The sequence below is a fragment of the Acartia tonsa genome, chromosome 9 (assembly GCF_053477335.1).
Source record: "Acartia tonsa isolate MP-2025a chromosome 9, ASM5347733v1, whole genome shotgun sequence".
NCBI lineage: Eukaryota > Metazoa > Arthropoda > Copepoda > Calanoida > Acartiidae > Acartia > Acartia tonsa.
The window spans coordinates 11,941,636-12,013,724 of NC_137268.1; the positions used below are offsets into that span (position 1 = coordinate 11,941,636).

At 29.9% G+C, this 72,089-nt stretch overlaps 2 protein-coding genes across 5 annotated transcripts; both read right to left on the reverse strand.

Moving 5' to 3' along the window:
• Positions 1-6,562: 6,562 nt before the first annotated feature.
• Positions 6,563-59,883, reverse strand: LOC145328225 (cytohesin-1-like). 4 transcript variants are annotated; one of them, XM_080171830.1, is made up of 13 exons: positions 59,577-59,828; positions 34,614-35,347; positions 19,603-19,886; positions 18,211-18,264; positions 17,334-17,512; positions 16,550-16,691; positions 14,290-14,435; positions 13,917-14,037; positions 11,891-11,975; positions 11,203-11,369; positions 10,999-11,098; positions 8,821-9,080; positions 6,563-7,477 (listed from the first exon to the last, which is right to left on the reverse strand). In XM_080171830.1, the coding sequence occupies exons 2-13, from the start codon at positions 34,671-34,673 to the stop codon at positions 7,240-7,242; spliced, it is 1,836 nt and encodes a 611-aa protein (XP_080027956.1). In that variant the 5' UTR covers positions 34,674-35,347; positions 59,577-59,828; the 3' UTR covers positions 6,563-7,239. The 4 variants fall into 4 exon arrangements, with proteins under 4 accessions (XP_080027956.1, XP_080027957.1, XP_080027958.1 ...); XM_080171831.1 differs by having other exon boundaries at positions 14,290-14,431; positions 16,546-16,691; XM_080171832.1 differs by lacking the exon at positions 18,211-18,264 and having other exon boundaries at positions 59,577-59,883.
• Positions 59,884-63,378: 3,495 nt separating this feature from the next.
• LOC145328578 (phosphatidylethanolamine-binding protein homolog F40A3.3-like) lies at positions 63,379-71,422 on the reverse strand. The gene is made up of 6 exons (XM_080172320.1): positions 71,358-71,422; positions 70,962-71,057; positions 70,244-70,344; positions 69,795-69,924; positions 68,418-68,526; positions 63,379-63,457 (listed from the first exon to the last, which is right to left on the reverse strand). Exons 1-6 carry the CDS (start codon positions 71,371-71,373, stop codon positions 63,379-63,381), a joined length of 531 nt encoding a protein of 176 aa, XP_080028446.1. The 5' UTR covers positions 71,374-71,422.
• Between the last annotated feature and the right edge of the window lie 667 nt (positions 71,423-72,089).

The window sequence follows — 72,089 nt, forward strand, 5'->3', positions numbered from 1 at the left end:
CAGATCATTTGATCGTACAACTTTAGATTGTCATAATTTTTCATAGTAATTAGTAAGGGTCAGAGCATTTTTTATAATCTTATCATTGATATCACGCCCCTGCTATAACATTATGTATGTCGTAGTTCTATGAACCCATTACCCATTGCATGGACACCTTTATTTTAAGTGGTGGGAAAGTTTTAATCATCTAATTTATTTATCAGTGCGAAAATACCCACACAGTTAAAAAGGGTTTCTTAGTTCCAACTAAATATATTATTACACTGTAATAATGTAATCACAAAAAGCTTATATTGAACTGTTATTTATGTTATTTTATATTTATAGATACCACATTTATTCCGCCGTGCAATATATTTATACGAAGCCGCCAAAAACCATATTTGATATAGCCAAAATTCACATGAATGTTTGTTTAAAAATGTACTTCTCTTGATTTCCTAGGTCTTTATGTCTGTGCTTTTCCATGTTGTTTCGTGTTATGCGTGAGCAGGTTTAAAGCTATTTTCAAGAACTAATAAAAATTAGGCTGTTTAATAATTTATACCTCATTATAAAACAACCCGATTCCCCATTTTTCCTCGTTTCAACCATTTTAGTTTTGACCACCCCTTGTTTAAATAAAAGGGAGTAATCCCCCCACCCCCTCCCCAAATTACAATGTCTATTATTCTTTCATGCACACTTTATTGCCTAAAATTTTGGGGAAAGGGACTGCTGCTCAGCGATTTAAATCGACTTAAGCAATGTTTGGTTAATATGAAACTGTATACTGTACATGGTAAGATTTTACTTAAAAAGAAACTGATAATAGATATATTAGACTGCTTTTTGTTGGATTTTTTTGTTATTAATTTTCTATTCATTGGAATGTGGAAGGGGGCCGTCAACCCCTTCTTAAAATTAAAGTTGGGAATGCCTCCCTTCCCCCTCAATGATTACACCTTTTTGGCGAAAATCAGTGCACGCCATTACACTGTCCCCAAAGTTTAAAAAAAATGTTTTCTTATTCGTTTGCTTAACAACTTTAGGGACTTTTATTGAATTTTGATGGGTTGATTCATTAAGTTCAATTTTCAAACGTTTCAGCCACTAATTGTAATCTACAGAAGGGATAATTTGTGTATCATCATTTTGAATGTACTTAAATTTTTCGGTCATTTTCTCATCCCTTATCTCCTGGTGAAGGAGTTTTGTGTGGGTTTAACGAGGTAGGGTTTAAAAGAAATGTAACATAATTATTACATATTCATTATTCCTTATTTACTTGAATTCAATAATTTTAGATATTTAGTTGTGTTTTTGATTTTCAGTATTTTAAAAAATCCCTTCAAGTATTAATTAACAAGGATGACAACATCCATAAAAGCGAAGCACTGAAACGGTAGGACAAACGGACATTAATACTTGTATAGTGTCAGAACTGAATAATAATAATATAAATGTATAGGAGTCAAAGCAAAATTGTAAGGAAATTTGTTGAAAAACTGCTTGATTCAGGATAATGTTTATGGACATACTTACATTTTTAGGACTTGATTATAGAGTTGCTTCGCTTATTACATTATACTTTGTTGTCCCAGGAATCAATATACCAAAAATCAGATCAATCGGATGATTAGATCACATAAAAATTTGTTGTTAAAAAAGTAAAAAATCAACATGTTTAAAATGGATACGGACATTTTGGTGATGATTATAGAGTTGCTACGCTTTCTAAATCGTACCTAACTATTAAAGGAATCACCATACAAAATTTGAAATCGATAGGACAATTCTAACATGCCTAAATTAACGAAAAGAGCTATTCGTTACGGACGGACGTACGGACGGACAGACGGACCGACCCTAATTATAGAAAAGCTTCGCTTTTAAAAATACATAGGGTAAGTTACATGTCTGTAAATGATCGTTGACAAACTAATAAATGTAATAAGTATAGATGTATAACCCAAAAATCTTTGTACCTGGCCCCTTTCTTGGAGACATTTTTCGTCTGCTAGCAAACTGCTCTTTTTTAGCGACTAGGCTGTGTTAACACTTACGACGTTATTGGCTGATATTCAAAGAAGCAAAAGAAAGTCGGCACAGGGTCCACAGGGTGGGGACATATAGTTATTTAACCCCTTCTCCATCTATTGTTTTACTCTAATGACAAACTCCAACTTTTTACTCAAATATATTCTCCACATGGGAATGAAGGGAGGGAGGGGGCACAGTGGGATTTTTGGTCATTTTTTAAATTTTCTCAATTTTGAGTTAAATGTTCCAGGGGCTAGTATTACCATTCAAAAGTTGCCATGCAACAGATTTTTTTATATACTACAAAATTAGGCAAAATACAGCCGTTTTGCTGAACGTGGTCAAAGGAATATTTTTAAAAAGTGAATTTTTTCATTAAAATCATCATACATTGCTTTTCCTACTTTTTCCTAGAGTAAATTGGTGTAAAAATCCGATTAAATGATATGTAACAATATTTCATTGATATATACAGATGTTTCTACTTTAAAATGCAAAGAAAAATAAGAAAAGTTGTCATAAATCTGTAATTTAAAATCCAAGAACACCTAATATTGCATCTTAAAATAACATGTATTTTTTACGTTTAAAGGTTTTTCTCACTTGGGGCTACGAGTTGCCAAAAGTTATTTAGGCCCTGATTAAATTCAAGTATTCATAATTCAAGATTAGTTCATAACTCTTGGCAACTCGTAGCCCCAAATGAGAAATCCAGCTTAGAAAATAGATACTGTGAAGTTGTATTAATATATATTAAATACCATTATGAAGTCAAACTACTAAAAATTGATATCCTATTATATAAAGTAATAAGCTTTTTTTTTGTCTGTTGAGAAGGATCTCACTAACCACCCAAACGATAGGGTTCTCCTTTACAATGTATCATCTTATAGGTCCCGGGATGGTTTTAGGCTATTTTATGTTTATGTAATATATGGTTCAAGCTATTCTTCTTCCCTTACACATAACTTCGAATATATAGCCCCTAGATGCTAGGGTCACAGAAGCTAGTAATTTAATAACACACATATTTAATCTTTAAAGGTTACCTTTCCGTTTTTAATAGTGAAGCTATTCTGTAAATGATACGTCCGTCTGTCGGTACATCTGTCCGTTAGAAACATTATTAGGGAAAACGTGAATTTCTCGGCTGCTATTTAAAAGACTTTATTACCATACTAAGAAGCATCCAGATTATAATTTACTAAGTCCTTCAGTCTATCGGTAATGGTCTGACAACCAGTTGATTTATATTTGAACAAGGATGACAAAATTCATAAAAGCAAAGCTCTGAAAAGGGGTGACAGACAAACAGCGTGAATATGTAAAATATATATAAATAAGTCTTGTCAAAATTTTGCCTAAATTTGTTGCAAAAGTTCTAAAATATAAAATACTGTTTAAGGGTAAACGGACATTGTTAGGAATTGATTATAGAGATGCTTCGCTTATAATATTGTACTTATAATATAAGTTAAAAATCAACATAAACGTATTGACATTCTGGTAATGATTATAGGGTTGATACGCTTTCCAAATCGTACAGAACTAATGCAGGAATCAATAGAACAATTCTAACATGCCTAAGTTAACGAAAAAGCTAACGTTACTTCAATCAATTGTTTGAATTTTACTAAATAGATTTTTTTGTAGAAAGTACCTACTGAAATTTTTTTTTAAATCATATTATATAAAAGTAGTAAGGATTTTTTGTCTGAAGCTTAATTTCTCAATATCTACTGTACCGATAGGGTTCTTTTTGGGTATGCTTCAAATAAGGTCAATGGATGGTTTTAGTTTCTTTGATTTACAGATTTAAGTTTTAGGCTATTTTTATAGCCCCTCTTTACTATTACAAGTACAGAGACCCTACTATACTGAGCCCCTAGATGCTTGGGACACAGATGTTAAAAAGAAATGGTAATATCCAAAAGTAAATGAAAAAAAAAACATGAAACAAAACTTTAAACTGAGATAAACTTCAAACAAAACAATACAATTTTTGATTGTTTAAAATCAGTCAACAAAGAAGGAAGTTATATTGCTTTTTAGTAATCTATTATATAAAATACACATTAAAAACCTTTCAATAAGTGTTAATTAGGTCTTAAGTCTTAAGTCAGTGCATAAAAATCATTTTTGTTTCACAACATTTTTTATCGGAAATTTTGAATTTTTTACGGTATGAGTAGAGTAGTTCTAGGGACATTTTTCTTATCTAAAATCACAATACTATGTATGTAATATGTTATATTACATAAGCAATAACCTGTAGGTGAAAGGTTTTAACTTTATTTTTAGATAAAATAAGCTTTTGTTGGCATTTTTGACTGGTAAAGTTAAAAAATCCCCAAAAAAGCCAAAAAACCCACTGTGGGGGGGGGGGGGGGCAATATCCCAATTAAATTCAAAAATAGGAGGGCCAACCTTAATTACAGGCTTACATTCACCTGATAAAACCCTATGCACGCCTCTACAATTCTACTATTGCACAACAGACAGAACAACACATAGACCCACAAGTAAGACTTGTAGAGTATCTTTTCTGTTTCTTAAAAACAATGGATATAGTTTATACGTGGATATTATGATAAGGGAAAAGTTGTCAATTTAGGTTGCAACCATGGAAGTATTTTATTGGTCAGTTCGTTCAACCATTAGGAGGGCAGGGGTATCGTTATTTTAGCACACTGCGAGTTTCACTTTATAAGAGACATCAAAATCTGGTGTATCGTCAAAGTAATAAAAAATCCATTTTAAAAACACAACAGCTATAACCTTTGGGTATTAATCAATTTCATGAATCAGCTATTTCCTCCCAGAGACAAATGATTACCACGAATAAAGGGATAGGAATAGATATTTTTTGCGTCGTATTGTAGAAAGCTTTCCGCAGATATTAAAATGAAAAACTATATGATTAAAACCAGTTTTATGATTTTTATTTTAATTTTTGTGGAAAATTGTCTATAATGCGATGCGATAAATTACTATTATTGAATTTTGTTTGCCTGGTTCCAAACTATTAGTATCTAAACTTTTCAACCAATAATTGTCATCTACAGAGAAACATCATTTTCTCTTTCAACATTGCATTGGAAACTTACATAAAATTATGGTCTATTGTATCATTCCTGAAGAGCCCAGATTATCTTATAACCTTCCCTATATCCCTAAATATTTACAAATCTACTAACGTTTAAAATGAATGAGACTACCAATTATAATTCAATTTGTATGAATCTGGTAGAAAAATATTTGACCTATTAGCTACATAAAACTTTAAAATCCAAGCTTTCAGTCATAGTGTGGTTTTCAACTCGCAAAATATTATGCAGAGTAGCTTAAGTTCGTTCAACCAAAGTTACATCAAATTTACAACGATACCATGTTAACCCTTACAGATCGGGGGGGGGGGGGGGCTCAAAGAGCCCCCCCCCCTCTAGTTTTTTCAATCTCATTTTTTTTTGTAGGTAAGATGGAGAGCTGTAACTTCATGACTTTTTGAGTTTAGTAATTATACGCCGGCAAGAGTTGATTTTATTTGGATATCTGCTCTGTGTCGGTCGTGGTGTCCGGTCAAAGTCGGTTGGGTAGCAAAAAAAATTAGAAAAAATTCTAAATAAATCTTAATTTCTACATTATAACTTTTGTGTATAAGGTAGAAACCTAAAATTTTTTTGGTGAATACTTAGATATCAATGACCATCTGAGAAAAGTGGTGTTATGACCGTTTGACCGCTCCCTGACCGACTTTATGACCGATTTTTGTCCGGCTTTTACTACAGACATATATCATGAATATCGTGGCTTCTATTACAGCTAGAGACCTATAATTTTTTTTGGTAAATCCTTAAGCAATAATAAACAGATAAAAATATTAATTTGCGCCGCCAACCGCCGTTTTACCGCCGTAACCGCCGAAAATGGCGGTTTCCGTTATTTGCCGTTTTTCGGCGATGATCAGAAAAAGTAATTTTTTTGTTATGAAAAATAAAAGTTCGTCCTAAAATTTGGTCATCCTAGCTGCAAAATTGGCCGCTCTACAGCTGTTTTAAAATTTAGCGGCTGGCCGCTAAAAAGCGGCTAAGGAGCGGTCTGACTGCTATGACTAGAAAAAGTAATTTTCTCTTTGAGCCCCCCCACCCCCCCCCCCGATCTATTAAGGTGGGAATTGGGGCCCGATCTGTAAGGGTTAAATACAAAAGTTGGTTTGGTTGAAATTTAAAATTATGAGCAAAACGAGAGGGAACATTTGACTGTAAATTACACTGGTAACCTAAGACTTAGGAACACGATATCTTATTTTTGGCTTAAAAGCTTTTACTATATTTAAATTATGGTTTGTTGTAATCTCAGTTTCAGCAATAATTTAAGCTAACAATAATCTTAATGTTCAGAAGGGCTAATTTGGTTTATAATCATTGTAGTTATTCCTCATTAAAATAATGCAGAGTATTTATCCAGTAACAATATTCTAATAATGACATTTTATCTTCTTACCTATAACCGAGAAAATACAAATCAAACAAACTGATAAAATCAACAAAATCTTTTTTTGACACATTTATTTCTTTTTTCTAATGATAAGAATTTAAAAACTCTACTTAACAAAATATCAACATCCAAATAAGAATAATAATCAAAAATATAAACTAATAATAATTCAGTTTAAAATATACTTTGGTTAATGATAGACAGATAGTTGAAGGAATAAATAATAAGGTGCATAATTCTTAAATAATCAAATAAAAATCACTAATAATGCTGAAAGAATAATGAAGAAAATAAAAAAATAATTAAAAAATAAAAGTTTTATATAACAAATTTCTTTTTTTTTGTATTCTAATTTAAAAATGTCATTCTAGTAATATTTTCAAAGAAATACAAAAATATTTGATGTAAATGTATACAATTTTAAGCAATGCTTTTTATTATACGTAATAAAAAAAAGTAAGTTTACTATATTTTAATTTATAACATAAATCACATGAAAATTTCACTAGCCATTTTAATTTAATGTTATCTAGTTTTTTTTTAAATATTGTTTTCTTTTCAGCTAAAATGTTATTGTCTTTTTTTCAATTTATGAATTTTAGCTGATTAAGAAATGTAATTTTAAAGCTCATTTCACAGATACTAGAATCAGAACTCACAAATAAATAACTTTTTTTTCTCTTTTCATCTCTAAAAAATATTTTTTTATTTATCAGACTAATTTTCACTTTCAAGAGCGTCTCTAGATTTGTCTAAAATTGAGGCATCTTGTTGGGATGACTTTGAGGGCGTGGCAGCAGGGCCGTGGTGGCGGTGCGTGCTTGAATGACCGCCGCTGCGCCGCCGAATGTTCGCCTTCTTCTCGGCGATAATCTTGTGGAATGGGTTATCACGGATTGAGTCTTGGATGGCTTCGATCCACTCGTCGCGGTCCTCTTGACTGTTTGCGGACATTCTGAAAAAATAGGACTTATTAAAAACACATTAAAAATCCTCCAAATTTCAATAAACATATCAGAGAGAGAAAGGACAAGGGTTTATAGATCTTATCCCTTTAAACCCTGATATGAATAGATGCCTAGATAAAATCTAGGTATTCTAATATTCAGGGATATAAAATATCAAAATCAATTCAATTATCATTTTATTCAAAGAAATATTTCAGTTTAATATTTGCTTAAAATCTGTACTTAATCCTATTTCTTTTTTACTAATAATTTTTAGTTTACATTGATCTGTGTCCATTAAGATGTGTGGAAATGACGAGTTTTGTCCTCTAAAATTTACAAATATACACAAACACACAGATTTATACTTCTTCTTTCATCTTTACCACACATTTACAGATTTCAGGGACCCTAAGGGATAAGACAATCGACAACATCAATTATGATTAACAATATTACCCTTTCAAAAAAATTTTAATTATTGGTTGAAAAGTTAGAACACCAAGAGTTTGGAACAAACCATTGAAAACTTAAAAATTAAAGCACCCAAAGATATGAGGCAACCAATAAGATATGGTTTTAAACATTGGGTACCAGTGTAATTTACATCCTAAAGTCCCCTCCTCCTTCCTGACAGATTTTAAATTCTTATAGGATACAGTTATATAAGGAAGAAAAAAGGAAATAAAAGAAAAGGAGAGAGAAAATCAAAACTTTAAATGGGCTAAAAATGAAAGAAAACATTATCTGTCTTTGACAAGGAGAAAAATTGAAAAAGAGAAAAGAGTGAGAAAAATAAATAGAAACTATTTCTGTTTCAATTAGGCCCAGATATATATCTTACACACACAGAAACACACAAACTTGTACACCGACCCACACATACACACACACACACACTCACTCACACATACACACACACTTACTCACACACACAATATTGCCCAACTCTTTCCTTTTAAAAATCTGCACGTGAATCAGATGCACACATTGCTAAAAAGTCACAGTTGAAAAGAATCTGCCTAATTGTGGAATTTTAAAATATTTGGAAAATTAGGAAGCAATTTATTACATTTGGAATCTTATCAAACTTAGAAATGGAGTGGGCATTAGCTGTTTATTACACTATTCCCCAAAGTTTTATAATAACGTTTTCTTTAGCGAATTTTGATTGTTTGATTCATTAAGTTGAGTGTCCAAAAGTCTTAACCACTAATTGTAAACTACAAAAGGGGTAATTTTTTTTATCATTATTGAGAATTTACATAAATTTATCAGCCATTGTTTTATCCCTTTAGATCTTTGATAAAACTGGAACTTAAGGAAAAGATAAAAGGTCTAAAGACAATACCTGTAATATTTATGATTTCCTTGGACCACAGTGCCAGAACTATCCGTCTTACATCCCTTGATGATATCATTTGTCTCAGAGTAGATCTCAAAGGCCCACTCAGTCTTGCTGTCCTTGCTCCCGTCCTCCACCGCCCTCACTCTGACGTTCTCCAGCGGGATGATGCCCTTGGGAACGTTCTCGGCGGTGTGCTGGAAGTAATACAGGCACCGGTCGTTTAGGACAAACCAGCGGCGCTTCCAGGTTTTCCAACTTCCACCCTGCAAAAAATATCATTGTTACTTTTGCGCATTTTCAACTTTCTTAAATATATTTTCTTTTTTCAATGGGCAGAAGATGTACCAAATAAATCTCTTAAAGGGTTGGATTTAGCATACAATGGTCCTACAACATTTTTGTAGGTAAATCCTATTTGTAAAGGAGCATTGTATTTTTAATGAAGATGGCAGTTAATTCTTCTTTTTTCAGTGTTCATACAATCATTCCGCACACTGACAGGTATTATCAATGAATATTTTTTTCAATATAAAAATTTAAGCAATCTAAGCTTATTTTTCTTATTGATAAAATTTTTCTGGTATATTTCATTAAAGTTTTCACTGTTTTGAAAAAAGTTGTTAATTTCTTATCTTGGGGGTAAAGAGTGAAAATTTCGAATTGTATACACCAATTAGACATACTGCCATCATACACCCTTTTAAACTTTCAGGGGTGCATACACCCCCCCCCCCCCCAAGGAATTTTTTTTTATGGTTAGGTATTAAATAATCTATTCTATTTTTTTTTTGTAAAATATCATTAACGACCAAACTAACTTTTTAATGCATAACTCTTAACTTTCATCTACTACAAACTTTTTGGCAGCTCTCTCTCTCTCTCTCAATAAAACTACCTTTCACTCCCCCACCCTCAAAAACCACCACCAGTTGAAAAGATCAGTAATGAACCAATAATAGGGGTGTTGTAAAAATACCAACAAACATTTTTCTGACCAGTTTTGTTTACAAAAAACACCCTTTTTTCTTTTCCCTTACAAGTTTCTGCATTTGCATTTAATTCCAATAAAAATACAATGAAGTTAATTTACAACTTCTGTTAACAAAATAAAGAAAGTCTGTTTTGTTAATTTTAAGCTTACAAATGGCTGCTTAATTTAATCTTTTTTTTTCTTTTTACAGTTAACAACTGTTATCTTAGACCATTTAATCTGTTAAATCAATGGTTGTATAGAAAAAGAATACCTAAAATGACTTGTGGGCTAATATATATGTTATATATAATATATCAAATACTAAGAAGTCATAATCTTTATTATAATGAAAAGAAATTGTTTGAAAGTATTCAATCAAAAAGAATAAAATGGGGGAGAAACAGCAAGGAAGGTGGACTTGAAAAACAGCAAAAAAAGGAAATTAATTGAGTTAGGTACTCTAATAAAAATCTTCCAAACGTAAAAAAGATTTTTATTAGGTATTTAGCGGATTTTCTGTATATTTGATAAAGATATTAATAATTTTAGCTATTTTATCATATAATTCTGTTTGAATGAATTTTAACTTTATCAATTTGATGATCAATCAATCTTGTGTAAACCTTTTGTTAAGAATTTAACCGAAAAAACGCAAAAACCCCACCCCCACCCAACCCCCATCCTTTTTTGCGGGCATTTAATCACATTTAATTATATATTTATTATCATAAAAAAGGAAAATATTATGGAGGAGGAAGAATGGTTTGTATAATACAATAGTTGGAAGATTAAGATAATGGATGGGTGGAAAAAGTGATAAAATGGATCAAATGCAGTTTTTTTTCGGCCAATCAATCAAACTTTAAGCTTTGACACAGTTTTATCTTACCCCCGGGGACAAAAAAATTGGAAGTTGATAGGCTTTATGTTTTTACAATGATATAAACAAAAATAAAATGAAACAGTATAATTTCATTTATTTCATATATTATTGTTAAAGATTAACCTCATTTTATAAACTAATCATGATGTCATATAAACAATGATGATCTATTAAAATAGTCTGCTGTATTTACAGCACATTTTGATTAAACTTAGTTTCACATGAAGATTAGTGTCTTCATCAGTTCACAATTGGATAATTCTTATAGATTTTTCCGAAAGTTCCAAAGAGTTTTTAAAAAAAAAATCATGAAAAGAGTGCATACCTGTTTCAAAAGCCATCCTTCCCGTTCAGGTGAAAAGAATGTGTACATAAGATCGTCATAAGTCTCATCAGGAATTTTGAAGGGCTCCTCTTTGATATTTCTAAAATATAAAATGATATTATTGACCTAAAATCATTCAAAAGAACACTTTTTAACAATTAGCAAAGTATTTTTTTTGTTTGATAGATGCCTAAGGATCAATACCTGAAAATGGCCTCTTGCATATCAACAGGGAGATCCTTGCCAGTGTCGATACCCTTGTTCTGCTTGATGAACTGCTCAACAGTGATCTTCATCTTGGCGTTGGGGTTGTGCAAGGCGGTGTTCAACATGATGATGGAGAAAGACAAGATAAAACAGGTATCAGGTTCCTAAAAATTCAATTTTGATTAAACTTTTTAGATGTAATTTAAAATTCACAAAATGTTTAAGTCTAAAATCTTACATAAGATGAATTAAATTAAAATCTGACATGTTACATTTAAGAATTTTTATTTTCAATTTATTTGATATTAACTCAAGCCATAAATTACACCCACTATGAGATGAAAAACGAATTAGAGTCTAGCTTTTGATGTATTTAGAAAATTATGTAAACATATTTAAATAAATGAGTCACATTAATTTTAGAATTATTTAGAACTTGTTCATTTTATTTTCAAATTCGCAGAATGATGATAAAACAAATTGTTTGTTCTAGATAAGAAAGAAATTCTTCATTCATTTTTGTAAAATATTTGTGAAATAAAATGTCTCAGAAGTATTTACACCAACTATGACTAAATGTCAATAATGTCTACTGTAGAAATGTCTATTCAATTATCTATCTATCTTTCTTGCTATCCAACTATCTATCTATCTATCTATCTTGCTATCCAACTATCTATTTTACCTGGAAAATATAAGGGTTTTGTCTGCAATAATGTTGAGCAAAGGCATCCATAACCCTGTCAATTTGCATGGCTTCTCCAGGTAATCTAAAATAAGAAAAGTATATAAACACGATGTCTCAAGTTAACAGGGAAGTATAAAAAAGATGTATTTAGCTTAACATATGTCATGATAAAAGCATACTTCATCAAAAATTCAATTAACATTTTTGCAAAAAAAAGGCCGCCTTTTTAATATCAACCTACCCACCAATTTTAAAGTACATTTTAATTCCTTAGATAAATAATTTTATAACGAACATTTAAAACAATGAACAGTTTTTTTTCAATCTGCAAAAAAAAAACTAATTAATGGGAGGAAATAGTCTTAACACGCGTATAATTTTCCTATCAAAATATTGTGAAAAATTATTTAATATCAATAGAGAAAATATATAATAGTATAAGGGCACAAGATACTAATGAATAAAACTATAAAAAGACGGGTAAAAAATTACATGGTACATTTTAAAGTTATTCAAAATAAATTGCAATGTAACAACCTATCATCTTTTAGATTAATTTTTCAAAAAAGGGCGCAATTTATATATTAAGACCCTTTTATTTTCATCCTCATTACCCCCCCCCCCCCCCATACCTCAAAAATAACTAATTCTAATGTCATAAAGAATTAAGATTGAACCGGCCGCTCAAAAATGTGCCTAAATTAAAATCTTTTATCAGTAAAATCAATCTAAATAACTCAGCTACTTTTGTTTCTGCCATTCCATAGTTCCCCCAAAAAATACAATTTTTAAAAGGTAGCAAAATTTTTTTTTCATTGTAGTATGAAAGTTTTAGAAAAAACAAAAAGACAAAGCTTAATCTATTTTAAAAAAAGTGGCAACTTGAAAAATGCGGATTATTTAAATAAAAATGCGGCAACCCTGTTTAATAAACTGCATACCATACCTAACCCCACCACATTAAAAAGAATATCTATCTAAAATTAAAACGATTTTATCAGCCAAATTCTTAATTAGTAAAACTAAAAAAAGATTTTTTTGAAATAATGATCTTTTTATTCGAATTATGTTATATAGGGTTGTGACAAAAAAAAATCATTATTGGATTGATGACGACTTTTTGGGTATAGTCCCTTTCGGTATTTTCAGAGTACCTAGCCTAATTTAAAAAAAACCTATTAAAAACCATTTTAAAAATACGACGAATCGCCCCTTAAGAGGCGTTGCCACGAAAGGGACTATTACCGATTTTTTTTGAGTCAAAGTAGTAGGTATTTTTAAAAAGAAAAATTTTCGCTACAACCCAAACTTTAAATGTAGGACTAGACAACTGTAAGCTGCCCCTAGGCTGCTACCGGTTAAAAATCCAAATTTCGCGGACTTTTATCCATCCCCTAGACTACCAAAAAAGGTTGAAAAGACAAAAAAAGATTTGTTTTATGTGTCTAAAAGGTGCTGTGTTAAATCTAAAAGTACATATTTAAATACAAATATATTTTTGGCGCGAAAGCTAAAAAAATTTCTGATTTTTAGTAAACTTAAATTTTGATAATATTAAAAATACAAGGCAAACAAAATTGACTTAATCTTTGTAAAGTTTCTTATCTAAACTTTTTGCAAAAACTTCATGACATAAAGTAAGATAATTTACGAGTAAATGTTGCTTATAAATAATGCATTTTGTCGCAAATTCTTAAGTAAAATTATTCAAATTTAGAGTTTTAACGTTTGAATATACCCTTGTGCAAAAGCCTATTTATCCATCTTGGCTATTTACATTTACAACCTTTTAAATTGGACCATTTTCAACCTGTTTTTAAACAAGAAAAACAACAGATTGTGCAAAAATTTATTGCAGAAAATTTTGCAAATAGACAGAAGCTTGAAATTTCTTTTCAACAACCTTTAACGTGTCGGTTATTGAAGTCTTAATTATGGCTGTATTTTTACAAGGATGATAACGTAAAAACTATATATCTTGAAAAGTAAAATCAAAGCATGTTTATCTGTCTGTTGGTTATACCTGAAGCTCCAGAGGAATTGGCGTAGCGCCTGGACCAGAAGTAGTTGACTAAACTCGTGGCATTCAACAAAATGTTGCAGCACCGAGCGGTTAAATTCTTTATGGCATCCAAGATATTTTCCTAAAACACAAAATTGGTTAAAACCTGAAAAAATTAAACTGTTATATACCAAAGTACATATTAGATATCCGTAAAAGACATCTTATTAATGATGATACCAAAATATTAGCATATTTATTTCATTAATCCCTAATGGTAATTTTTCATTGATTCTTTTTTTTGAATAAAAAGGACTGTTAGTTGATTCTTTTAATTAAGCACAGATTCTTTATAACTAATGTTTGTCTGTCTATCGCATATTATTACACTTACCAATTTGTTTCTTGGATAACCGTTCTTGTCTGAATAAAAATTTTGCTACACTTTCAGCGTCTGACTTAATGAACTGGAACTCTTGAAGGTATTTGAGGCCTCTGTCAGGATCCAGGTTAAACTGTTTCACTCCGTTCCACAGCTTCCTGTAAAATTAAACATAAAATTTAACATTTCCTTTAACAATTCAAGAAAAAATAACAAAAAATCTTCCAACAACTGAATTTTATCAATATTTATTGTAGAAGCAATAGGTACCATTTTAATATAAAGATTATTTAAGTTTCTTTTTCTTACTAATTGAAAAAGCTCTTTAAAATCTATTTGTTTGCTTTTTCTTTTGTACAAAGATAATCTACTAATCTATTCATGTATTTATCTATCTATTAATCAACTATCTTATGTTTTCAAGTAGAAATAAAAACTGAACAAAATACAAACAAGGTTTAAACTTAATTTATGCCATTGTCTACTCAAAACATTTCCCCATGGCTTCCATAGGTGTGGGAATTTTGTAGCAATTCAGATTTTAGCGACTTTAAAAATCTCATCTTAATTAATGATAACTGAAAAAAACACTCAGTTTTCTTCTAAAAATAAAAAGACAATGTAATTAAAATATTGTTTTGCTTTTTAAATTTTGCTACTACCAACCCAAACCTATCTACTTTAAATTTTACAATATATTTAAAAGCAAATACTATTATTTCCAGTAATGAGAAATCATTTGTAACATACAAAATCAGGGAAAATTTTGTTGCCGAATTTTTCTGAGAAAAAAATTCCCTAGAACCATAGAATCAATACATTGGAATATTTTTTTATAGCTTTTATAAAAAAATACCTAATATTTTACTAAAGCTGAAAATTTATAAGCATTTATAGAAATTTAAAGATATGATTACTCTGAAAATCTATTTTCCATTATCCTTTAGGTTTAGGGGGGGGGGGGCGCATCTATGTATTAAAAGGTAAATTCAATTTACAACAAAAAGGGGGGATGGGTCAATTCAGAATTTGGACAAGAGGAGGGGGGAGGGGGCGGACAAATGTCCGTTAATTAGGGCAACAAATCATCAATTGAGCTGGAGTGGGACATTGTGTAAACAGAAAATTTACTGTGTAGTACTTGAAACTTTTCAAACTTTTATTGAAAGAATATTTTTGGGGACGAGGGTGGGTGGGTGGCTTTAAAAGGCCTCCAACCATTGAAATATATTTTCCCCAGTAACAGAGATATGGCACATTAGGAAAAACTTTTCAGTCTCCAATTTTTCTTAGGAAACATCATAGATCTAATGCTTTATTAAGGACAATAATATGAATTTTTGTCTCATTACTTTTTACTTGCGGAAAACTTGGAGGCAACAGTTTTTCTATGGATGCCATATCTCTCCCTAATTTTCTGCTAATGAACGTAAAATAAAATAATGAAGTAATCTTCAATTTATCTTAAGCTAACTTGGCAAGTAAAAATAAACAATGATAAAAAGTTGGGGGGGGGGGGGGGGGCCAGATAATAGAGAGGGAGGGAAAGAACATTTTTCTCCTGTTTTTAAATCAATCTTCACTGTCACAGCCTTTTGTTAGCGAGCAAAGTTGTCGATACTTTTGTCCTTACACTTTTTCACAGTGGGTCAGATTTGTTTTACAAATTTAAAGAACAAAATATAAAAAAATGACCCATCTCATTATTGTATTGAGGTGTTTATAAGGTTGTTAAGCCAACGAATAAGAAAATATTATCATAAGACTTTGGGAACTAGAGTTATAAACAGCCCAATGTCCCCTCCCTCCCTGATAAAAATGCACAAATGATGCTAGTCAACCAAAAACATATATTTTGACCATTTTTGACCGCTAGTGTGCGGGCACATTCATTCACAATTTGTACAATAATTGTATACATGTTAGAAATACAAATAAAGAAATACACAATTAGGCTCCCTACTACTGCCTAATAATATAAGCCTCTGCTAATTAGCTTTAAATCCCCAAAACAGCCAGGGAAAGACGGAAAAAAGATGGAAAAGGAGGGAGAGAAATAATAAGAAAATATACAAATGAGAATAATAAGTAAATTCATTGTTAAGATAGGCACATACACAATTATATATCTTACATACCTTAGTAATTGCTTTATATTCAGGCATCTATTATTTACTTTATTACTGTCTTCAGGCCATTTAAATGTATTTGCTTTAAAGTTTATCTAAAACGGTACCCATTGCTTCTTAAAATTATGGTTTAAAATACTTGCCTTTCCCTTAAGCTCTTCTTGTGTTTGCTGGCCAGTCTCCGCGAGTCGATGGTGTAGTAGAGCGCGGGGTTGGCGGGCACATGGTTCTCCCCGCCGTTCCCGCCGTCCACCGCCAAATTGGACAAATCCAGCGTAGACATATCTGAGGCAGACGTGTTAGCGTTAGTTTCAGAATTATTAAGGCGGATAACGGCGTGGTACTTGCGCATCCTGTCGCGTGTTATATTCTGCACCTTGGGCGTGTTGGCCGCAGAATTTCCGCCAATCACCGCCGATCTATTGACTGGTGACGACGGAGATAATGCGGAACGCGGCGACGAGCGCAGAATATTCACTGCGCCAACGTTACGGCGGTAACAGCTGCTCGCGGCGGCAGTTACCGGGGTACTGCGCAACGGCGACACAATTCTACTCACACTATTATTACAACTAGAACTGCTATTAGAAAGACTGCTTCTAAAATTTTCTCTTGACTGGCGCTGCTGGCGCCTGCGGGCGGTCGAAATAAACGCCGCTTGCCGCCTGACCTCCGCCGTGGACGAAATAGACGTTGACAGCCTATCTACCGGAGGCGAAAGTTCGCCCGAGTACGGGGACGTATATGAAAACGAGTTGGCAAACACCGCCGCCTGTGGGGGCGAGGTTATGCAAACATCCGGCGTGGTTGCACCCGCCACCGTGACGTCATTCATGTATCCAATATGGCGACCAATTTGCAGTTTCCCGCGCTTTTGTTGTGACGTCACAACGACATCAGGCGTGTGTACAACAGTGGTGGTACTACCTGGATAACAGCTGATGTCAGTATGATGTGTGTCCTCTAGGTCTAAACAGTCGGTGGACCGTGAGCCACCCAGCACTGTGCACGCCAGGCCGGAGGGAGGCATTAGTAGGGTGCGGCTCCCTTGCTCGGGCGTTCCAGTGCTGAGGCTTGGGTTGACCCCACGGACATCCCAATCCGACCTAAACAAGAAATGATTGTTAGTTGCACAGCTAGGAAGGTTATATCCTTGTTAGTGCTAACAGAATAAGTAACACTTATTATTAGAACATAAATGATATTTCAGTTAGGCAAGGCCCTGCAGGGTTAATAATTTGATTAAGAAACTACTTTTTCTGTTAGCATTAAGGATAAATACTAGATAATAATAAAATAAACATAAATGTTAGTTCTATTTTTGTGTAAATAAAAATCTATAAAAAAGCAAATAAAATAAATGTCATTATGTGCAAAAATAAATCTGTATTATCATTGCTATAAATAGAAAAAATATTGTACGCAGTTAAATATCAGATTTTATAAGAAATTGCATAATATTGAAAACCTATCAATACATTTTTATTTCTAGGACATGCAAGAATTTAATATTTTACATATTGAATATCTAATATTTCATATAGGTAATGTCTATTTTTAACTTTTTAACATCCAATATCATGCATATCATCTGAAAAATAGATTTCTGAAACTTTATATCAAGAAATCTTTTGTACATTTCTTGTAAAAAATAAAAAAACATCTTTAGTATGACGCAAATCATACACCTTCACCAATCTTGCATTTTAAGTGGCAAAACGGTAGATTATTTGATTTTTTAAAGTGAGTTTTTTTGATATAAAAAATTACCAAATAGTCAACCTTTTTGCCACGTATACTCTACCTGATAACAGTTCTATACTTATTGCGAATTAATTCGCAAACTTCCAGAATTTCGCTGCATGCAAAAAGTTTAAATTAACGTCCTTGGTATTTATATGTCAGATGTGTCGATTGAAATGACCCAAATTTTCTATAATCTACCAAGAAAAAAATGTACAAAATCCTAATTTAAGTTTATTCAGTTTAAAATTGCATAAAAAATCTTACTGCAAGCGAAAAAAAGTTTGCAATTTAAAAAGTTTAAATCCCCATAGGGCAGAAATAGGATGTCATCAAAAGTTTTCTCTTGTAAAGGAATACTTTTATTTTTGCAATGTTAGCAAAACTGTTGGTATTGGGACAATTTTGTTTGTTTATTTTTCAATAATTTCTATTAACATTTTGAAAGATTTTTTCAACACATTAGCATCATTTTTTGGGCATTTTTGACCTAATTTTGACCATTTAAAAACGATAATGATATTTTTGTTTATAATAAATATTTATATTTATAAAGAAAATATATTAAAATTGCTTAGCTTTTGTATAATCAAGAAAATTAATATTTGTCAACAAAAATAAATTTTGAGCCTTAATGATTTAAGAAAATAACATTTTAAGCATTATAAACAAAAATATAAACAAAAATATAAATAAAAAATAAACAAAATTTTCTTTTTTGCTTATTTTTCAACTACAGGACGCTTTGGGGCAAGCATAGTATAAGGGTCCTTCAATCAATAGAAAAATTTTGGGGGAGAAAAAAATCTTTTATATTTCCCCTTCTTTCATCGATGCCAAGAGTAAACGAGAGGGGAATGTGTCCTCTGGGGGATGGGGTAAACATAAGTTTGAGGGGGAAAAGTATCCTTTTTGGAAAAATGAAACATTTTCAGAGCCATTTCAACCGTGTTTTTCTTTATTTTTGACTGAATTACAAACCATTGATAATTTTTATCTGGTTGTAAATTTTCAACTCTGGCCCTCCCCAAACCTCTTTCCCTCATTTTTCTATAACTTTTACACAGTTCAACTTATACATGGACAATACTTAAAAACAAGAATGACAACATCCATACAGATGCGACACTTTCTCTATCTGAAATAAAATGATTAACATTGTCTTTTTTCTCAACAAACTCAAACCTAAAAAGTCACAAAACTAATATTTTTATTAATAATAATATTTGATTTTCATCTTCATATAGTCCTTTAATTTAGATAAAAATCGTGAATTCATATTATCAATAAAAAAAACTAAAGCTACATAGAAAAGAAATGGCTAGAAGAAAAGAGCTAAGATTTTTTTTATATTTTCATTCTAATTTTCTCAAATAACAGAATTACAAAATACATTTTTTGTGCTTTTAAAGTTTGGGTGCAGCTACATAGAATAATCAAAATTAGAACTTACTTATTTAGCCTAGGGCGAGAACCAGAGAAAGAATCGTTAATGCCGCCGTCAGAGATCGGCGTGGACGCCACCGTTGTTGAGGAAAAGGCGGCGAAAGAACGCTTTTTGGTCGGCGTCTTTCTTGACGCCCGTCTTGATAGCGTATTAAACCAGGATGTGCTTTTTGTGAGGCGGGTTGTGACGGCGGTTGAGGCGTTGGTTGTGGATTCTATTCCGCCGCTGGCAGGTCGGCGTAACGGTGAGTCTTTGGAGAGATAGGCGGCGGGACTAGATTCGTTCTGATTCTGAAAATAAAATTCAATTATAAATTAATCTAATCGTGTATAATGGACGTTTAGCTGTATGTCCAACAAAAAAAGATTGAAGCGGAAGTTTCAATCTATCCCCCCCCCCCATCCCAACCCCTATTTAAACCTATGTCCGGTGGGGGAGTACGTCTTACATAGAAATTGGAATTAAAAAGGCAATTTTTTGCTCGTTTGTAAGATGAAACCGAAAGAAGGAAAATCATTTCCCCTTACTTCCCCCTTTTTAAGCACTTTTTTTGCTTTTTTGGTGATGTATTACTAATAGTATTTTTAGTCTTTAAATCATTAAGAAACGCGTGCGGAAAAGATATTTTTTTTAGGGCAAAAAGATATTAGAAAATGTTCTTATTGTTAAGACACAAAAGATTCAATTTTAACATCAATAAAAATTCATTTAAGGAGTTTTAAAAGTACACGGATGGTTGATTGTTTTAAAAGTGCCTTTAGCACATTAGCATGTTGCCTTTTTATGATACAAAATTAGTTTTTTATCCTCTTTTTTTAAGCCTATAACAAATGATGTAGGGTTAAATTTAAAAACTTTTGTTTTCAAGTAAAAAAATCCGTCTAAAAAGAATATACAAATTTTCGGCGGTTTTATTTTGTTGACATTTTTATGTGAATAGTTTGAATAACAAAGACTGAAGGAAAAAAAACTATATATATCGCCTGATCTAATCTATATTCTTTTTCATCAGTCTTGGCATAGTAAGCAATTTTCAACTTTTATGTCAAGAATTTGTTAGACATGGTTCTTTTTTTCCACATAAAGTTATAAAGTTAGGTCAAATTAATTAAGACAAAAAAAAATAGTCGGCTTTCTTTAAAGGAAATTTTTCATGTTTAAAAGTATAATGTACGCTTTTGTAACTTGTAAAATGACGTAGTGTCTGGGGAAAAAAACTATTTTACACTAAATAGATCCATAAATATTTATATTTTTATTAAGTTCGATGTCCTGATAAATTATGCGTAGATATATACATTTATTTTAATTCAAAAAGTATTAAATATCTCATGCCCTAATCAACATTACATGAAAACAAAACCCCGAGCAAAATTTTATGCAAATTTAATTTGTTTTTGCTGCAAAATTAAATTAGTTGGCCATTCAACACAACTTGTAATATTAAAATATATTAGATAACATTAAAAAAAAACTGTTGAATTTTAATTTAAAATTATTACGTTTAAATGAGCTGCTTAAAAATAACATTCGACTTTAATATCATAGCTACTAAAGTATGGATTATCAAAAGTATATAAAATTGTTGTAAAATATAAGTAAAACCAATGATAAAATATAAAGTTTCCATTTAATATACTTCTAATCGGGCTGTAAAAACCAACTTTTAGTCCAATAAAAGTAATAATACATTTTTAATACCAACTTTTTTTCCTCGTTACAAAAAAGGCTTAAGTACAATTTTTGTACTAAATGTATATTTTTATTATATTTCTAGTAGATCATTAATGTATTTTTGATCCATATAAAGCTATACTGAATAAGGCGTGCTTAGGCTTTTATGGATGGTTTCGCTGATTTTATATAATATACTAAATCATACCAAATTGACATTTTAAAGACCCTGGAATGACTAAGTAAAAAACTTGGGGAGGGGGGGGGGGTGTCATAAAGGTAAAGGCATATAAAAGGCTAGTTTATCAATTTCTATATGGCATTTGGAAAAAAAATGAAAGCAATATTTTATCAAATATTTTTCAGTAAATAATAAAAATTGTAAATTAAATGTCTTTGATTTTTCATTTCCGGAAAAATTACATTTAATTTTTTTTTTCGCAAACCGCAAAATTTGCTGTCAAGCCTTTCTAAAAAATTGGCATGGAAAGTGGAGAGGGGGGAATTCTCACAATGACTGTCGTAGAATCACAAATTACAGTTTTACATTTTTTAATAGAAAATCATTGTGATTTTATAAAAGTGAATTTCAATACGGGTAAGTGTTAGAAAATCAAAATTTAATTGTATCAAAAAAAATCGGTTAATAAATTCCCACCGCAAAATGACAATTTTACTAAGTTTTATCAAAAATTGATTTTTATTGAATATTTTAAACTTAATCTGATTACTAAAATGGATTTGTTATAATCTTATTTTTCACAATCACAAAACCTTTAGAATTCTTTTAAAGTAGTAAGTACAATTAAATAACCGATAACAATATAAATAATTACCCCACTAATAAATTATTCCTTATCATTATTTGTTATCAAAAATTTTAAGTCAAAACATATTCAAAGTAGGGCGAGGGGGGCATGTGCGTTTTTATATTTAAATCAGTTTTATCTGTATAATTATACTTTTGTTGTATATGAAATACATAAAAATTAGTATATCAATATAATAACAGCTCCTTATCTTTAAGTAAACAGAACAATTACAGAGCTAGCTTATTTGGATGTTTCTATAAAAATGAAAATTTTTAGCCAAGAAATATCAATAGATCTGCATATAGGCGTTTAAAATATCTGTTTTTGGCCCTTTAAAACAATGATTGTTTTCAAGATTTCAAGCACACAAAATTATCTAAATTATATAAGTAATTTAAGCATTTAAAACCAATATTATGTTAGGTTGAAATGTAATAGCACCCAAAGTTTTAAAAAGCAGGTGACAATTGTAGTTTTAAAGTAAAATTATTATTGTTATTATCCGGTGTTGATGATAACTTAATATTGATCACTTAATTTGGGACCATTTAAGAGATAAATAACAATTACACAATACAAATATCACTTGTTGAGCAGATACAACTTTGATTTGCAGATTTTTATTAAAAGTGTTTAGCGGATTTCTTAACCAACAAATTAATAGTACAATATTATAGATGCTTAAGATGGATAAACTTATTTCAAAAACATATGATGAAGTTCCTGAAAAAACATACCTAATTAAACTAGGAATCATCATGATCAATTAAGTTATATAAATCTTTAATACCTATGTATTCAGTTTGGAAATCAAAATAACTAAAAATCAACAGGTTTAAAAGGGTCCTTCAGACTGAAAAAGATTATAGAGTTGCTAAGCTTCAATAATTGTTCCTTATTATTACAGGAATCCTAATACAAAGTTTTAGATAGGTAATTCTAAAGTACATAATTTAATGATCAGATCTATATATTATGAAAATACGGACACAATATAAGTGTATTATATCTTGGTATTAATAATTTAAAGGATTTTAATTTTATTTGAGTTCTTATCACTTAGTAATTATATTTCACTTCCAATTTTCTATAAAAAATAATAAACTTACATTTTCAATTTTTTCACAAATAAAACTGCATTTATTAGAGTGTCACTGTATTGTTTATCAATTAATCACTTTGTTTTCATTAAAATAAGATAAATAATTACATAAAGAAGGTAGCTGGATGTTAATTTTTGTTTATTTATAAATTTCACTGTAAATTTTTATTTCTTATTAACTGCTAAATAATTTTGGGGAAAGCATAGATAGATAATTGATACGCCACATGTGACGATATTCTATAAACTAAACCTAAAGTTCTAAACTAAGGGGTTTCTAATTGGGGGAGGGGGGGGGGATTGCGGCGCGGGTTGGGCACAGATGTTAAAATAAAAATTTAGGGAGCTTTAAAATGGGGAAACATATTGGATTTAAGGCAATAGGGCTGTTTAAAGGGGAGGGTTGAATAGTATCGTATCTATATAAAAATGGGGTATTTTATATAGTCTATTCTACCCCTCGGCAATTCTATAACATCCCCCCGCCCTTTTTAAAATTACCTATTTCCCCCTCCCTCCCATATTTATTCCCCCCTTATAAATGCATCTTTCTCTATCTCTCTCTCTCTCTCTTTCTTTTTTTTTCATTTCTCTATGCATGGGTATATATTTTTATGTTCATAGCCTTAATGTAATACCTATTTTATTTTTATAGCCGCTTCAAGATAAAATGCAATTTCAATATACATTATTGGAACGATATGTGGTATTTTATCTAACTTCTTAAAATGTTCAACATTGCATTTAGAAAGATATTTGAAGCAATTCTAAAAATTAAAATCTGGAGAATTGAATAAAAAGGGATCTTAACACAAAATCTAGCAAATAAGTATATATAAATAACCTATTATTGAAAAGAGGACTATACAACAAAAGTGTAATTTTATTAGGGCCCCGTTATTCTTTACTTTTCGTCACCAGGTACGGGTGGGGGGATAGATTAGGTTAGGGTCCATAAACTTATATATACAATATTTCTTCGTGGGGGCATTTTTATAGCGAAGCTTATGTACATCTAGGACTTGTACGTCAGTCTAATATCTGATTGAGATCGTAACAACTCTATAAAGTCTACCGAAATCCATTTATATCTCTGTTAACATTTGCTTATATGTAATGAGCTTCGCTTGAATGAATGTTGTCATCCTTGGTTATATTTATTTTTTACAGTTTTATGGCAATTTTTTTTATTTTATTATATCATAAATAATAAATTTTAGCTTGATAATTAAAATAGTATTATTAACTTTCTTCAAAAAGCAAAGGAAATGTGAATAAAATGTACAAAATATGTTGGCTAGCAACAAGATATATATTGAAGGAGGTCCCTAGCTGAGCAATTTCTCACCTTATCTCTAATGATAATATCTGAACAATCAAAGTCAACCTCCATGTCCATGGCATTAAAGCCCAACAGGGCGACAGACAAAAGGTCATCATGTTGACTTTTATCAAGGCTGTTGTCGACAAAAAGGCTTCTTCTTAAACGCGTCTTGACCAACGGGGTACTGCATATTATTGTCATTTCAAATCACTTTTTTTAAAATTTAACCTAACAATCTAATGTTGCCAAGTTGAAATCAAAAGAATAACTAAAAAACAAATAAAAATTTCAGCAAGAAATCATCTTATAATCCTATATATCACATATGCATAACTAATGCTAAAAAGGTGAAAAACAAATGTTTATTTAATCAACAAAAAAGCAGATGATAATTAAAATAAAAAACTCTTGTAAATTTTAAAATATTTTAATCCTTCTCATTCAATTTATACGTGATCTTCAGATGTTTAGATCCCAAGAGTCGATTTCATGGTTATTTAAAACTCATGAGAATTTTTGATTTATAATCAATTTTATCTTAAAGACCGCCAAGGGTTTTAGATTATTAACACCTTTTGTAAAGATAATTAAATACCTAGTGTATAAAATAATTATTCTTCACAAAATAATAATTTCAAGAGTTTTTAAAGGTAATTTTTCAAGATTCTAAACATATAATAAAAAATTTTATTAAGAAAATAAGAATAAATTGTAAAAGTGTATATTAACCCCTTAATTGGGCACATATATATGATACCCTACTTTATCAATATTAAGAAAAACCACGCCCCTCTTTAAACTTTTCTTGATTGGGTTAATTTTAAAAACAGCAAATAAGTCATTTTAGCAAAAAAAACTTTTTCATTAACAAATTTAAACTTCGTGGATTTAAAAATACATTATAATAATAAGTATTAAATTTATATAATACGTTTTTTTATAAGATAGATTTAGAAATATTTGATGCTGTTATGAAATGTAACCTTTTGATTTTACCATGTGCAATGCGAGTTAAGAAAGAAAGGGAAGGTGAGATTCTGAGTGAGAGAGAGAGAGGTAAATCAAAGATCCCGACATATAAAGGATTACGTCCGTTTTCTGACTTCATTTTGACCTTGGTTAAAACTTTAATGATAACACCTTTTTTTCTTCAATGTAACCTCCTCTTTCCCACGAATTAAAAAAGGTCATTTGATACCTACTTTTAATTGGGGTAGCACTGTGTATTTTCTGCTTCAAAATGCACATGTTTGCAAAAAAACAAACAAACAATTAAAAATCATAATTAAATGCCACCAAAAAAAGGACAATAAAAGCCTAAATAATTAGAATTAAATGTGCTCAAGTGGTGTAAAAGATGTACATTTGTCATGGTAGTTCTACTTTTTAAATTCAACCCTTCATCAAATAATATGCTGGTGTTCAAACGTTGCAAACCTATAATACATTAGCAAATTAACCATTGCAAAAAAAATATAAAAAGTTAACAAACAACAAAACTTTTATATCATACCTAATATTTTTGATTTTGATATTATAAAACTTTTTTTCTAATTTTTCATAATTGCAATTTGGAAGAACACTGAATCCTTTATCAAAAACACAACCATCCCTTTGCCCTTTCCCTTTTTCAAACCCCTCCTCTTACATTCACCAAATATAATAGAAGACAAAAGAACTATTTAAATTCTAACACTAGCATTTTTATAATCCCCAAAACATGGTGTGTCCCCAGCCTTCTCCTCCTTCCCTTGGTTGTAAATTGTTACCCCTTGTAATGTAAAGGAAGGTATTGTCCTTTACCAGTGTAAACCATTTAAAAAGACATACAAATACACAACGCAAGAGCTTATGGGGCTATTAGGAAAATTATAAAATTCGCTCCAAAAATGAATCCATATCGAAAAAATGATAATTTTCATTGCACATTATAGATCACATATTGCTTTCTCAATTTTCAATGATAACTTTGTACAGTATGAACTTCTTATAGGCCCCCCCCCCCCCAACACTCAACTAGAAAGGGATGTTAAGAGGAAGTCAAGATACAGATCAGATGAAAAGTTCATAAATTAAAATCAAGATTCTATAATATCTTTCTTAAAGTAATTAAAACTTTTTTTTTTAAATTAACAATTTGCATATTTTTACTAGCACTATGAGACAGTAGCTTAAATTGAGTAGTTGCGCCTGTTGCATTAAAATAGAAATATTTAGGACAGCTTAATTTAAACATTAAAAGATCCTATACATTTTTTCTTAAATTAAAAGAAAACAGTTTTTTGGGGCTTGAAAAGAAACCAAGTTTTGATTAAACATTGCTTCCTATCTGCAATAAATAACCGTTCAGCCCAATTTCCTATTTTCTAATTTTCACAAAAAAATGTATTTTCTATAACCAACCAATCCTAACCCCCCCACACCCCCCCCCCCCCCATAACCTATTTCCAAAATTCCAATCACGAGTTTCTGTTGTATGTGATTCAATTAAAAAGTCTAAAGATCCCCAATTCACTAAATGACAATTAAAACACAAAAATCGTACCAAGAAAAAAAAACAATGTTTAATCAAAATAAGACAAAGGCTATGTTTATGCCAAATTTCATCCAAAATTCTGAAGCAAAAAAAATCCTCTAAAAGCAAAAACATGTTATGGTCGACACACATCTTGGAAACAAAAAGTTGTCAATTTAATGAATAGTGTCTCTGTGTGTGTGTGTGTGTGGTGCCACATTCACTAGATTGATTACATTCACTCGAGGGTAAACAACTAAAAAAATGGCCCCGTTTTGCTTGTTTTTGTTGCTCTTTTAATATTACTAAAACTTTTTTTTGCAAATTAGCAAAAAATATAGAAACACAAAATTGAAGGTATTTTTTAAAAAAAATTAATTTTGTTTAAATCAGTGTTTTCCTAACTACGTAATTATATGTTTTTTTGCAATAAAAAATATTTACCAAAATGTGAAAACATTTTGATTTGAAAAAGCAACAAAAGCCAAAGTCAGGCACCAATAAACGTCAAAGCCAGGCAGCAAGTTTGATTAATATGTTACAATCAATGGTGCTACATATATCATGATGTATTACCCTTAATTTCATCAAATAATTTTTTTGATTGGGTAATCAAATAAAAAAGGGAAATTTCAAAGAAATTGTAAGATTTTTTGAAATTTCTAACGTTTCAACTTTGTTTGTTACAATAAAAATAACAAGGATGGCAACATCCATAGTAGAAATTTAGTTGAGGTACTAAAAGTTCATAAATAAACTAACTGACCTTTCAAGCAAAGAATTATAGAAGAAAATATAAAATATAGAATTATAATTTAGGTTAGGTTGACAATAGACAATGTTTAGAATCATCAAAAATATTTTTATATTTCTAATTATCAAAATGTTATACAATTAAGAAGAAGTTTTCATAACAAATTAAATTTTTCAACAAAACCGGGAATGCCTTGTCTTTGATAACTCTAAATTGAACTGGAATGCGACATTCTATACTTTTCTTGTGCTACTTTACTTTGAGGTAAAGATGGGGTGTTGCATGGTGCTTCAAAATAACAATTTTTTACATATATTTTTTTCATTTATAATTAAGAAAACTGTAGCACCAATAAAAAAAGACTAAATATCTACCAAGTTATAAAAAAAAGCTAAGAAAGTGCATAATAACAGACTATCAACTTATTTTTTTGTTAATTTGTAGCCCCAACCACCAAAGGCATCTAACTAAGATAGTTAGGAGACAAAATATATGGTCCGTTAAACATATTTCTGGACGTCAACTTGGGTTCATAGTCCAAGAATTTGGAATGATTACAATAGAAAATCCCATTCTAAGGGGCTTATTTGAAGTGTAATTTCTTTGAGAGTAAAAATCTAGGAACAGCAAAGAGACATAAGGCTGCAGGGGCTAGTTAGCACCCTATAACTTATTTTATTCAAGTAGTTAAGGGTGTTCAAAAAATAATATCACAATAAGATTGAATCTCTGAAAATGCAAAAAGTTATTAAGGTAAGAATGTTTTATTTTTCCAACAACTTTTCCTCTAGTCAAAAATCATAGTAGATGAATTGCTATTAAGCAGGGTTGTTTAATAAAAAAAAAATAAAAAAATATTGAAATTGAATTTCTACTTCCTGAAAAATCTAAAATTTTCTCCCCAAAAAATATTTTTCGTGGCAAGTTAAAATGTCTAATTTAAATGGGCTATGTCTTGATATATTTGTATAGGGGTGGGGTGGGTGAGTTAATAATGACTTGGGGTTGCCTTAATTTGGTATCTATTTCATCATTTTAACTAGCCCATGTCAAGAATTTCCCTAAGAACCCTAGCAGAACAAGGCTGAAGACATCCAATCCAAAAGCTTTATTAATAAGTTCAATCGTTTGTAAAACTTTTTAAAACTAAATAGAAGAATTTATAGAATTAATCTTCATTTAAATCCTACTCCCAATAATTACAAAGTATTATTCTAGAATTTAATTACATGCTGTGAAAATTAGGCTAAGATTACACATTCAACAAATCTTAAATCTAACCAGTATCCATCTACATTTTCAGTTTTTTCCAGACAAAAGTCATAAAAAATTAAATTTTTAGAGTAGCTGCGCTTGTAACATAAGAGAAAGTCCCTAGAAACAATATGAAAATATGAATAATATCTTCTCATTTCCACACAATCCACAAAAATTATAAATTTCTCCAAAGATTCTTCAGATAAGATTTTTGGGAATGCGAAGTTATTTTAAAAATCCGCCAAAAATGTAAAAGAGCAATAAAAATCTATGAAAATAAAAAAAAAACTAATCCGCGAATTAATAAAAAAACATGTTAATTTTAAAATTTTTTAGAAATTAACTAGATTAAAAAAATGGTAAGGATCTAAATTTGCAGGTTCGAACGAATACCGAAGGTCTCTAACTGTCAAATTGTAATGTATGATAAATATTAAGTTATAAATCCACTATGCATATTTTCTTATAAGACTGTTAGATATACAACATATTATAACGAACCTCAAATTATTTAGCTTCGAATTGTCAAGATATTTTAATAGATAAAATAAAATATTAAAAATTGCTTTAAATTTATCTTAAATCTATTTATAATTTTGTTTTGATAAAATAACGGACAAATTTAATTTTTGATACAAACACTTAAACAAATTAACTCTTTTTTTAAAGGGGAAAAAGTGTGATGGAGTTTGATTGTTTATAACAGGAAACAAAATCATGTAACCATGGCAGTGATAGCTGTTCTTTTATCTCATTAACCCCCATCTAATTACCTTTGACATCCTTTATTAAAAGGACTGAAAACTTTTTTTTTTTACATCAATTTTTTAAATAAGTGAAGCATATTATTACCACTTTGGTAAAAAAAAACTATTCTTGTTATGTATTAAATTGTAAATTCTAATTCCTAAATGACAAGGTAAAAAATCATGTTCTCAACCCTTTTAATTACATCCTTAATTACTAATGTGACTGCCTTGGTTTCATTTGTTGTTAATATGATTGGTATCTTTATATTACAGCTAATAAAAAAACAGCTAAATTTTTCTAAAGAAATTTTTTTTCTTCTAAAAATACTTTATTTAGGGTTCTTGATCTATTGTTGCTTTAAGTATTATTTGCTAATTTTCAAGTCAATTTTTAGTAATTTTTTTGATAAACATAAAAAATGATATCTAGAGGGGTTGAAGGGTAAATTATGAAGTCAAAAACTGCTTTTATACAATTGAAAGGAAATCAAAACAATAAAAAAGCATTTATCTTTTTCTGTGACGGGACCCAGATTAATTGGAGGGAGAGTAAGTAGGGTATGTTAGGGAGGGGGATAATTAATCTTTGAAACAATTAGTAGAATAAAACATATATTGTGTAAATGTTTGAAGAAATAAGCGACATAAAAAAAGAACTTTGTATTTTAAGGTATATTTTGGTATAGAGTATATTCATAACTAGCTTTTTTTCTGCTCTAAAGTTTATTTTATTAAATCAATTTTCCATCTCTGAGAGTACTTAGATAGTATTTAATGAATAGAGAAAAAAGATTAATTGTTTCTATCTTTCCTATGTGTTTAAAAAGGCACCCTATCATGAAGTTAATTTTAATGAAAATTTTTTAAAAATAATAAACTCAAAATCACTTTGTTTAACTTACTTAAATTACAAAAAAAGTTTTCAAAAAATATTATTTAGTCAAAAACTGTGTAGGTACCAAAATTAAAATTAGCTTCATTTTAAATACACTTTTTGTATATAAGTAACTGCTTTTGTATTTATAAACCAAATTAATTTCCTTTATGTGCGACAACTACGGTTTCAATTAAATTCAATCAAACCATCATTTAGATTTATATATGTAATAAAAATTGTACTTTTCATATTAAACAATTTGATATCCAAAAATTAGCATCAAATCCTAATAGCGTGTTAAATTAGAAATGTATATATTTCAATATTCAAATAAAACACCTATTTTTGGTTATAAATACTGAAATCCATAGGTATTTAAGCATTTTGGCTAATCCTAATGTATTATATGTAGGTTGAAATTAACAAAAATGAATGCTATTTAGCAAATTTTAAATATAAAACACCCCCTACCCGCCAAAAAAAAAATTCTTGTGGGTTTTAAATAATCCAAAAAGTTGTAAAACTTTGTCAGTTTTAAAACCATACCTAACTCTGTCTCTCCCCAACCAAAAGTTGAATTATAAAAAAAATCAACAAAATTTTTGTGGTTCTTACACTATTCAGTTGTTAGAGGGGGGTAGTATAAAACTCCCATTGAAATTATGATAAAATTATACATGGCATCTCGTAAAATGAAAGCTTTACGACAAACCAAAGACATAAAAAGACACACAAAAATTTTTTCCATATAAAAACCAAATTTTCATAAATGAAAACAAATCGTTTTCCCTACTCACCCGTTTGTTAACCCCAAAAAGGCTATATTTTGTCTAATTTTAATATGGTTTGGGCTAAAAATACTAAACATTTATAGATTGGAAAATCATATACAAATTTGTTCTGTTTAAACTTGCATAAAAAGTGTATTTTCTATATGTCACAACAAAAAATGTATGCATAAGTTGGTGGTGAGGGGGTGGGGGAGTTAGGGTGGTGTGTACATAAGAAAAATAGACTTTAAACCCAAGGGACGGGGGAGGTGAAAAGAGGGTTAAAGAACCCTACAGCACTGCACCCTGTTATATAAAATATATATTTGTGTTTTTATTGAATATGAAATTAGTTTGAGATACAAAGGCTCCAAAGTTTACTTTAGATTTGTATGAGGCGAGTGTATGTTGAGTCACCGAAAGAGAAAAGGTGCACCTTTTTAGGGGCCAAGCTACTCTATAGCTTAAAATTATAGTATGTACATCCTTATCTTATCTGTTCATAATGCATTTGGTCATTGGTATACTATACATTTCAATGATAATCAAGCATTTAACATGAATTAGAAAATTTAAAATTAGCTGTGCTAATTAAAAAAATTGTCATCCTTGTTACAATATTATAAAGGCAAGAAATTATAGAAACTTTATGGGGGTAGGGATTTATAAAACCATGAGTGTAGGGGGCAGGCAAGTATTTGGGAATTTTAAGCCTCTAAGCGTACATGCCTTAGTAGCATATGGGCCAAAAATATACATAATAGTATATAGTAGGCTTAAAAATTAAATAGAATGGACAATAATACTATTTCTCTCTACACCAAATTAAACATTATTAAAGTACAAATTGGAAAAATCCAAAAAATCTTCGAAACTAATTTAGAAAAATCCGTGAAATGTAATTTTTTTCTGGAAAAAAAATTAATGTGTCAAGGTATGGGGCAGTTTTATCCCATATTTTAGCTAAAAAATGCATAAAAGCTTTCCTCTAAAAGGTGCTAGATAGATCACTAGACTTGCACCTTAATATATGAGGTGTTTCTTTAGATTGACAATATACAATTTTTGGGATAAAAAATATTTTGAATACTTCAAAAAGAATGGCAAATGATAATATTTAAAACTCAAGAGTAGCTTAAAAATACTGAATGCTATCAAACCTTTTTAATTGCTATAAAATGAAATTTATTAAAGGCAGAAACACCCATAATAGGGTATAAGAGAAAAAGGAGGAAGGGGGGCAAAAAATTGTACATGCCACACTTTAAAGCAGTCCCTGATATATATTTGATGTAGGCAAAAAAGATACAGGGCTAAAAATACCCCCTTCAGGAAATTAATCATAAAAATATTCTTTAAATATCAATTCTAAATAAAATCAAATAATAAATCAAAATATTTTATTAGTTTAGATAACCTAGCCCTGATTAGGTCTAAAAGCGCATATGTGCAATAGCATAGTGTATGTATGTATGCACTAAAATAAAAGACATACAGCAAAAGAGTAAGAATTTAAAGAGTACAAAAATTAATTTCAAGATAATTCAAAGCTAATTAAAATGATTTATTCCTGATATTTATATTTAAAAGTATGTTAGATATTTTTTAGAACAAGAATTTCTTTTATAAAATATTACCTACTCTTTATTATTACTCAATGAGAAACTTATATACAACATAAAAATAGTTTATTTTACATTCTTTACTACAGCCTGCAGCAATGTACATACAATATTAAACTTTAATTTATTCAATTAATTCTTTAAGTAAACTTATTTTTATGCCTTTTTTAGGATAATTAAATCAAAACATTTTGTTATAATTTAACAAAAACAAGGAGTTAGTCAATAAAGTATGCTAGGGTTATTTTAATAAACTTTTGCTTTATTTTTTAGTAATATTTTAAATAACCGTTTCAAATATCATAAAAAAATAAGAACTCAAGGTCAGGTTATATGGACAGACAAGTAAAAAAGGAAAATGAAAAAGATATAAAACATTAAAACACTACAGTAAGGTTTTATTTACCTTAAGCTATACCTTAATCAGTTAAAGTAGTGTACAATGCAATTTAAATATTTTTGTTTTTTTTATCATTCAAAATTTGATATATTAGTTCTATAATAAGCTTCTTGGCAGTTAAAAAGCAAAATGTTTTTTCGGGAACCTTGTCATGATTCCATTTTTTTGCTAATGTGGCAGTATGATGTCTGAACATGATAATGGAAGTACGCTGGATAATATTTGACCATCTGATGAGATAATTATGGTCACAAAATTAACCTCCATCTTCCTATCCACCTTTTTACCCCCCACCCCCCCTCCCCCCAATAAACCACACCCCATGTCCCAATTAAGAAGACACGAGCCCTGCAAACCTAAATTGGGATAACGTTAAATTCAAATTTTCATTCCAATTTCGATTTTTATGCTTATTTAGCATTGCATACCAGAGGGTGTTTTAAAAAAATGAAAAGAAAAAAAGGTGCACTTTACACGAAGGAAATCTTGAGAGCAATAGTTTTTTTTTCAAAAGATTCCATCATATTTTTTAAAAATAGTTTATACCTTTTTGAAACACCCTGTTAGGATAGGTAAGCGCAATTAATATTAATGGCATTTGACTCAAGTTTAACTAGAAATTTTAAATGGTTTTCGCGGGTTAAATAAAAAATAGCATCTGTTACTATTTAAATGACCACTTGTGTCTGTTTGTCTGTCTGGGGGCACGGGACAACTATGTTTTAATTTCAGCTTGCAGCTTTAATTAATTCATTAAAATTTTAAAATAACATAAACATAACTATTAATCTTTTAATATAACTTAATTATAGAAAATTGCAAAATAATGCCATAAACGGAAGTTAAGCCTTATCTTTATAATTAGAACAAATAAACATTATTCATTATGTAATTATATTTTTTATTATAAATTCGTCATCAATATAACTCATTTCATAAGCATTTTAAAAATGTTTTTCGAAACCGAATAATTCCGCTGGATTAGAACCGGTTCTCAGTCATACTGAAAAATCCTAATATCTTATTAGCCATTTTTCCACGAAGATTAAAATAAAAATCATAAAATTAATAATAGTTTTGTTATCTAAGGCCTTCGCCCCCTCGGGGCTAACAAAACTGGTTTCATTTTAATATCCGAGGAAAGCTGTCTATGATTCGTACCTGATCTATTTGTGTTTCTGGCACAGACATGGAGTGAGCTAGCTGGCTGTGGGACTCCATTTTATTTTCAGAGATTTTTTTATTGTTTTTAAATCACTTGGAGCAAGATTAAGCTTCTTTAAAACCGGTTTTATCACTGTAAAGTGAAAATTTGTGGGATAATGTTTTTTTCTTCTACTGCTTATAGCTGTTGTGACAATTATTGTCCTTTGTGGAAAATGCTGTAGATGCAAAAATATGCATTTTTACTGAAAAACTCATTTTTGGTGGCGAGAAAAGGGGGAATTTAAAGGCTTATATGCACTAAAATATATTATACACACTGTAGCATGTACAGTGTAAAGTCAACATACAATGTCTTTATGCTCCGTTTATAAAGCATTCAATACAAGTCATATATATATATACTATACATGCATGCATCCATGTATCTATCTATCTATATATGCATCCACAGATATACATTTGTTAAGTGTCCTTGAATATGGTTATATTGAAAATATTTGCTGATACCATGAAGGGGGGGTGTGACTAATCAGGACCTACACTCTTAATATTTGTAGGCTTTCATATACAATAGTCTAAATATCAGCTGATATTTTTATTCACAATGTTTGATGATATCTTCTTAAGCTTCTCAGCAAAGCTTGGTCACAAAATTCACATAAAAAGTTGAGTTGAAGATGGCGGCTCTGATAAACATCTAGGCCAACACAGGATTAACAATCAAATATCTGAAATAGAAAAAAAATTAGGTTAAAAAATACATTGCAAAAAACTTTTTTGAGGTATGATTTCAAATTATTTAGAATGTAATATATTTATTTCAAATTATTCCTAAAATGACAGATACAAATTGTATGGAATATTGCTGGAAAACTGAAAAGACTTGTTACAGATTGTCTACAGATTAGCAGCATTCAAATATATATACGACAGGACCAGCTGTCCCAGTGTATTTTAAGCTTTGCTGCAGTAGTTAAAAAATAAAATAAATATGGAATAAGTATTTCAGATTAAAGATTTACAAATCATGGATTTTAAAAGCATTTTAACAGCTTTTTTAAAACTTTCCTTATTTCATTAGATTTAAATTCAATTATTTTTTACAAAATCATTTCTCCATGAACAAAAAATCCATTAGAAATTTCTAAATCTGAAAAATTGAATAGGTAAAGCTAAATTGAAAAGTTTCATTCTCTAAACATGTGTTAGGCACAAATTGAAATATATTGTTGGATAAAAAAAGTGTATTAAAATCACAATTTCATAGATTTTTTTATTAATGATTTGATGGGCAAAAAATTGATTGTAAAATATGTAAACCATTGAAAAATGTATAAGAAGTAAAAAAAAGTTCAAATTCTCAGCTCATTTCCTCCTAATATAGGTAGCATTAGTTACACCTAAGACAAGATTGTTTTAGACCAATCATAACATAAGTTTTTAATCATATTTTACTGGCAACTTTAAGTTAGACTGTAAAGTGAAACATACATTGTTAAAATCTTATTTTTCCTTTAAAATTGCAAAAATCCTAATTTTTATTTTTCTAAGTTAAGTCTTTTAGTTACACCTTTACCTTGCCATATAACATAGATATAGAAGCCCCTGGGGCTATGGTAATACAACAGAGCTTTCATTTCTAACAAATAATAACAGCTTTTACACAAAATAACAACCATTCATTTCTTTCTTTGATAAATCTTTAGATTGCTTTATCTAAAAAAAATTGAGCTTTCAACCAGAAAACCAGAAGAAAATTTGTAAATGATGCAATGGTAATTTATGTCCTTAAGATCAATCAAGCAAAAACTTATTTTCTTTTCAAGAGTTTTGAAAATCTATTTAATTACTAAGTACAATTCTTTTAGAAATTACTCTTAAAATAATTTGTATGACCCAAAAGTTTAAGGTATAAAATTAACTGTAAAATGTGTATAAATCAATCAAAGCCTGATTGATTTACTGATGGCTCAGATTAATTACCAATTTCAAATACAGAAACTCATTTAGCAAATCTTATTTCTACATCTATCAATCCCTTTTCAAAATAAGTAAAAATTACTGTACATGAAACTGTGCTAGTATTAATATTTATATACACCTGGTTAAAAATGTGTAAGAAAATCTAAAAAAAAGTAAAGTTCAAACGGATTAAAGGATAATATCTTTATCCCTCTTTCCAAAAGGGGGGTAGGCAAACTTAAGCCACCCACTACCCCTCAAAAAAAACTAAAGCCTTTCATTACTGGAAAATTATATTAAATATACCTCCTTACCCTCACCCCTCCCCTGCTTATTTCACTTATTCTACCTAAAGCTCGACACTTTTTTATCCTCTAAAAATATAAGCCTCTGTGTACACATTACTTTTACTTTTTTACCCTAAAAATGTATCTATTTATAGCAGATTAAAGCCATCCATCCCGCCCCCTTAAAAAACGTATCTATTGTGAGGTTGATAGATAGATTGATATAGATACATGTATATAAAGGAATATATGTAATATAGGCGTCCTGGGTATGCTACCAATAATATTGTAGCATAGGTGGGATTGTCAAAAAATGATAATATTGTATCAAACCTTAACATAGAATATATAGAAATAGAACATTTTAAACTTTTCTTAATAAAACTTATCTGTACAGGTAGAAAATACAAATCATAGACTAATTAAACTAGAAAATATTCACTCACTAAAAATCTATATTTTGAATATTCTATGGAGGGTGGGAATGTTTATATATTGGACAACTGTTCCAAACCAATAGTTCATTGAGTCAATACGAGCATTAAGGGAAAGGGAATGGGGGAGGGATCGCCCATTCTTAGGTGTTTTATAATTACTGCTAATGTTTAATAAGTTGTAATAGAAAGGTTTTATTGGAATAAAGAAATATTTTGAAAACTATAATTTTTTTGGAAAATCTTGAAACAAACCAAACATGTATAAAAAATTTCTAGGTACTCATTAATAATTTTTGTCAATAATATCTTCTGAGAAATGCTAAAATATTAAGAAATTCTTTTTTAAAATTATGATTAAAAGTATTTTCTAAGCCAAATCTTGTACTTCATGTTTTGAAGTTGTTTGCAATAAAATTATTTCTAACAGTTTGAATGGACAGCCATTCCTGTAAGGATTCTAGGGGCTTTTGTTTCCTATCACACTTAGACATCACATGGGCTACATTCTATGGCGAGCTAGGCAAAAATATCTATATAGGCTTTAATAAAATTAGAGTGCTTTTAGAGTTAACTTCGTTGGTTCATTTAGTACTTAATTTTAACGCAGTTACAAAATTAGACCTACACATGTTCGACAATTTAAAATGATACTTGCAATGTTTTTTTTTAGTTTTCTGTATTGATAACAATATTGTTACTCTTATTCATGTGAAATAAGATGCATAAAGCAATATATTTTGACAAATTAATCATGATTTTAAATACACAGTTTAATTTTATCTTTTTTTAAATATTTTTTTTAGCAGTAGGTACTTAAAGAATTAATCAGAACTCTAAATATCTCTATTATTGTCCTAAATCCCCCCACCCTATGGGAGTAACTTCCCCATACCTTGGGCATTCTAATATAATATTTACTTTAAACAGTTAAGGGTCAGTATTTCAAAATCCAAATCACGCCCGCCTCAAAAGTAGATTTAAAAAAGAAATTCTTCGTGAAAATTCCTAAAACAAAAAAACTTGATTGCTAGCATTTTTGATAAATTTTGGTAGATTTTTAAAAAAGTAGTTGGTGAATTTAAAAGAAATATTTTTAAGATTTTCTGCGGCCACTGCCCCTTAATTGTCCTGCTTTGTTTAGGCATTATATAGGATTGTGTCAAAGGCAGAGAATTTAAACTCAAAGGTATGTAATAAGCGCAAACTTTAACAGATACAAGTAATCTGGAAAATAATATTTAATCTTTGTACAGTAAAAAATTTGAGAGAAAAAAAATTTAAAGCAATAAAATCTCAATTTTTTTTCGCAGATACAATGATATTATATCATTGTTCCAATTGATGCGAATTACATCATATAATTGTACAATAACATGCGGAAAAAAGATATATCTGTCTTAAAAATGATTGTTTTTACTAAGGTAGAAAAGAAAAAGCAAAAACGTTTTTCTTTGGATGATGTTGCCCCCATAAAGTTAATTTTCCAAGTTTTTAAAGAATATTTATCTGAATTCACAAGCACACGCACCCCTAATAAAATCTTTGGCGCTCAAACGGCCAACTTTATGAATTTTTCCAAAGGATTATATAATCTATGTATTATGATTGGCTAAAGAATGCAAAAATGTAATAAAAAAAAAATCTCGAAACATTCCTCCCATCTGATGTCATGTTGACGTATAAACAATAAAAGTTTGAATTTTCTAAATTAGTTAACAAATGCTAACGTCAGGGAAGTATTTTTTAAAACAATTCTTGTTCATAATGTAACTTGTTGAAATGGAGAAAAATAGATTGATTATTTTTGTTTCTATGGAAAAATATTGTACTTAACAAGAACAATTATCTTAAAATCAGCCAAGCTTCATATAAACAGACAAGAAGTTGAACAATAGGCCAACAGGTTGAGAAGCAATCAAACTTTGCTACATCAAATTTTAAATCTAAAATTATTATACAAGGAAGCAAAACATTAATTTTGTTAAAAATAAACACTATAAAGAAAGAACATAAATGAACAATTATAATATTACTAATATACCACCCAAATTTAATTATATTACTATAATTATAATCTTGTTTAAGTTTATAAAACATAAAAAAAACAACAGTATGTCCTATTTTTTGTTGAAAAAATAGAAAAGGATTAGCATGTTAAGACGGATGGAAGACCGCCTAGTTTCCTTGCTTAAAGTAGTGAGAACTTGGTTTTTTATTAGATTTAAGTAAACTTGAACAGAGAGAGTGAGAACTTGTTTTTTTATTAGATTTAAGTAAACTTAATCAGAGAGTGAGAACTTGGTTTTTTATTAGATTTAAGTAAACTTGAACAGAGAGAGTGAGAACTTGGCTTTTTATTAGATTTAAGTAAACTTAATCAGAGAGTGAGAACTTGGTTTTTTATTAGATTTAAGTAAACTTGATCAGAGAGAGTGAGAACTTGGCTTTTTATTAGATTTAAGTAAACTTGATTTGAGAGAGTGAGAACTTAGTTTTTTATTAGATTTAAATAAACTTGAACAGAGAGAGTGAGAACTTGGTTTTTTATTAGATTTGAGTAAACTGGATGGAAGTTACTTAAAAAGCATAATTTTTGCACAATTTCTTATCTGGCTTGCTATATCAATTTAATAATACTTTTGATTATAATAAATATCATGTCTCGCTTACTTTATTTAAGTTTTTAAAAGTTTTGATATAACGGGTTTTCAGACTTAAATTTTCCCCTAAATTTTATACTTTACGACCAGGGACCTTTAAGGGATAAGGCAATGGCCGATAAATTTATGTACATCTCCAATAATGATAAACGCAATTAGCCCTTTTGTATATCACTATTAGTGGTTAAAACGTTTGGACATTCAACTAAATGAACCAACCAATCAAGATGTTGTTAAGCTAACGAATAAGAAACGTTATTGTATTTATTACTTTGGGGACTAGTGTAATAAACAGCCGAATGTCCCCTCCCTCCCTGCTTTACAACTCTATGGTGGAAGAGGAAGATAGATATAGGATTTGATAGACAAGAATTGATCAAAAACTAGATAAGATATTGAATACACAGTAGCAGCCATATTAAATAGTTTCCAAATCAAAACAAACTTTACTTCATTTTTCAAACATCAAAATACTTTTATTTTACGGATGTTGATAATTAATTTAAATATAATTTAAAGTGTGTAACAAATTAAGTTTTTTTCTTCAGGATTTTCTGTTAAATTTACATTGTAGTTACTTAACCAAGGGTAGAGATTAAAGGGAAGGGGTAAAGGTAGTTTTAGAATAAAGAGAAAATCTTGTAATAGCTAAAAAATACATTTAAGTAATTTTGAAAAAGAAAGGGCAATGGAGGTAAATTTTTTCTCCCAACCACTTTATTCTTTTTTTTGGTTACTTGTCAATATTTTAATTGGGCAGAAACAATATGGCAAAAACAAGTCTACAAATTTTGCTGTTTTGAAAATGCGACAAAAAAAATGGTTAAAGTAAGTGAATGGTTTAAAAAGGAAGTTGGGACAATTTCACTCTTATTGAAAAATTGGGAAGAGCAACATTGTAAAAGTATATATAACTACTTCCATATTCATTTAGCTGTAGACCAAGCCAAGGATATTGGGCTGTTTATTACATTAGTCCCCATAGTTTTATAATAACGTTTTCTTATTTGTTGGCTTAACAACTTTGGGGACTTTTTTGGAATTTTTATTGGTTGGTTAGTTGAGTTGATTGTTCAAACGTTTCAACTACTGACTGTATTCTACAAAAGGGGTAACTTTGAATATTATCATTTGGGATGTACATCAATTAACGGTCTTTGTCTTATCCTTTTAGATCCCTGCCAAGTACCTTTAGACAGATTTAAAAATCTTACAGGTTATTTTTTTCTAAAATTGTCATCGATTTTTAAAAAAAATATTTTAAAATTGAATATGTTTACTGTTTGATGACATTTTATGATTATTTTAATCATAATAACAGATGTTAAAAGTATAAAATATTTCTAGAAAACTTATGAAATGTAAATAAAAATATGAAATATACATGAAGTTTTAAGCTTGTGTAGTACAGAGTTGGGATTTTAGGAATACATTTTACTTGATACAAGTAAAATCTATAAAGCTTCCAGATTTAAGTTGAATAAAAGAGTAGGCGGATTTTTTTAGGGTGAACACTTACTAAAAAAAATCTCATTTGCCAACCTAAAAAATACTTACAAGCTTTAAAATTATTTTGAGTTATTTTCAAAATAAATAATGATTTTTGTTAAAATAGATTTACATTTTTAAAACACCCAACTTATACCTATATACAAGTTTAGCCCCCTAGTGGGTTTGTATCAATAATATATTTCAGATATTATGGGAAATTTGGGAAATAAAATGTAATAACATTGTCTACATAAAATATAAAATAACTACCTACCTATTACTTTCTTTAGTAGATACAAAATATTATGCTACTTATTTACTTTAAAGTTTTTATGCTTAAAATATGTTATCTATAAAGGAGATCATTAAAGTTTATTTTTTAAGCATCTTGGCTTCGTAAAATGTGTTTATTAGGGGTTAAAATGCTTAATTAGTGATGCCTAAATTTTAGAGGGGGAGAGTTAATAAACAACAGACATCAAATTTCATGGCTTAACTAAAACTATGAAATCTTAATTAGTGTCTGTATATTCTAAAATGGTTTTATTTACATAATGCCTTTTAATCATCCAACAAAAGAGAAAAAAAGTCTAAAAACAAATTAAACAGAAGTAAAAATAACTATTAGGTAAACTTAAATATGTTAGGTTAGGTAATAAGCAAGACCTGTAAATGGTAGCTAATCAAAGTGTTCAGTACATTAACTTTTATAGCATAGAGCTTCATCATTATTTGATACGATAATGATGCTAGTTTAATGGCCCTTTAAACCAGCAAATAATCATTTTTCCCTATTATATTTCATGGATCTAAAGGGATAAGACATTGATGTACATTCCCAATCATTACACACAAATTAACCCTTCTGAAGCAAAAAAATTTGGATAAACGTTTTAACACTAAACTTGATGAATCAACCAATAAAACTTACTACAGTCCCCAAAGTTGTTAAGCCAACGAATAAGGAAATGTTATTATAAAATTTTGGGGACTAGTTTAATAAACAGCCCATTGTCCCCAAACTCTCTGCATTATAGTATATTAATGTGTTAATAGTGCTACTTTTGGACATGAATATTCTTGTTGTTTCTTAAAAACACCACAGGGGGAATACTTAAAATGGTACATTAGGGGTGGTGGGGGATTTCAACGAACTTATCCAATAAAGTTCCTTATATCCACTAGATACAAAGATATGGCTTATTTAAAGTAAATCAATATTTTTAGATACAAAATATATTGATAAATAATAATAATATTTTATAAAATATTGTGGCTTAATATAAAATTTCTCTAAAATATGATTGTCTGAAGACAATAATGGATAAGCCTCTTGTTAGAAAGAGTGAGGAGGAAGAAATCTGTTAAGAAAAGAAAAATGACTTGACAAAAAGAGTGGTATTGTGGCATTTTTGATGCTCAGTGGTGCTGCAAAAATGCATTCTTTTTAAATCAAATTGAAATGATTTATCAGTATGGCTCCGAAACCAGTTAATATCCGCTGGATTAGAACCGTTGCTCAGCCATACTCAAAAATAATGAACAGATAAAATTAATAACAGTTTTATAGACTGGGGTTTTGGCCCCTCGGTGCTAACAAAACTGATTTAAATCTTATAATTTTTCATAAATATCTGCGGAAAGCTGTCTATAATACGATGCGATAAATAACTTATGATTAATAATAAATTAAATATTTGTCATTTTTGTGGCACTGCATGAAATTGTGGTATTTTTGGTAAGAAAAGAATAAATCATAAGTCAAAGAAGCCATCATTGTACAAAACCAAAATAAAAGTATTCTTTAAATTCTTCAAATTTTGTAATTTTAGATGGTACTAAAATAGTTATTTTTTCTTTAAAAAATATTAAATATATTCTTTTATGGAATATGAATAAAATAAGAAAACTATTAGGATTGACATGTCAAAAACACCCACTATTATACACTTTTATATAACTGTATAATCTTTATATCAAGAAATACCTCCTTTTTCAGTTTTCTTTAATCTGTCATTTTAATGTACATATTTCTTTTTGATTTATGACCAATTTAATAAAGGTTATGTCAGAATTATTTAATATTAAAAGATCTTGTTTGAAAAGGGGGGAAAACTTTAAAAATTAAGAATCAAAGAGTTTCTGTGTTTTTCTTAAGAAAATTAGATTTCACATGCTGTAGACTTTTTCAAAATATTTTACTTCACATTTTTGACAGTTGCGCTAACTAAATTTTCAGGGGTTAATACTTCCTATAAATCTTATATCAATCAATATTTATTTTCAGTTTTTTAATGAAAATATCAATCATAATTTTATCATTTAGAAATGAATTGTTTTAATGCTGAATTTAACCCTTAAAGTGCGTTGAGATCAGACTTAGCCGTGAACTAATATGAACAAAATCAAATCTGTCATTCAAAAACACAAACAAATAAAAAAATAGCAATTTTAATAGCATAATTTTTTGCTAATCATAAAATCTTTAGGTTTTTTGTCTTAAAGAAGTTTATACTATTTTCAATTAATTATGAATAACTTTTTGTCAATTTACATGGATAAAAAGTAGTGTTATGTTGTTGAATGAAAACACCCAAAAAATGAGACAGAATAAGAGACATTGGGGAAAGGGTTAAGGGGTCACCAAAAAGTAGCTAGCTTTTGTAACCTCCGATTTCCGTAATATTACACCCCCCACCCCTTCTATTTTGTTATAATTTTGGGGGGTGTAAACTGTAAATGTATCCCTCAAATATACCCACACACCCACAATATTAGTTTTCATAACAAAACTCAAGAAAAAATTAAGTAAAAGGGAAAGTTTCTTTTAAAAATCTAAAACTTTTTGACATCTTATAAATAAAAAATGTCTCTACTTAGCTTATGATAAATATTGTATAATATAGATTTCCTATAAATAATTTTAGCAAAAAAAAACAACATTTTTCTACTCACAAAATCATTAATGCAAAATGCGTTTTAGCTGCAATTTATTTGCAACTTTTAATGTACTTTAGAACAGTATGAAAGTTCCACAAAATAAAAAACTAGATTATTCTAGAAAGTTAATATCGCATTAAGATGTAAATGAATGAGATTTGGGTAAAATAAACTTTAAGTTTACATTAATATTATTATTAAAGGGATTAGCACCTTAATATTTTCTTAAGCTCACGTACCCACACATACAAACACACACACACAAACTCACATAAAGTTCAAAGCGGTTTATTTGGTGTCTTTTAAAAATTGAAAAATATAAATAATTTTACAAATCCACCAAAGTTTTCAAAAAAAAAATTCTACAAAGCACAAAATATACTAAATTACAATCTTTTCAAGTTTTTTTTTCTTTAAAAAAACCTATTTATAATTGCTATTATAAAATATCAAGTAATTTTGTCAGAACAAAGTTTATTTAACCTCCTTTTCCCATATAACCCGATCCTAAATCCCCCCTCAAAAAAATTTACCCCACCCTAAACAACAACCCCTTTAACCCCTAACATATTGACAATCTTGGGAGATACTCCCATGCCAACCCCCCCCCCCCCAATAATCCTTAACCCTTTCTCACTTGTACCATCCCCCTTTTTCTTCCTTTTGGGCAATACATTATTATTAACCTTATCTTACTTCCTTCCCACCCCCCCAGAAATTTAGTTTACATATGCCTATAAAGTTTATTTCCCACATAAAAGAATGTTATTTTATTTTCCAATTTACCAGAAAATTTCCAATGTTTTTTTTTCAAATTTGCTTGTTTATTACCCTTACCCTGAGGGTTAAAGCTAGTTACTAAGTCCTAAAAGTATCCATCTATCCAAAAGGCTTTTCTTGGAAGCCTAAAAAATGCCCCTACCCTCGGAACTAACCCCTTTTTTGGGAACCCAGCATAAGAAAATTTAAAATGATACCCCTATCCCATATTTATTCCTTTTATACTATGTTTCTTCAACATGAAAAAATATTGAATTTATTAATAGCAAAATTGTTATGATTTTTATTAGGGTTTTTATCATGTTTTCCTTGATTTCCTTAAAATGGCCATTAAGGATTTTTCCCCCAAAAAGATTATTATGTTTTTAATGTTTATTCTACTATTTTTGAGAAACATATTCCAGTTGGTTTATAAAAAGTGACAAGTTTAATTCAAAAGCTGACCTTCAAATGACTTACCTAGGAGAAGTCAAAACCTAATTTTCCTTTTCATAAGAATATAAAACACATAAAAACTACCAAAAACATTTCTTTTTGAAATAAAATTTACCTAAATACTACCTCAAATATCCTGTAATTTTTTATTTATTTAAAAATCCCATATAAATTGTAAATAAGAATATTTATAATGAAATCAGAACAGCCCCTTTCTTTTCAAATATCATACTTATTTAAACCATGTTAAAAATTTGACAAAGTCAATCTTAAAAATCCCACATTATTTTAAAAATTAAAAGCTATGCATATTTACAACGAAAATATTTACAACTCTGCCTAATAAAAGTCATGGCTGTTTAGAGTATGACAAAATTATGACAATTCTCATGTATATTAATGTGCCACTAGTATGACTGTAAAATGTGATATTACATGGTTTAACCCAACCCACATTTTCTAATAAATAAAAAGCACAATTCTTATACAGAGAGAGGGGGACAATGAGATGTATATTACACTAGTCCGCAAAGTTTTATAATTAATTTTTATTTTTTTGGCTTAACAACTTAGAGGCCTTTAACTGAATTTTGATTGTTTGGTTCATTAAGAAAATTGTCAATGTCCAAACGTTTCAACCATTAATTGTAATCTCCAGAATGCATAATTTTGTGTTATTAATGTACATCAATTTATCGGCTTTTGTCTTATCCCTGTTTCTTACAGCAAATATTTTTAATGATACTTTGCGAATATTTCAAAACTATTACTCCATATTATTTTTTTTTATTTCCATTATAAAAGCTACATATGTACTATACGATATGCCTACATGAGTATTTCTCTATATTAAATATTTATCATTTCTAATATAAAAGCTACATATGTAATATATGATATGCCTACATGTATAACTAATGGGTAGGAGAGGGTTAATTAACATAATGAGTTATTCTTTCATAATAATTAAAGTGTTGGAATATAAAATTATTGAACATGTGCCCCCCTCCCCTCCCCCCTCCCCCACCCCCTACTCACCCAGTTAGAAATTATTCAGGGAAAGGTATCTTGAAAAAAATTTAATATAAAATATAGAAAAACATGCAATTTATATGCTTTAGCAAAAACCTCATTTCTTATTAATTGTAACTTTATTTTATGCTTTGAATTCTTTTTCATAATTCTTATCTATGCCCATATATAATATATAATATATATAAAAAAACTCCCTAATTTTATTAAATATATGTATGTTTAATTTCATCAAAATGATAAAAAAAATTTAATAGGGGCAAAATTATCCATAAGTGGCTAAAAAAGGGTTCATATTTATCGAATTTCTTTTAAATTTTACTGGGAAGCAAGCTGTTCTTTGCCAAATGTTATTCCGAGAAATTATTGAATTTTACAAAAATTGTTTGAAGTAAAATGAAGTAATTTAGATATCAAATTAAATAACTCAATAAAGCTCAACAAAATAAGTTGAAAAATTGCAAAAATTTTGATTTCAAGGAATTTTTGCGGCTAAATTTCAAGCTTTTCGGTTTGTTGGCAGTGAAACATTTTTAATGCAATTTAATCACATTTTTTAAAATTAAAATCCTAGAAAAAATATTTTTTTTCTAAACTATAAATAATGTTTTACAACTTTCTATGTAGAAAAAATCCAATAAATGAAATTGAACCGTAAACAAATTAATTTTGCAATATAGCATTTTTAAAAGTTGTTCCACAATGTGACAAAAAAATGTGCTTTGTGATCTCAAACTTTTGATTACAAAATAACTAATCAGCATTAACTATTTTTAATCTACAGAAGGTTTAATTTAGTGTAAAATCTTTGGAGATGTACATCAAGGCTTGAGCTAGTTTCGCGGATTTTTTTGCAAGTTTGTCAAAACACACCCCTAGCATTTTGGTATTAGGTACGGCACTCTTGTAAAATCAAAATCCATTGTAAACCTTTTATTCAAGAGGACATCATCGATTTTTTGGCAACATAGATTTATGCAAATTGCGTATAAAGGAGATGGGCAAAAAAGTGCTCTTATTATTTACATAAGATCCCCCTCTTCCCTTTCCCCTTATTACATTTCACCCTTATTTACGAGTGTTTTTTCTCAACATCAAAAAAATTGCAAAGTTTATTTTAAATCTTGCATATTTATGTATATTATCTTACTTTATAATTTTGTATTTGGATGTAGTTTTGCAGGTTTTAGGCTTTTTTCTGAAGAAAAAAGTCCATGGCAAATAAAAAAAGGATTCAATGGCAATACCTATCACAATACAACATCACAACTAATCGACTTTAGCTAAGTAATGCAAAAGAATTCAACTATTTTGTCTAAACACAAGTTTTTTGACAGATAAGTAAGATAGGGGGGAGAAAAAGAGATCTAAACATAAACATATACAAATCAGGAACATGGAAATGTTTTATGGAAAATATAATTTTCAATCTTGTTGACGGCTTTCCACTGATATTAAGATAAAAATAGAGATTTGTTATGATTTTAAAATTGATATCTATGGTAAATTGTCTGTAATACGATGCTATAAACGATTTTTCAGTATAACTGAGAACCAGTTCTAATCCAGCAGATATTAATCGGTTTCGAAGCCATACTGGAAAATGCATTAATATTTTTTTCGATTTTAAGATAATTTATCTGCCGTCCCTAAAAAGCTTACATATGTGCACACTCTAATATTTGTTTACATTTTAGCTTTTTACTACGTTCATTGATCGGGGTTTTTTTCAACGCTAAAAAATGACTGATATTACACATTGAAAATTATCATTTTAAACGCAATTAAAGTTGTTAAAATTCTGCATAGAGAAAAAATTAAAACAAAAATATAAATGAAAATAGCTGAAAAACTGTCGAAAATGACCTAAATTGGTTGCTAATCAATCGACCCTGCTTAAAATATTGTTTATTTGTCGCAGTAAGCTAAATTTTTCGCAAAACGATGACCAATGCCCGGCTTTAATAAAGTTTAAGATTTAGAATAATTAGTATCAGGTTAGTTAAAACATCTTTGCAAAAAAGAAAAAAAATGAACTAATAATAAAGCTTAGTGTTGATCATCGCTAAAATCGATCAATGTTTAAATTTAAAAACTGGTGGGGGAGGTTTAGTGATGCCAGATGAAGGGGGAAGAATTTTCTTGCTGGGGGGATTAGTGATGCAAAAAAATGTCCACTTACATATAAATATAAATATGCGCGTCTCTTATGTTTGTCCATATGTTGTTGAAAAATTAAATTATTTTATAGATTTGTATCTGCTTAAACATCAGAGGAAGTCCGCTCTTAAAAATTCAAATTTTAACAACGCAGCTACTCTAAAACTGCCCTGCCTTACGTCCTTTTATGTTCTAGTTGCGATACTAAAGCAAATATTTGTAAGAATCCTTTTTTTGTAGCAGTAAAATACTGCAAAATGTTTTACATCTTTGCTGTAAATGTAAAAATCTTTCTCTCTTTCATATACTTTTTACTATAATTGTGAAACATATAAAAATGATATATTTGTGATGTAGAAAATAGAAAAATCTTTCCAGTATGGCTTCGAAAACCGATTAATATCCGCTGGATTAGAACCGGTACTAAGACATAATGAAAATTCAAGTATCGCATCGTATTACAGACAATTTTTAACGAATATTAAAATAAAAATTATAAATTAATGCCAGTTTTGCTAACCTTTTAATTTTCAATTTTAATATCCGTGGAAAGCTGTTAATAATACGATGCGTTGAATAACTATTCTCAAAACATTTACTCCAATTACATAAAAATTGGAATAAAAAATACATAAGGTAGAAAACCTATTTTTCGAAAAATGTAAATGTGATATCCGGCCATTTTCAATATCCGGCCGGATACCGGATATTGAAACTATCCGGCCGGATATCCGGCTCTATAATCTTTTATACTTTACACCAAAAATCTCTGCTTTTTTAAATCTTAAATGGCTATAATTTTCTTATTATTGAAGCTAGAAGAACATTTTTTCTGAATAAGTTTAACTTTATGTAAATTTATATAAGATTTCTGAAGAAATTTTTTTTTACTACTTTAACCCTTACAGATCGGGCCCCAATTCCCACCTTAATAGATCGGGGGAAGGGGGGGGGGGCTCCAAGAGCCTCCCCCTCTATCTCGGCTCCTGGTACAGATAAAGACGTAAAATTTTTTTCTGGTGGTTCATGTGTATTTTTAGAGAAAATTACTTTTTCCAGTCATAGCGGCCAGACCGCTCCTTAGCCGCTTTTTAGCGGCCAGCCGCTAAATTTTAAAACAGCTGTAGAGCGGCCAATTTTGCAGCTAGGATGACCAAATTTTAGGACGAACTTTTATTTTTCATAACAAAAAAATTACTTTTTCTGATCATCGCCGAAAAACGGCAAATAACGGAAACCGCCATTTTCGGCGGTTACGGCGGTAAAACGGCGGTTGGCGGCGCTAATTAATATTTTTATCTGTTAGTTATTGCTCAAGGATATACCAAAAAAATTATAGGTCTCTAGCTGTAATAGAAGCCACGATATTCATGATATATGTCTGTAGTAAAAGCCGGACAAAAATCGGTCATAAAGTCGGTCAGGGAGCGGTCAAACGGTCATAACACCACTTTTCTCAGAAGGTCATTGATATCTAAGTATTCACCAAAAAAAAGTTAGGTTTCTACCTTATACACAGAAGTCATAATGTAGAAATTAAGATTTATTTAGAATTTTTCAAATTTTTTTTGCTACCCAACCGACTTTGACCGGACACCACGACCGACACAGACCAGATATCCTAATAAAATCAACTCTTGCCGACGTATAATTACTAAACTTAAAAAGTCATGAAGTTACAGCTCACCATCTTACCTACAAAAAAAATGAGATTGAAAAAACTAGAGGGGGGGGCTCTTGGAGCCCCCCCCCCCCCCGATCTGTAAGGGTTAATATCTGGTAATTTGGCCGGTTATCCGGCCGGATATCCGGTAATTTGGCCAGATAACCGGATATTTGCCGGATATCCGGCGTTGGCCGGATATCCAGCCGGTTACCGGATATCCGGCATTTGAAATCAGCCGGATATCCGGTATCCGGCCAAAAAAGTATCCGGCCCAACCCTAATAAAAAGTTTAAAAAAGCTTTATTTTATTCAAATCTGGTTTGTGAAATAAACTATACTAAAACTGTGCATACTATTAAAGTATTACAAATAAAAAAAATAATAATATTGAAACGAGCAACTGAACAATAAAAGTTTATAAAGCGAGAAATTTGAGACTTAAACCACTAAAATTGTTTGGACAATACTACTAAAAATCATTATATTAACAAGGGATAGTTTCATGGAAAGATTTTATTAAAAATTATGAAACTATTTTGATTTCTTATTCATTTTAAATTTAACTTGTTTTTTTTTCAAAAATATATTTTCAACCATGTAGTTTTCAAGTAACACCAGACCCTAAAAATATATGCCTATATCTGCTGAAATGCTATACCAATTGAATATGTATATTCTGATCAACCTATCAATTGGTTTATACACTGATAGATTTTCTAGCATTTAAGTGATAGATTAATGTAAGAGAAAAAAAGAAAGAAGGTAGCCAAAATGAAACCATATATGCCAGAACTATTATGTATTATTAATGAAATGAAGAAAATTACTCAATGTTAGTTATAGCTAAACATAAATATTTTTTTCAAACTTTGATAAAATCCCCTGCCCCCTACCTCTTCCCCCATTTCACCCCTTTAAACCTAAATCTAGAAGATCACACAACCTATTAATAGCCAATATGAGAGGTTTTGTGAAAAATTATCATTAAGGAATTTTAAAGATTCCTTATACATCAAATTCTTGAATTAATCTACTTACTAAATAGTATCGGCCAAAAATAAAGCTGTATAAAATATCTAGAGAGGGAATAGTCTTATATAATAATAGAAAAAGAGGGGCTTTAATGTAATACGATACTCATTTATTCTACTAGTTTAAAATTCAGTTCTAAAAATCTATTTTGTCACAGTAGTTTAACCAGTCTAGACTTGGTAGAAAGTTTAGTGTTATATTCTATTTAAAACGGCAATGAAAATTATGTATAGATGCAAATACTAATAGATTAATGTACATTATGAGGCTTGTTTTATATAAATTAAGCAAAATTTATGTATCTTTTTTGACATTATTATCAAAAAAGATAAGGTATGCTTTGTTTAAAAATATCCTACAGTTTTAATCTTTCTTAAGCATCATATAATTTCATATTTTTTATAAAAAAATCCCCCAAAGAGATCAAAGAGTTCAAAAAACTTAAAATTGTAAGAAGCTGTATTTTCAAAATGACAGATCGGCTTAAGTATAATTAGATTTTTAGCTCAGGACATTTTTAGGATATTAGTCAATTTTACATTTAAGGCTTTGTTTACGTCTAGGCTAGGCTAACTTAAATGAATGAAATAGAGAGAGGAAAGGGGAGAGAAAGAGAGAGAGAGAAAGAGAAGAGAGAGAGAGAGAGAGAGAGAGAGAGAGAGAGAGAGAGAGAGAGAGAGAGAGAGAGAGAGAGAGAGAGAGAGAGAGAGAAAGAGAGAAAGAGAGAAAGAGAGAAAGAGAGAAAGAGAGAAAGAGAGAGAGAAGAGAAAGAGAGAAAGAGAGAAAGAGAGAAAGAGAGAAAGAGAGAAAGAGAGAAAGAGAGAAAGAGAGAAGAGAGAAGAGAGAGAGATGAAAGAGAGGGAAAGAGAGAAAGAGAGAAAGAGAAAGAGAGAAAGAGAGAATGAGAGAAAGAGAGAAAGAGAGAAAGAGAGAAAGAGATAGAGAAAGAGAGAAAGAGAGATAAGAGGAGAAGAAAGAGAGAAAGAGGAGAAAGAGAGAAAGAGAGAGAGAGAGAGAGAGAGAGAGAGAGAGAGAGAGAGAGAGAGAGTGACATTTTTCCACCTTCTTTCTCTTTTTTAGTAGACAGTAAAACATTTTTTTTTTCAGCGACGTGTTTACGAAATTATCTTTTAGCATGACCACGTCGCACTATTTGCTATTTGGGACAGCTATATTTTTTTCCATTGATATCTTAAAAATTTACCTTGTTATCTATCTATCTATCCATACATTTTCTTTATAAAAATCAAAAATGCAATTTCACCAAAAATCTTTCAAAATTAAATGCAAAAAATCTTCGAAACCGAAAATTAATTTTTGGAACAAGATTTATGGAGGTCTTAAAATCAAGGTCGATTGCTTGGACATTTCAAACAACCTTTTTTTTCAAGATGAAACTTATTTTAAATCAAAGTCATAAAAAAGCGCCATAAAAACATTACTTAGTACCTAACCTCCAAACCCTATCTTGTACATAAAATACTAAATGTTTTAAAACTTGGGAAAGGGGGAGGGGGGACTTTTAAAAGCCTGTAATCATTAAGAAGTGAACAAGGTTATAAAAAGCTCCCCTTTTGTTTTACTTTAGAGTTTATATATTCAAGTGCTTAGCACTCATTACCAGAGGTACTCAAGAGGTAGCAAAAATCTAATGGCTTTTTTACAGTTGAAGTCATAAAAATGAACAACTTTTTGCCTCTTATAATAAATACTAAATACCTACTTAAAAATTTCTAAGTAACAAAAAAGATTTGAGTTTAAAACTTTATATGCAAAAAGTATATTAACTCTTGAAATTTCTGAAGCAAAAAAGACAGAAAAAACTTGCAATGCAATGCTTAGTTACCTAAAAGTATTTTTATTTTGCCATTTCCTAAGATTTCTGATATGGACTATTGCAAAAATGTTTAACATTGTTTCGCAAATATCTTAGCTTTTTTACATTTAATAGTAAGCTTTTATGTTCATTAAAAGTCTCTTAATTACAATGAATTAAGCTAATTTATTTTGAGAATTGCAACAAAGACCTAATAATATTCCGCAGAAAATTATTTTTGCGCATTTTTTATCATCAAAAACAAAAACAAGTTATGCTCAATAAGGAAAAAAGTGTTATATCGTAAGGGCTAAAAGAAAAAATATTAAGGTATCAAAAAGCCCTTGGGCGGACGAACAGACAGACTGACAACATTTCATAGAGAAGCTATACTACTGATAAATGAATGTATTTATTCCTTAGAATAAACAATTTTTTCCCCTTTAGTATTTATATTCTATCTATCTATCTTTTTTTCGCCTTGATAGGCTCAAGTCAAAACACCACACACCGTAACTTAGACTGTTACCTTTTCTCAAATGAAAAATCAAACATCACACAAATGCTATAGAGTTCTAAAGTCACTTAGTGTCAAATTATCACAGAACATTTGTATATGAATTAATTGTAATCGTGTTGTTAACTGTAGGGTGGGGTTGAAAAACTTTTAAATAAAATTTAAAAATCTGAAAATATAATAAGATTAAAATTGATAAAAAGATGAATTTTAGATAAAAACAAGGTAAAAATATAAAATTTATAAGTTACAAATAATCACGTTCATTGCAAAACATTAGAGAAAATTTCCATTCATTTCAATATACTTGAAATACCAATGGGAATACGCGTGAATGCCGCGTAAGAATATTGTCAAAACAGAGTTGCCACTTTGAAACTTTTGAATATTTTCATAAATATTTCAATACATGTGGTTTCGTCCTCCTTTCTTAGACTTTGGATTATATATATATTTTTTAAATTCACCCCCCCCCCCAAAAAAAAAAAAAATATTTAAATGTTTTTTTAAATCCTAATGTTACAGATTCCTTCTTTATAATATTCAAATGAAGATAAATTTAAAAAAATAATATAAAAATAAAATTACAAATAAAAAATAGCTTGGACGTCATTGCCTCTATGTTATAAAGATTACCCCCAAAGTTTTAATTTACAATTCCACCCCCTCCCCCCCCCCCCCATAAAAAAATGAAAAAGCTTGGATGTCCATGTATAACTCTGTTTTAAGAGCACTTTAACTTATTTCTAAAGCACAAATTAAAACTTTAAATATGACTGTGTAAATCCATGTCTGACCATAAGATATCAAGCTATACTACGTGCGGTAGTGGTTAGTACCGTCATACCCGTAATTTCAGCCTTCCTTCTTAGCTCAAAGCAATGGATTGGTTTCTACTTTAGGCTTGCTTATCTCAGTTATACTTGGGTCCAACTAGGACATTGATTTTACTTGCTTAGCCTTAAAGTTTTACAAAATTGTCTGATTAAGTAAGAACAAGCAAAATTTTTTGGGGGGATAACCAGTTTTCGGCGGCAACAGCAGTTTTGCAGCCATTTCTTCACAATTTCAATACTTTTTGTAGGGAGTTGGGGTCAAAAACGAAAGTGTACAAAACAGGGTGTAGGAAGGTATATCAATCCCCTGGCAAATTTCGATATGAAAATTTGATATAAGGGGTGGTTTCAATAAAATTTCTTCACAGTTCAACATTTTACCATATTAGAGCAACTTCCATGCCAAGTTTTAGTGTTCTATTCATGTTTTAAAGTCTTGAAGAACACATACCTTATGGAAAATAATTACATAAATGACCCCATTTTTAAAAAGTGTTAAGATAATTGGTTTTAGTTATCAGAATGAAAAGAAATTGCTAGGGTATATTTAAAAATGTATTTTCTTTTAAATATTTTCAAAATAATAAGTGTAAAAGCTCTATTTTAAAGATTATCAGACTTTAAAATTCTTAAACTTTAGTCGTCATTTTTGAGAAATTTTATGTATAAAGCAGTTAATTTAAGAATTAATATAAATAAATAAACTAGTTTTCTTTATCTTAAGCTATAATTAAACTTCAAAAATTGTTTTATTACATGTAAAAAATCACTATAAACTTTGGAAAAATATATCGACAAAATGTGGCAACCCTGATTTTTATTGGATAAATTTCTTACATAGCAGAAATCCAATTAGTAGTGATTTAACTCGCCGTGCACACTGCAGAAAAAAGAGAAAAAATTAAACAAAATATTTTGAGGGTTCTAAGGTTAAGAATTTTTTTTAGAAACTTCTACCTCAAAAATAATAAAAAAAATCATCCGAAACTCAAACATTGAAAAAAAAATAAATCAATAAATCTTTTTCTAAACTATCCCCACGGCACCTCGCTGTTTTTATTGACAAGTATCGGCTCATTTCTAGGGGAGAGCCCCCCGGGGTTATCCCACTTTCACATTTGTAATTTTTTAAAATTACAAACAAAAAAGGTAAAACCATACAATTATGATTCTTTTAAAAAAATGAATAAACTCGGCAAAACTTAATTATAGGCTATTTACTAAATGTAGACTACCTAAAGGTGTTATTGACATAAAAAACAATAACAAATATAAGAAAATGAATGAATATATTGTTGTTTAATATGAAATAGGTAGCATTTAATTACAGAGTGTCTCGCTTCCGCGACGCGACACGTCACCTGACATATACTTGTTATTTAGACATCAATATTTTCATCATAATTTTGATTTTTTATAAATGATTTTCCAGTGTTGCTTAGAAAGGGATTATTATCCGCTGGATTAAAACCGGTTCTTTTAGCCATACTGAATCATATATAGCATCGTATTACAGATATTTTTCCACGAATATCAAAATAAAAATCATAAAATTAATAGGTACAAGTTTTGTTAAACCGGTCCTTCGGGCTAACAAAACCAGTTTTAATCTTATAATTTTTTAATTAAATATCCGCGGGAAACTGTCTATAATACGATGCGATAAATAACTAATATAATAATTTAACATAAAAAATAATACACACTTTGAGATGGTACATAATACAATTTGAAAAGTACATGATATAAGTTATTATTTTTTTATAATTCAATTCATGAAAATGTCCCTTTGATTTGAAACAAAAGCAACCCTATTTTATGATATTTTATATGATTCATTATAAAAATTAGGTCGATTTTATCATAGTTACTGTAGGGGTCAAATTTCTCCAGATGGCAAGCGGGCTAGCCGGCCATATAGATAGATACCCAGAAAGACAAAATAAACTTGAGTTTTAACCAGTTAGTTAGTTATACGGTTTTTATGACAGGGTTGTTTTGGACAGTTTAGGTTGTTTTATACTTTTTATACGAAGGAAAACTATTTTACATCCATCTTTAAGCAAGTAAAAACAATTGTTTTTACAAAGATAATTTTGAGAAATTAGTTATAGCAAAATGACTTAATTATAATCCGAAATAACCTGGATCCAAAAAGTTTTTCTATTATAATTTATTAATGTCTGACCTAAATGTAATGTCTAAATAATGTCGGTGTATAATAGCTAGACAAACAAAAATTATAATTACTTCATCCATCAAGTTTTTTCTAGTTGCAGGGGCTAGCTTTGATTTTAGGTAGTGTGTTTTTTTCTTCCAAAAATTGTTTATTTTAGATTTTAATGAGGGCCTTTTTCAGTGGCGTGCGAACCGAAGGGGGCATTTGGGGCAATCGCCCCCCCCTAGCGACCAAAACGCCACCCCCTGCCCCCCCCTAGCCACCGCCCCCCCTGCCCCCCCCTAAATGTTGAAAAATGCCCCGTTTTGCCCCCCCCTGGTAATCAAAAATGCCCCTTTTTGCCCCCTACCCTACAAAAAGCAAAACTATCCCAGTTTCCAAAAAAAAGATCAAGAAATACCCCCAAAAAAAATTTTGGCGCTTCGCGCCAAACAGACAGTTACCAATCATTTAACCTTACCAAATTTTTGAATTAGTGTACAAATTAGGTTATAATCTCTTTTTGCTGAACATAACAAACCAGGTAATAGGAAGTATTTTATTTGGATAATGTAAACTTTTTACCAAAGAAATTTTGTACATCCCCAATGATGATGCACAAAATTACCCCTTATATAGATTACAATTAGTGGATGAAACGTATGGAAACTCAACTTAATTAACCAACCAATCAAAATTCCATTATAGTTCCCAAAGTTGTTGAGCCAACGAATAAGAATATTTATATGAAATATTGGGGACTAGTGTAATAAATAGCCCAAAAACCCTTCCCCCCCCTGCATATTTGACGAAAAAAATTTGCGCTTTGCGCCCTTCAAAATGGTTTCTGCTTTTTATCACATTGTAAACATCAAATATTTAATCAAAAAGTTATTTTATATAAAAAAGAAACAGCATTGATATTTATCTGAGCCTTTTCTCAACACTGTATTTCTGTCTAAATGAATAACTAGGTATGATGTCATATGATGTTTAAGATAAGTTTATCATTTTTTTTGTGTACATACCCTCACAAAAAGATATGTTTTTTTTATGGCAATTTTCATTAAAAACCCTTAAAACTAACTACACTTTATATTCCTAACTTGATAAAATACGCCACTCTTGTTGTCTTTAATTGATTTTAGGGGGCGTTTAAGGGGTGTTTCGTTGTATTTTACAGTAGCATTTCCCCTATTTATAGATCCTGCGGGTCTATTTGCCTAACCCTGCGGAGAAATCACCTAAGCTAACTTAACCTATAATAACCTATTAAAAGCTACTGTGAAAATACGACGAAATGCCCCTTAAGAGGCGTTGCCACGAAAGAGACTATACACAAGTTTTCCATATTCCTAAGATATTTTTAAATCTGTAGATGAAAGGACAAGTAATTTTTATTTTTAACATAGTTCTTTATATCTTTGGTTTTTATGGTACGATAAATTTTTTTGTGCATTATAATATCAAAAAAAATAAAATTTCTTGTTGTTCCGAGCATCCAGTATGTAATTTACTTTGACTGTCATCACACAACATACAGGAAAAAGAATTTGTGACTTTTTCAACCTAAAATATATATTTATTTCAACAAATGCTCTTTAAATCTTCTTGTCTGTATTCTTATTAATGATTTTTTGTGCTTTGCTACTTATAGATGTTATCATCCTTGTTGTCATACAATAAAGAAATATTTAAATTCAGTTTTACATGTTAGGTAAATTTTTGGTAAATTATTTCCAAAATGAGTGTTTTTATCTCCCCCCCCCCCCCCCTATTTTTTTAATGGGATTATTCATCCTTCCTGCTGAGATTTTATAACATCCCCTTCCACCCATTAAAAATGTTTTTTGGTTGGGGGGGGGGGGGGGGGGAGGTTAAATTATCTTCTATACTTTTTTTTCGAAGATGCTTTCTAGCTCCCATCCCTTCAGTCATTGCAGGGTGGAGAGAAGGGATGGGGGAGAAATGATGGTGGGAAAAGGATGGGGGGTAAGAGATGGGGGATATAAATGGGAAATATGGATGGTGGAAGGTATGGGGAAGAAGGGATAAGGACTAGAAGGCCAATAATCAAATAATCCCACCCCTTAAAACGCCCTTATTTAAAATTAGTATATATTATAATCAAAATGCCCCCCCCTAAAGCAAAGTGCCCCCCCGGGGCACTTTGCTTTAGGGGGGGGCAAAATTTTACAAAATCTTCAAAATGCCCCCCCCTAGACAAAGTGCTTCGCACGCCACTGGCCTTTTTGTGTAATATTTTTGTAATAATGTGCAATAATGTATTGGGCTGGTTTAAGACCAGTTTCTCGACCTCCTTCGCGCTCTACTAGAGGCTAGGGCCGAAGCAATTAGTTTTAAAATAATGAACTATATAATTTTTTAGGATTTTACTTACAGATTAATACCTAAAAGATTTAAAAGTTTTCATTTCTCTAAATTGTTAAAATAGTTAGAATACTTAATGTTGAACTTCATAAATAATATAAAAAAATATTTAATTATAAAATCTTAAGATACGATAAAGAAAATTGTACTTTTAGATTGAGAAAAACTAATAATTTTAAAATTACATCTCAATTACAATGTCAAAAAAATTGGGGCGACAATTTTCGCCAAATATTTTTATCTTTGCCCCAGAGGGTTAAATTTTTGATCTTGGCAAAATAAATATTTGATTTTCAAAATATTTCATAGAAAAAATATCATTTTTATGTACTTTTAAAAATATGAAGAAAAACTTACCATTTTGTCAAAAATGATATCACTACATTATAATGTTTTTATTTTTAAGTTTTATATTTTTCACTTTTTATTAATTTTAGTCAATGGTATTTCTAAAAGTTTAAAATTATTTCTGTCAATAATCACTTATTTATTGTCATATAGTGTTTATTTGATTAATAAAATCAAAAAAGTTCACATACACCCTTTGCTGTCGAAGGATTTATGAAAACTAAACTTTTTTGAGAAGAAAGCTGAAAATGATTCACGGAATAAAAGAGTGATGGTGGAATTTTGGCCGGTTTCATTATCACACACACACAATTCTTCCTAGCTAGGATACACACACACGCCCTCCAGCCTAAGCTAGGCAAGCAGGAATATTGGCGCATCACGGCTCCACTTTCGATGAATATTTTGACGCGTCCCGGCACGCTCAGGCAGCTTCGGTTACGCAATATTGTCCGCCTGTTTTTGTCTTCTAATGGCGCGGAACGCTTCTTACAAAATAATGTACATTACGTCTATTTAGCAACCGAAGAATGTTTACTAAGGAAAAAATGTCACTTTTGCTGGTTTTACATTTTTTGCATTATTTTCTTTTTCTAAAAAACTGTTGATATTTCTAAAGAAGTGAAATAAGATTGATAAATTGTACATACCTACATGCTATATATATAAGATCATTATATATCAAACACTAAAAGAATGCGCTAGAGATTGCCCTGGCCAAAAACAGTCACATTTGATTACCTTGCCAGGTTGTTACTTAAAGACAAGGATCATGAAACATTAATAGGTTGATTTTCTGTAGTTTATTGGTAAATGAGCTTCAAAACCTTGCATATAATCTTCTTCAATGCACTAATTTTATAGTTAATGTTTATTTGTATTTGATTTTGGGTAGTGATTTAAAAATTATTTTAATTGTAATTTCCCCTAAAACTAAGCTACGATTCTCTTCAAAACTGTCAAAATTTCGATAGTAACCAAATAATGGTGTGATTTTACTCCCCCCCAAAAAACTTCTTTGTGTCGAACCGACCCGCCGAAATCTCAAAACTTTTCTCTTACAGTCACGGCATATGTCAATTTATTTCCCTCACCGGCACGACTGCTATTCATAACCATCCCAGGAGCATACGCCGTACGGGACCGAAAACGCGCGAAATTCAAATGGTTTAAACTTGAAAACGCAAAGCGAACGCCTGTTGGACGCTTTTTACGCACTTTTAGGGCCGCAAAATACTCCTGAAGGATTTTAATAGTGAAAATACTAAACTTTGTAGGAAAAAAATAATTTTTTTCTTTAGATCAAAGTTTTTAATAACGAACAATAAATTATTTAAATATTTGAGAATATTAAAGATGAAAATTTTACTCTTTATGATTACTAGTCGATGCGACCCCAGCAACTAGGGGTTCTGTATTTGAAGGGATAAGGAAGAGCCTAAAAAGAAACCCACATTTAAAAAGAAATTAGTAGCTTAAAACCATCCCACAAGTCCAGTGTGAATCTTTCCTTAAATGGAGAAATTGATTGGTTTAGTAGTTATTGAAATCTTAAGCCACAGACAAAAAAAACCTTACTACTTTACATATAAGGATAGGTAGGCAAAAACCGTTTTCCCATACTCAATGAAAATGACATATCAATTTTTACGTTTCCTTCTAATTAGGATATTTCCTAATATGATCTTTTAACTTGTATAATATTTATGGTGTAATAAATATGCTGTAAAAATTAAATTTTCTTATTAACAAAAATTCACCTTTTTCCTGTTCTTATAATTATTAAATAACTTATTATAGATATATTTTGAATTATTGTCAAACGGTCTTTGAAATTGTATATTGACAAGGATGACAACATCCATAAAGATAAATGTATTTTGTATCATTATATGCTTGATTCTCAATAATTCAGAAAACTATTTTGTTTTTCTTTAATAGATGCTGAGAAATTCAGGTTTTCTCTTTTTTGTTTCTTGCAATACTCAAAAAAATCTCTAGAAAATTTTTTCAAATTGTAACTAAATTAGATGTGCAATGAACAAATTTCAAATTTTGAATACCGCGTTTTTCTTTGAATTTTAAAAAGTAAAATATCAAAGATAGCATTAACATACTTTTTTTCTGGAAATTGCAATAATAAACAAGAATAAATATTTTTGAAGCATAAAAATCTATTTAAATATTATATGAATATCACTAAACCTCTCCTATACAAAATCACAAAAGTAGTAATGGATTTATTATTACTTAGATCTTACACCAGATTTTTATGTGCTCTAGTAAAGTGAACTTTGTATGTCATAAAACATACTTGATAGTAATTATAGAGTAGCTACGCTATTAAAAATTGCAATAAAGCCCTTGTCCCAATTTTTGTTTGCAGCAAATATAAAGCTCTGCAATTTACTTGTTAATCAGTTTAGACTGTATAAAAGACCTATATTGATTCATATACAAGTACATTTTTATCCTAAACAAGCGCAGCATTATAAGGTAGATAACAATTATCATAAAAATAAAAGGACGTCGTCTGCCTGTGTGTCTGTATGTAGCTTAAGGTCTCGCTAACCGCTGAACTGATGTGGTTCTACTTTTCAGTGAATCTTATTTTAGGTCCAAGAAAGGATTGTAACTCTATTGTGGGATGGCACATCCACCCTCACGAAAAAACTCGCCTAAGGAAGAAATGAAATAAAAAAATTACAAGTAAAGCAAATAAGACAGAAAAACCCAGTGAATTTTATTCTTTTTTTTATTTTTTACTATCATCTAGTAGTCATCTAATTTAGGAAACTTATCATTCGCCCTTGGAAGTGTTTAGGCCATTTTATTTACACTTTTATGTTTTCAGTGATGGTTTCAGGCTATCTAATTTTTCAATTTATGCGATGAGATGGTTTTAGGCTATTTTATACTTTAAACTTCGAACACAAAGCCACAAGATGGAAGGGACGCAGTAACTTGCTTGCCCATTGTGAATGAAAAATTTTTAAGGAGGAAGGGAAAATGGGTCAAAATAAGCCCCAATAGATGTTGTGAATATTGCTATGAATGCAAACTTTAAATATCTTCTGCTCAGTTCTATACTTCAATATTCTAATTCTTGTATTTTAATTTCAGTCATTTTAAAATCAAAGTAAAATATTATAGGGGGCATGAGTTATATGTAAATCTGACCACAGCTCTAGGACCCTATCCCGATTTTGTATTGGGTCTTTTAAATCAACCAATACATCAGAAAATATACTCTCAAACAATTAGAATTGAGAAGGCTTGAATAAAGCGAAATATATTTTCTACGAAGAAGTGTGTTCTTAATGTGTAGTTAGCTCTAGCCGCGCGTTTTTTCAGAAAATATAGGGCCGAGTTTCAATATAAGACCTGGAAGCAATTTACTAGCAGACGAAAAGGGTCTCCAACACTTGGGGCAAGTAAGCATTGTAAATGTTTCATTCTTTTCCAGACTAGATATTTATGATAAAAAATCAAAGCTATTAGAGTTATTACTAAATAAAGCAGCAATATATATGTTAATTTTCATAATTAAACACATGTTGACATATTTCATATTTTGATTTTTTTGATATTCAATAAAAGCATAAACATATCTTACCCCTAAGTTATAATCCTGTTCTAGTTTAGTATGAGACAATCCAGCTCTATTCAGGAAGCTTGGTTCTGGTCCACACCCTCTCTGTCCATTTTCTGCAGGCTAAAAGAAATCAGTTAGTGATCAATATACTTGAAATTAAAACATTAGTTTTTATTGGATAATATTAACAATTCATTATTTTTTATTTTACTGAAATTAAAAGAAAATAAAAGATAACAGAAAAATACTTACAATATCGATTCTTCCATTCTGCTTGTAGACAAGCACCAAATGCCTGAATTACAATATTATTCTTATGAAAAAAAACTAAATACTTTTAAAACAAAAAGAAATTAAAGGCAGGGTTTCTTTTCTGATATTTTTATGAGCTTATATTTATATGGAGGTAATCCTGTTTAGATCCATAACAAATATAGGATCATATGAAGGAATGAAGTCATTCCTAAAAAGGACAGAAATTCCCTTCCAAAAAGGACAGAAATCATCTTCCTTTTTCTCAGATATCTCAAATATGGACAAAAATCACTCTCCTTTTTCTCACATATCTGAAAAAGAGGATAAAAATCACCTTCCTAAATCTCACTTAATCTTCCTAATTCTAAGAAAATTAACCCAATACCTCTAAGTTCTTCCTTATTCTCAGATAGCCTACCTTATTCTAAGAAATTCTTCCTTATTCTAATAAGATCTACCTTATTCTAAGAAATACTTCCTAATTCTATGACATTCTTCCTTATTCTAAGAAATTCTTCCTAATTCTATGAAAATCTACCTTATTATAAGACATTCTTCCTTATTCTGAGAAATTCTTAGTTATTCTAACAAGATCTACCTTATTCTAAGAAATACTTCCTAATTCTATGAAAATCTACCATATTATAAGACATTCTTCCTTATTCTAAGAAAATCTACCTTATTCTAAGACATTCTTCCTAATTCTATGAAAATCTATCTTATTCTAAGACATTCTTCCTTATTCTAAGAAAATCTACCTTATTCTAAGACATTCTTCCTTATTCTAAGAAAATCTACCTTATCCTAAGACATTCTTCCTTATTCTAAGAAAATCTCTTCCTAAATCTCACTTAATCTTCCTAATTATAAGAAAATTAACCCAATACCTCCTAGTTCTTCCTTATTCTCAGATAGCCTACCTTATTCTAAGAAATTCTTCCTTATTCTAATAAGATCTACCTTATTCTAAGAAATACTTCCTAATTCTATGAAAATCTACCTTATTATAAGACATTCTTCCTTATTCTAAGAAAATCTACCTTATTCCCTCAAAGTCTTCCTTCTCATCACATATCCTTCCTTTGTCTCAGATAATTTAGCTAATTCTTGCTAATTAGACCAACCATTCCTGGGATCTTAAGCTTCAGACAGAAAAACCTTACTATTTTCTTCATATTCTACCAGGAGATGAGAACAGGCTGTGTTGCAATAATTTTATGTAGATCAGATTTTTTTCATCCAAATAAAAAAGCTAGCTTTTTTTAAGAGTGAAAAATAAGAATGTTTTTAATTTAATGACAAACTAGCCCCTAGAGACCTCTTTAATTTTAGTGGGTTTCTAATTTTTTTTTTTTGGGGGGGGGAGATTTTTCCTAGGGGAGATATCTCTTGAGAATGTGGTAGTACTCTCCCTCAAAATAGCTATAAACCTTCCTTTGTCTTATAAGAAGCTAAACAGTTATGTAGAACCATACTGCTTCTATATATAATATTAAAAAAATATTCTTATAAAAAAGATAGCTTTTAGAAATTAGAAAAAAAACGTCCGTCAGCTTGGCTAGCCTGGACAAGAATTTGACTCAGCACGGCCGCCTACATGGTAAGGGAGGGCGTGTATTTTTCATGAACGAACACAAACCCACAGACATACTTTTAAAATAAGACCATAGACTATGTATATTTAGAATTTTAAGAATTTTAATGGATAATTAATTATATTGTTAGTGTTTTATTTCAAACTAGCGGCTACGCTCCTAGAGACACTTTTATGGGCACTTTAGGTGGTGGGAATTGAATTTAATATCTCCATTTTCTATAGTAGTTTAAAATGAAAAAGTGAAAAAAATGAAGGGAAGGGGGTTAATTTTTTTGTTTTGATGGGGGGGGGGGATCATAATCATCCCCACATTTTTCATTTCTGTTTTTTTTATTTTAAATTAAAAATTTTTGTAAAGGAGTAATATTTTTCAAGGTGGGTGGTGGTACCCTTCTCAAAATAGCTATAAACCTTCTCAGGATCTATGAGAAGCTACACTGTAAAAGTGAACCATATCGGTTCAGCGGTATCTAATTATTTTTAAAAAAAACTTTTATATTACATATTCTATATTTATAAATTGTCTTTTATATGTTGTTCTTGTCCCATGCCGAAACAGAGAAATCAACCTATAATCAGGAATTAAGAGGGATAGGACAATGGATGATAAATCAATTTACTTAATTAGTGTACTGTGTAATAATCCAGGGAGGGAGTGAATATTGAGCTGTTTATTACACTGCACTGGTCCCCAAAGTTTTATAATAACGTTTTCTTATTCAGTGACTTAAAACTTTTATTGAATTTTATTGGTTTGTACATTAAAATGAGTGTCCTGTCCATTAACGATTTAATTCAACCACTAATTATAACTTACAAAAGGGATAATTTTATGTTTAATTAGTGAGGATTTACATCAAGTTATCGGCAATTGTCTTATCCCTTAGATCCCTGTTAATAGTAACCGATTCAACCACAAAATTTTAACTTACAGAAGGGATAATTTTATGTTTAATCATTGAGGATTTACATCAACTTATCGGCAATTGTCTTATACCTTTAGATCCGTGTTAATAGTACATTTGCAGAATGAATAATAGAACATATGGGATAATGAGGGGATGATCAACATCAGAGCTAAAGAATTGTTGATTTTCGGATAATTTTACAATTATAAATATATGTTCAAAAGATATAAAGGATTATGAATTTTCTTAATATTCATATTACTTAATACAAAAAAAAATAAAATATTTCTTAATGTCAAAAAATTTTGTATTTAGATTTTAGTATTGGTCTTTAAAAGCAACAATTTTGGGCCGGGTTGGGTCAATTTTTATAAGGATGGTTCGATTTTTAAAGTTATCTTATTGACATAGAGTTACATAGAAAAGTTGTCGCCAAATTAAGTTGCTAACCTGTTTATTGGTCAGTTTATTCACCATAAAGAAGGAAAAGAGATAGGGTAAAGGGGATATATTGCGCAATCGCAAGGAGCGTTATGTGTCAATTTTTTTTGCTTATTTTGAAAAGCTAGCTTTTACACAAGAACATATATTTTACTATCCCTATATCCCTATAATAAAAGTAACAGGATCTGTGTTTGTCTATCTGTGTGTATATCTTGTTAACTTCTAAACCAAATATTTTTTTAAAAATTTAAAAATTAAGAAACCCACTAAAATTAAAGAGGTCTCTAGGGGCATAGCAGCTAGTTTGTCATTTAATTAAGAAGCATTTTTATTTTTCACTCTTATAAAAAGCTATCTTTTTTATTTGAATGAAAAAAATCTGACCTAGATAAAACCAAAATTATTGCCACGCCCTCCCTTACCATGTAGGAATGCCGTGCTGTGTCAAATTCTTGTCCAGGCTAGCCAAGCTGATGGACGTTTTTTTTCTAATTTCTAAAAGCTATCTTTTTTATAAGAATATTTTTTTTATATTATATATAGAAGCAGTATGGTTCTTCATTACTGTTTGGCTTCTTATAAGACCAAGGAAGGTTTATAGCTATTTTGGGGGAGAGTACATACCACATTCTCAAGAGATATCTCCCCTAGGAAAAATCTCCCCCCCCCAAAAAAAAAAAATTAGAAACCCACTAAAATTAAAGAGGTCTCTAGGGGCTAGTTTGTCATTAAATTAAAAATATTCTTATTTTTCACTCTTAAAAAAAGCTAGCTTTTTTATTTGGATGAAAAAAATCTGATATACATAAAATTATTGCAACACAGCACTGTTCTCATCTCCTGGCAGAATATTAAGAAAACAGCAAGTTTTTTCTCTGTGAAGCTTAAGATCCCAGGAATGGTTGGTCTAATTAGCAAGAATTAGCTAAATTATCTGAGACAAAGGAAGGATATGTGATGAGAAGGAAGACTTTGAGGGAATAAGGTAGATTTTCTTAGAATAAGGAAGAATGTCTTAGAATAAGGTAGATTTTCTTAGAATAAGGAAGAATGTCTTAGAATAAGGTAGATTTTCATAGAATTAGGAAGTATTTCTTAGAATAAGGTAGATCTTATTAGAATAAGGAAGAATTTCTTAGAAAAAGGAAGAATGTCTTAGAATAAGGTAGATTTTCTTAGAATAAGGAAGAATGTCTTAGAATAAGGTAGATTTTCTTAGAATAAGGAAGAATGTCTTATAATAAGGTAGATCTTATTAGAATAAGGTAGATTTTCTCAGAATAAGGAAGAATGTCTTATAATAAGGTAGATTTTCATAGAATTAGGAAGTATTTCTTAGAATAAGGTAGATCTTATTAGAAGAAGGAAGAATTTCTTAGAATAAGGAAGAATTTCTTAGAATAAGGTAGATTTTCTTAGAATAAGGAAGAATGTCTTAGAATAAGTTAGATTTTCTTAGAATAAGGAAGAATGTCTTATAATAAGGAAGATTTTCATATAATTAGGAAGTATTTCTTAGAATAAGGAAGAATTTGAGGGAAAAAGGTAGATTTTCTTAGAATAAGGAAGAATTTGCTAGAATAAGGTAGGTCTTCTTAGAATAAGGGAGAATTTGTGTAATTAAGGTAGAATTTCTGAGAATAAGTAAGAATTTGGGTAAATAGGGTAGATTTATTAAGCATAGTTGTAATAGTGAGGAAAAGGAAGAATTTCTAAGAATTAGGAAGAATTTGTAAGATGGTGGACAGAGGTCACCTTCCTTTAGTGAGAATTTGTAAGATAGTGGACAGAAATCACCTTCCTTACTGAGAATTTGTAAGAAAAAGGAAAGTAAATAGCCTTCCTATACCCAAGGAAGGGAATTTCTGTCCTTTTTAGGAATGACTTCATTTTCTTCATATGATCCCAAATATACTTTGAAAAATGTAGTAAACTGAGAATATAGACATGCTTTTTTCCATAACAAAAGTTATGTATAGACAATTACCAACAATTGAACAATTTTAGAATATGAATTCAATTTTATTAACTTGGAAAAATCTATCAACTACCTTTTTAACTTCTTAAGGTTAGGATCAAAACCATCAGGGGTGCCATCTCTATCAAATGTTGTGCTTGGCCAGTAATCAAATACTATATCACTATTTGCTATGTCTGTACCTTAATACATTATTTATCTTAAAGGGTGTGCAAAAAAAATTCGGACTTTTTTAAAAGTCCCAACTGGCTTAAAACTTGACTTGCGAGTAAATCATTAAAGATTAAATTAAAGGGAATGCAAATAAAAATACGTACATTTTTAAAATTCTAATTGCTCAGCTTGTGTTAATAGTAGAAAAACGTTATGCATACCATTAGAACCGCTATGAAGTCTATTTTTTGAAATATAAAGATTAAATTTTTCCACTTTTCTCACATTTATCAATACAGCTCCTAAACTAAAAATATCACAAAAATCGTACTTATATTTCCAAAAAATAGAGCTTATGACGGTTATAACGATATACATAGCATTTTTCTACTATTCACACAAGCCGAGCAGTTTGAATTTTAAAAATGTCCGCATTTTTGCACACACTTTTTTTTATCTTTAATGATTTACTTTCAAGTCAAGTTTTAAGTCAGTTAGGACATTCTTCTACGTAGCTCCTAAACTATAAGTAGCACAGTAATGGTTCTTATATTACCACAAAATAGACTTCATAGCAGTTCTAATGGTATGCATAATGTTGTTCTACTATTAACACAAGCCGCGCAATCTAAATTTAAAAAAAAGTCCGCATTTTTTTTGCACACCCTTTTATATAAAGTATTAGGATATCTGTCTTTTTGTTTGTACCAAAGGAAAGTTCCAACCGCTGTACCGTTATGGTCTTCCTTTACAGGATAAGTTTTAGGAAGGTTTTAGGAAGGAACTATTTTTGGGAAGGGTACCACCACCCTATAGTAGTTATATAAATGGATGAGGATAATTTCATTGATTTAGCTTCTAAAATCGTTTGTCATTGTTTTGTCCTCCAAGTTGTTTTAGACAATTTACTTGGAATATTAAAGGAAGCCTTCAAGAAATATACTGCTTTATCTGCTGAAATGCTGCCACAAGTAGACCTAATACCTCAAATTTGAAGCCTTCATCTTCATTAACAAAAAATTTTAGACATTTAAAAATGACATTTTGAAATGCCTATAACTTTTTTGTTATTGAAGCTGAAGACTTAAATTTTGGAAATTGAGTTTTCTTGTGGCAGTCTTCCAACAGTTAAAGCGATGTATTTCTTGCAGGTTTCCTTTGATATTACAAGAAAAAACTAAAAAAACTTGGGGTTCAATATATCTTTTTGGAGAATGCTAGTGATTTTTTTAAGTGATTCTCATATATGCATTTTTCTCAATACAAAATCCCTAGATTTAAAACACAATCCCTTTACCTCTAACATTGACAGCCAGAAAGTGAAAAATTTTTGTTGGTGGAGGTAACTCAGGCTCATTATCCTCAATCAGGACAGTGTAAAGTGCTCCAGGCTCTGTACTCCACCACATGCGAGGAAAATCTTCTAACTGAGAGTATACAAAATTGTTAATTATTGAAAACAAGATATACTTTTTTTATTCACATAATAAAAAATTAATCTTCAACTTGCCTTTGAAGAATTATTCCAAAAAATGCGTAGGAAGGAAAAAAAAGTATTAGAGGAAAATATTTCAATTTGAGGAAGGGTAATTGGTCGAAGCTCTTTTTTTTATTTAGATCCATTTGCAAAGCAAATATAACACACAAGTCCACAAGTATTAGAGCTTTTAAGTAACAAACAGACACAAAATCATCCAACAATTTCTGTCTGATTTAACAGAAATTTTAGGTGTCCCTCATATCTACCTGCGAAGTTTGAAGGGGTGTACCAGGAATGATCAGTTTCCCATCCACCTTCATAAACAAAGGGTTGTCAGGGGGGATTGGTAGGAATTCAGGGACAGCTCCTAGATAAGATGGTTCATATAATCATTAATTTTTATAATAAATTTTGTAGAATTAATATACAATATAGATAAAAAAATGGTACTTCCAAAACAAATAATTATTCCCATAAGTTTGTATTTTTTTATTTTCAGTTTTTAGTTTGAAGGTTGAGTTCCAAAAAACTTTTTCTTGAATTCTAAAATCCTTATACTAAAGTAACAGGATGTTTGTTTGTCTGTGTGTCTGTGTGTGTATCTGTGTATCTGTGTGTCTGTACCGAAGGATCTCGCTAACCGCTGAACCGATCGGGTTCTACTTAACAGGGTAGATTGTCATATGTCACGGGAAGGTTTATAACTATTTTGGGGGAGGGTACCACAACCCTCCCAAGAGAGATTTCACAATAAATTCAAAAATATTAAATATTTCCGCCGCATAGTGTCGCTAGCATAGTCGCGCTACGTAGTCGCTCTGCGTAGACACATGAATTTAACAATTGATAACATAGACAAGTTATTTCTCAAATTAGATATTTAAAATTTAAAAAAAATTATTTAAATGCCACTAGAGGCCTCTAGGGGCGTAGCCGCTAGTAGTAAAATATTTGAACTACTACATTTCTACAAATAAATTGTACCTTGAGATCTCCAGCCCTGGTCAAAAACTGCCTTCATGTTGCTGTTACCACCATGACCAGCATTGCTGACACCAACAATAGTCAAGCCCAACAAAGCTAAATTAGATATCCTATTATATAAAGTAGTAGGGTTTTTTGTCTGAAGCTTAAGGTTTGTATAACTACTTAGCCAATAGAGTTCTACATTATAGGGAAGCTCATATAGATATCCTGATGGTTTTTTTTTAAATTTAAGTCTATAAATGGCTTTAGGCTATATTTTCTGTCTTCAAATAAAACACCCCTAGGTAATAGTGGTTCAGTTACTAATACTTATACTATATTTATTTCTTCTGTTTGAGTAACTTATGAACACAAGTGTTTTTTTACTTAGACAAAAATCAAAATATTGTATACCTATGAACGATCTCATCCTTTGTTGTCTATATTGTTATAACCATAAAGACCACTAAATGACTGACAAATATTTTTTTGATATTTTTATTTATATATCAAAATCTAGCTTGTGTGTACACTTTGAACTTTCAAAGTATTACAATTTTTTAACGATGCCTTCTGGGGCATATACAATAATAATACAATATAATAACAGGCTCCTACTATAGGGTTCTGAAATGAAAATCAAGCTTTTTGGATAGAAAAAACTTATTTTTCAAAATAGAAACTAAAAGGATTTTCAAAATTCAGAGGATCTCTTTTTCGTAAAATGAAAAAAAATGCTGAATTATGTATTTTGTCTTCAAATATTTTTTTATCTTTTTCCAGAAATTGGAAAACAAACTATTTGGATGTCATATAATTTCTGAGAACCAAATATAAATTTCGTAGCTTGTTTTTGTCCCTCTGGATCATTCTTACAAAACAAATATTTACGAATCTTAGGAGGTGTTGGCCTTTTTAAGTTCATATCTTTTTTTAAAATGGTGAAAAAATTGTCAAGGATCAACAAAATCCATTTTTGAAAATTGATTGAAAAACTATTTAGGGGGTGCTGAATAACAAATTTTTATTTAAAGTTCTTAATTATTTGATGAATAATGTAATGTTATGCATGGTAACATGTTGATAAGCTTGAAAGAAAATATTAAATACAATGTTCAATGTCTTAGAAGTGATAAAGGGATCTGA

Excerpts from the sequence above, each read along its gene's own strand:
- LOC145328225 (XM_080171830.1), bottom strand. The coding sequence starts at position 34,673 with ATGGAGTCCCACAGCCAGCTAGCTCACTCCATGTCTGTGCCAGAAACA. Across the intron at positions 11,370-11,890 it reads AAAACCCTTATATTTTCCAG|GAACCTGATACCTGTTTTAT; the intron begins GTAAAATAGATA and ends TTGAATTTTTAG. Across the intron at positions 11,099-11,202 it reads ATGCAAGAGGCCATTTTCAG|AAATATCAAAGAGGAGCCCT; the intron begins GTATTGATCCTT and ends TTTATATTTTAG.
- LOC145328578 (XM_080172320.1), bottom strand. Across the intron at positions 68,527-69,794 it reads TCTGGCTGTCAATGTTAGAG|GTACAGACATAGCAAATAGT; the intron begins GTAAAGGGATTG and ends TAATGTATTAAG. Across the intron at positions 63,458-68,417 it reads AACCTTAAGAAGTTAAAAAG|GCATTTGGTGCTTGTCTACA; the intron begins GTAGTTGATAGA and ends ATTGTAATTCAG.